Here is a 72089-nt window from a genome sequence, read left to right on the forward strand (position 1 = left end):
GTCGGGGAATGGATTGTTTTCCCCCATGCCGACTCCGCCCCCACGCCCCGCCCCCAGCTATGACATGACACTGACCAAGTCTATGATGATCCAATCACTGACTCTTAAGAATTGACCTATTTAAATCCAAACCGCAACTTTTTTTTGGCCAGGCAGTGTATTTATAATTTCAGATAGTTGCCATGGCAAATAAAAAATAAATAACCTATCCAGATAAATCGCACCATCCGGATAGAGTGAATTTGATTGTGGTAGGATGAGAAGTATAAACATATACCATTCCGACACCCTATTGGTTTTTTACGCGATCCATCGCACCTGCACATGACACAAATCACGTAATGCTAGTACACATATGGTTCTTTAATGTATTTGCATTGTAATAAAATGCGTTCATTTCCAATGGGCATATGCGGCTGAAACAGGTAGCCTCTTGCTGAAAAAAGTTTTTTTTGAGGAGGTGGGGTAGTGCGCTATAGGCCCCCTGTGGCACAGCCATTTTAATGGCATTTTTTCCCTTACATTACTTTTACTTTTATACTTTAAGTAGTTTTTGAAACCAGCACTTTTACTTGAGTAAAAAGCTTGAGTTGATACTTCAACTTCGACAGAAGTCTTTTTAAACCCTAGTAACTATACTTCTACCTGAGTAATGAACGTGAATACTTTTGACACCTCTGCCGTTTGAACACTAGCTGGTTATGTACTTGCTCAAAAATTGATTTTGGATTATTTTTAACCAAAATAAGTTATGGACTGCAGCTTTAATGAAACTAAACCTTGGGCCTGTGAGGTCATATAAGTCTGAAATGAAAAATGCTTTTATTAAGTACGTACATTTAAGTCATTAGCAATAATTAAATCTGGACTTAAAATAAAATAAAAAATACACATTTTCTGCATTTATGCACATAGGTTGCATGACATGATATAACATATTGAGGTGAGCTGTGCTGCCAGATAACAAAATAAAAGGAAAAATCTTGTTTAAACACACTTGCAGTACTTTGCGTAGTTGACCATGACACGTTTTGTGTTTTTCAAATACGTAGTGAATACATTTTTTTTCCCCATTGAAATAATACAATATTACTTTATTTTCATGAGTTTTATTCTTAAATTAATGAGCCTTTTTCTTCAGTGTGATTTGCCAGTTGCATTGCTTTTATGAATTGCATTTGTAGGAATGTTTTAATAAAATTTTTGATCCAGACCAAACAAAAAAACATCATGCCTCTGACCCATATACCTTTATCAAAATGTCCCAGCAAAATAGGTTCCAGGCCCTGTGAATTTAAGCAAGGCCCTAGATGAGAGGCCTCATTTATAAAATGTTGCGTTCATCTTACGATCATTTCTCAAATGTGCATACATGTGATCAGTGTTGGGGAAAGTTACTTTGAAAAGGAATGCATTACACCAGTGGTTCTCAAACTTTTTATACCAAGTACCACCTCAGAATATATTTGGCTCTCCAAGTACCACCATAATGACCAACATTAAAATAGAGTAGCATAGTAGGCTAACTATTCTGCTATGGCTCTACACAGTTCAAAAACTAGGCAGTTTATTCCTAATAAGAATATCTATTGTTGTCAGCCACACACGATTGTACATTAAAACTGTACTGCACTTAAATTTAAAAAAACTTTACTCAAATAAAGATTAAATTAAAATGCATGTGTTTTAACATTAATTTATTTATTGATTCCTCTGAGTACCACTAGTGGTACTCGTCATAGATATACATAATAAAGGCTAGATGTCTCGTCCGCGCTGCTGGCCAAAGGAGGTCAACGTCCGCACCTGGCGGCCATCTTGTCACAGTCAGCACGCTCACTCGTAACATTGTGTTTTAATGGTGCGTGTACTTTTTAAATAACCATAACTTGTTAAATTTTCTACCGATTTTCAAACTGTTTGGTTTGTTATAAACGTCAGAGATGTAGTTATTACACTGCATACTTATGAGTAATTATTCATAATCTGTTCAAGCATCCAGAATTATAGCCACGTTAATAACGTTTGTAAGGAACCAAACCATTTGTAAATCCGTCAAGATTTCAGCGAGATAAGAGTATTTGTGTCCGTGCAGATCACTCACCTTACATCAGGTACCACAGAGCCCGCCAGAAAGCTTGCCTGTGACAAGATGGCCGCCGGTGATGACGTTAGAGACTCCGCCGTGAGACATCTAGCCTTTATTATATGTATATCTATGGTACTTGTACCACACTTTGAGAACCACTGTTTTACACTATTGTGTTACTACCTTAAAAAGTAACTAATTGAGTTACCTAATTGCTTTTTAAGAAAAGTAATGTGTTACGTTACTTTTGTCACCTGGGCTGGGCTTGTTTATTTTGTTGTTGTTGTTGTTGTTGTTTTAACAAAAAAGTTATATTTTTGTTAGGGATGCACCGAATATTCGGCCACCGAAAATTTTTGGCCGAAAATGGCCCAAAAGTACATTTTCGGTTTTCGGCCGAAAGACTTTTATCACCGAAACAACACGGCCGAAATGTTGTGATGACGCAAACAGAAAAAACCGCGACCTGCACGTGCTTGTCTGAAGCAACATATCCGCGGTGTAGACGTATTTCAGTATATCTGAGAAAGACCTACATCTGCTCTATGCACAAGCACTGACAGCGAGAGCTCATGTTCTCGATGAGAAGAGGACCAGACTTCACTGTGAAACCGAACGCAATCTTTAACAGTGGGCATGTTTTAAGCGCGGAACACACTTCAATCTGATCATCGATCATCTGTGAGCGCGATCGATCATCTCTTCCTTAAGAATAAACATGAATGTACATCTAAGGTGTGTTGAGGATACATTACAACTTACTGTCACGTATCTTATGTGGTGTAATCGCTCAATCAGTGTCTCAACGGCGGAAAGACCTCAATATATCTGCTGTAAACTAAACAGTCAGCATCACATTTACCTCAGTCATTCAGTGTCCACATCTGTTAGTTCACTAGAGAAATCAACTCTTTCACTAAATATATGACCTATATTAGCCGTTATATTCGTTATATTCTACTTAACCTGTTAATGATATATTGATTATTTCATGTATGTTTAAATAAAATGACAGACACTGTGTATAAATGATTATATTTCAACAACGAATTGGATAAAAAACTATTTTATAATTAGATTTAGAAGTTATTGCAAAAACTGCCTTATGTGAAGTTTACATGTTTGTGTACTATGTTACTTGAGTGTTGATTATTAGACCTAAAAATGCATAGCAACTGAATTTATGCTAATAGTTTTGGCTCTGTTGTTAACCTTTAATATTAATGTGCAAGTAAGGGCTCCCTATATAGTTTAGAGCAATATATTCAATAAACTTTTAGTTATAATTTAATTCATTTAAGGACAGATACTTTTTTTTTCAGTAAACCAATAAAAATAAATAAAAAGCCATTTTGTAAAACTGTTGTACTGAACCGTCAGTTTTGTGCACCGCTACATCCCTATTCTACAGTTAACATATGGGCTATGGCAGTCTTTGTTTTGATACACTATTATGTTGAAGGCCTACAGAGAAAATAGTTGTATCTTTAAGCAGTTGCACTTGTTCTGAATGCACTTTCTTGTAGTCCTACAGAGAAAATTTTTAAATGCACTAGACCTAAATGCACTTTGTTTTTATGAGAGAACATGTAATTTTATAACCTTTCTGTAGGCCTGTACATTATTATTTAATGTACAAATGAGTGGGGTCAAGTTAAACATTTTAGTTTGAATTTTATTTTATACTGTGCATTGTTGCAATGTGCTAAATAAATATTGGCATAATTTGTAATTTATTTATTCTTTGAAACTTTAATATTAATTTATGCAATTGCAATGCCTTGATTTTAGTAAAGTTAGTACACAGTCATAGCCATAAATGCAATAGTACTAATAATTGGCATAATTTCTTTCGGTGTTTCGGTTTTCGGCTTTCGGCCTTGGTTTCCTCTTTTTCGGTTTTCGGTTTCGGCCAGGAATTTTCATTTCGGTGCATCCCTAATTTTTGTGCATCCTCTTCATACCAAAGTTGAAATTATAAGAAGCCTCAGGCTGAGGTAAAAATGCAAATTCATGCATGAACAGTAGAGGGCGCAGCTCTGCTGTGCTACCATTCTGGATAATGGAAGAATGGACGCAGGAGAATTTTTTTTTACCAATAAAAAAAAAAAGTCTAGTAATTTTTGCTCATGGTTTAACTGAATCATCAAAGATCAGCAGCAAGACATTGGTCAATAAAGGTAGGTTAAATGCATACAAATATTTGTTTTATTTAACATTTAATTATCAGAGGTTTGCATAGTTCTCTGATTTTGCATTTGACTGATTTTATTCATTTTGAGGAGTATTGAATCTTTGTTGTGCAAGTGAGATGAATAAATGCTCACATTTAGTCTAGAACCATCATGTTTACACACAACGCCTCTGCACTTACTCTCTATTTTTCTTAACATGGAGACAGGAGAGCTATCAGTCAAATAAATGTGAAAAAGTAACTTGCATTACTTTTTTGAAAAAGTAACTGAGATATTTTGTTGTAAATTTGAAAAGTAATGCATTACTTTATTACACTCTAAAAAATGCTGGGTTAAAAACAACCCAAATTGGGTTGAAAACGGACTAACACAGCAATTGGGTTGTTTTAACCCAGCGATTGGGTTGTTTTAAGCACACATTTAACCCAACCGCTGGGTTAAAATGACCCATTCACTGGGTTAAAACAACCCATTCACTAGGTTAAACCAACCCAATTGCTGGGTTTGTCCATTTTCAACCTAACATGGGTTGTTTTTAACCCAGCATTTTTTAGAGTGTAGTTACTTGAAAGAGTAATCTGAAACTCAACTTAACTCAAGTTACTTTTAATGCGTTACCCCCCCAATACTGCATGTGATACAGAGAACGAACATCTCTTCCACATGCAAAATCTATAAATTGCAAATGATCCTGAAATTGTGCGCAACTGAATGGTTCCCGCCTAATTAATGTCATTAACATATAAAGTAGCACCAGTCAACGTCCAAATCCTTTACTTGAGAACTCAGAGTGGCAGGAATTGCTTAGATTTCCAAATACTCTCTGCCACGAGGAAAAGCGCACAAGTCGGCTTATAGACCCTGACATGGCGCTAAGCATTTTCCACATCAAAGACGTTTTAAAAATATGAAGATTGGCGGGTTCAACTTGATTTATAAATGAGGCCCCACATGTGTCAAACTTCGCTGGAGGGCCCCTATCCTGCAGAGTTTAGCTCCAGAACATCTGCCTGGGGGTTTCTGGTAATCCTGAAGACCTTGATTAGCTGGTTCAGGTGAGTTTAACTAGGGATGGAGCTGAACTCTGCAGGACAGCAGCCCTCCAGGAACTGGATTTTACACCCTGAACGTATTGAAGCCTGTGTATTAATGCCCCCAAGTGGATCCTACTTGTCATTGCAGCTAGAGATCATTTGGACTACATACAGCATATCTCAAGCTGCCTTCAAGATATAAATTAATTCATTTAGATAAATCTTCAAGTCAAATGGATTACAATTCAATATTTTGAACAATGCAATAGGTTGACAGTAAAAGCTATAAATAATACATTCATATAGTTAAAATAATGTCATTACATCCTTGAACTTGATAAAAAAAGCTTAAAAATAATCAATTTTAATATATTTGTACATTAAACCTGCATAGATCATGTCTTTTACCATGTGAAGCTGCTCTTAAAGGATTAGTCCACCCAAAAATGAATTATTAATTACTCACGTTCCAAATTTCGAAGCAAATTAAGATTTTTTTTTTTTTATTCAGGATTTTCATTATTGGGTCAACTAACCCTTTAAGTAATATTTGGATATTTGATAGGTGCTTTGAGACAGTCCATGTAAAATAAGGCCATTGACACAACAGCTATTGCCAGTCGAGGCCTATATGAAGACACCTGGATAAAGCAGTACTATGATTGACAGCAACCACGATGAAGCACTCATCTGGAAGGCTCCGCTGAAGTCACAGTAACAGTCTCCTCCTCTTTGACGTGGATTTTCTGGAAGTTTGGTTGGTTCTGGACACATCATCCAATCAACTGCGGTCGATTTGTGACTGACACTGTCTTGGTCCAGTCCTCCGTTTTTCAGCACCCAATACGAGTTGTTCTTGAAGAAATAAGCATCTCCTGAGAGGAAAAGAAAGAAGAGGGATCACAGGCATGATGGGAAAAAGTTGCCTTCTATGAAACACTCAAGGACAATCCCATAATACATTGCAACAAACTCAGTGAATAAAATTGTGGAATCCGAAATTATCCCCCTAAACCCTCAATCACTATTCTCTGTTAACAGTGAATGAAAATGTCTGAGCGAATTCAGACAGCCGTTGAGTGTACATCTGTTGTACACTCGTTATTGCGGTGCAATGTGGGATTGAAGGAGTGCACTCGATAACGTCCACTATGGTTTCGGACACCACTACAAATGGCTGTCCCATCAAATAATGCCCTATTTGAGGGTATGGGCGCGATTTCATATTCAGCCAGTGTTTTTTAAATCCAATTTTGCCGTTTTACTGTGAAGTGAAGGTGATAATGTTAAAAATCATTGTTGATAATAATTCTGTTTCATTTGTCACACTAGACATGGAAGATCAAGCCGAGTGCATTGCATTGTGGGATATAGTTTTCTGCAAATTTTTGGGCAAATATAGCACAGTAGTCATGCCAGATAGGAAAGATGGGGGAAGATGAACAATGTTTTACTTTTAAATGATAACATTTAGATGCACGTTTAGCATGTGCAGGATGATGATGCATCGTGTTATTAAGGGAAAAAAAGAGAAACATTTGCTCATTTAATTCTGATAGCACAAACGTTAAAATTACTACTGAGGTACTTAAGATGGCCACCTACCAAGGGTAAACTTTTATAGATTGTTTAAATTACTTTTTACATAATTTTAACTAATATTTATATATATTTTAAATGGTCATTAATGTCAAACACTAAACCATCTTCTCAGTTTCTCAGTAAAAGAGATTCATACAAAGGACTTTCAAGAAGAGCACAGATATTCATTTAATGTGTCAAAATTAGATTATGTGCCATCTATCAAGAGAAAAAATTCAATTGGGCATCTTTCCCTGTCACCCGATATTTGGGGCATTTTGGCATTTCTAGTTCCATTGTCCTGAAGTCAATGGCTGCATCCGAAATTGTATACTTCCTTACTATATAGTAGGTGAAAAAACAAAAGAAGTATGAATTCATAGTACTCTTAAAAGAGAATGCAAAGGCCTTGTCCCAAATGACACCCTAAACACTCGCGGTCTTCCTACACTCTAAAAAAATGCTGGGTTAAAAATAACCCAAGTTGGGTTGAAATCCGCACTTTCGTGACATAACGCCATTCTCTATATTACACACTGAGAAAAAGGGTGTCAAATTTTTACCTTTATGGGTACAACAGCTTGTCACTGGGGTGATACCCTTAAAAGAACATCTTTGTACCTTTTTTATTCCTAAAAGGTGCATATTAGTACCTTAGAGTGCAAATACGTACCTTACGGTACTACTATGAACCTTCTTGTGGTAAAAAAGGTACAAAGATGTCTTTTTAAGGGTTCTGCCCCAGTGACAAGCTGTTGTACCCATAAAGTTACAAATTTGACACCCTATTTCTCAGTGTGTACCCTCTCCCCAGGTGATGATGTCATCAGGGTTACTGGGCACGCCCTTCCAGAGGAAGGAATGTCTGGGATATTCTGCATCTGGACGACGCTTCTCAGTCTCTGTGCCATCAGAGAACCTTCAGAACTCTCCACCGCTGAAGAAGTAGGTTTTTTTTCCATTATGAGCCCAAATAAAGGCTGCCTCCACCTTCTTCACTTCATTTCCCTCATGAGAGATCAGCCCCAAATCGGGCATTGGGGCATTTTTGCATTTCTAGTTCCATTGTCCTGAAGTTAATGGCTGCATCTGGAATTGTATACGTCCCTACTATATAGTAGATGAAGAACAAAAGAAGTATGAATTCTTAGTACTCATAAAAGAGAATGCAAAGGCCTTGTCCAAAATGGCACCCTAAACACTCACGGTCTTCCTACACTCTAAAAAAAATGCTGGGTTAAAAATAACCCAAGTTGGGTTGAAAAGGGACTAACCCAGCAATTGGATTGTTTTAACCCAGCGACTGGGTTGTGTTAAGCAAACATTTAACCCAACTGCTGAGTTAGTCCATTTTCAACCCATCTTGGGTTATTTTTAACCCAGCATTTTTTAGAGTGTACGAGTCTGCACTTTCGGGACATAACACCGCTTTGACTGTCGGGAAGAAGTCTGCTATGGAGTTCACTTCAATGTAGGCTCAGCAAAAGTGAGCATCGAGAGCACATATCGACCACAAAGGAGACGCTTGCAAGCACCCTTCTGAGACCTAAAATGACAAATGTGGCACCCATACGGTCTGTTGGACTTAATGGACACACGCAGCAGCCATTGTAACTCCATAAGTGCATATGAAGTGTGCCATTAGGGACAGGGCAAAAAAGCCCCCGGATGACCTACTACTTCCGTTGAGATTCTGAAGTGTGCATACGATGGACACTTTACAATCCCATGAGGCCACGGAAGAGGATTTGTGAATGACAGTGAAGCGACGTAACTGAGTAGTTCACATGATAATGACAACATGGCAGATGTAGTGTGACCGGATTCATACTACACACGCGCATAATTTATAGCACATCTTTTTTAGCGGTTGTGAAGTAATTACTTATTCAAAATAAGTACCTACTCAAGCGAGTATGTGATTTTGGACGCAGCCATTTTTTTTATAGGTCTATGGTTAAATGTCTAAAATAAGGTCTGTGGTGAACACAAGCTCAAGATATTTTCTCATTTTATACAACATAAAATGCATCGAAAATGCCCCACTCGTGATTTTTTTAAAGCTTTTTCTTGTGTTGTGAAAGGCAGATGCTTACAACTGTGTAAATGGGACTACAGAGGTTGTCGGGCCATTAAATATCATTGTTTGAACAGTAAACCAATTTGCTCACTAGTCACTTTCTCAGCCTCATTTTGTTTGTAATCGCACTCTTGCAAACGATTCGAACCCACTTTATATTAGGTGGCCTATGTACTAACATTTTAATTAATAATTTGATACAATGCACTTATTGTGTACATACATGTTTTTACATTGTACTTACATTTTAAAAAATACCTGCATGTAATTACATCTGTAATTAATATCTGTAGTTACATTTATAATTACACTGTTGACACTTCCCTTACACCTAACCCTACCCTTAAACTTATACCCATACCACCACACCTGTCCCTAACTTTACCCTTAAACTTATACCCATACCACCACACCTGTCCCTAACTTTACCCTTAAACTTATACCCATACCACCACACCTGTCCCTAACTTTACCCTTAAACTTACCCGTACAACCACACCTGTCCCTAACTTTACCCTTAAACTTACCCATACCACCACACCTGTCCCTAACTTTACCCTTAAACATACCCATACCACCACACCTGTCCCTAACTTTACCCTTAAACTTACCCATACCACCACACCTGTCCCTAACTTTACCCTTAAACATACCCATACCACCACACCTCTCCCTAACTTTACCCTTAAACTTACCCATGTCACCACACCTGTCCCTAACTTTACACTTAAACTTACCCATAGCACCACATCTCTCCCTAACTTTACCCTTAAACTTACCCGTACCACCACACCTGACCCTAACTTTACCCTTAAACTTACCCATACCACCCCACCTGTCCCTAACTTTACCCTTAAACTTACCCATCCCGCAACATCTGTCCCTAACTTTACCCTTAAACTTACCCATCCCACCACACCTGTCCCTGAATTTACCCTTGAACTTACCCATACCACCACACCTGTCCCTAACTTTACACTTAAACTTATCCATATCACCACACCTGTCCCTAACTTCACCCTTAAACTTACCCATACCACCACACCTCTCCCTAACTTTACCCTTAAACTTACCCATATCACCACACTTGTCCCTAACTTTACCCTTAAACTTACCCATACCACCACACCTCTCCCTAACTTTACCCTTAAACTTACCCATATCACCACACTTGTCCCTAACTTTACCCTTAAACTTACCCATACTGAAACACCTTTCCCTAACTTTACCCTTAAACTTACCCATACCGCCACATCTGTCCCTAACTTTAACCTTAAAACTACCCATCCCACTACACCTGTCCCTAACTTTACCCTTAAACTTACCTTCACCACCACACCTGTTCCTAACTTTACCCTTAAACATACCCATACCACCAAACCTGTCCCTAACTTTACCCTTAAACTTACCCATACCACCACACCTGTCCCTAACTTTACCCTTAAACTTACCCATACCGCCATACCTGTCCCTGACTTTACCCTTAAACTTACCCATACCGCCACACCTGTCCCTAACTTTACCCTTAAACTTACCCATACCACCACACCTGTCCCTAAGTTTACCCTTACACTTACCTATACCACCACACCTGTCCCTAACTTTACCCTTAAACTTACCCATACCACCACACCTGTCCCTAACTTTACCCTTAAACTTACCCTTACCACCACACCTGTCCCTAACTTTACCATTACACTTACCCATACCACCACACCTCTCCCTAACTTTACCCTTAAACTTACCCGTACCACCACACCTGTCCCTAACTTTACCCTTAAACTTACCCATACCACCACACCTGTCCCTAACTTTACCCTTAAACTTACCCATCCCACCACACCTGTCCCTGACTTTAACCTTAAACTTACCCATACCACCACACCTGTCCCTAACTTTACCCTTAAACTTACCCATACAACCACACCTGTCCCTAACTTTACCCTTAAACTTACCCATACCGCCACATCTGTCCCTAACTTTAACCTTAAACCTACCCATCCCACCACACCTGTCCCTAACTTTACCCTTAAACTTACCCATACCACCACACCTGTCCCTAACTTTACCCTTAAATTTACCCATACCACCACACCTGTCCCTAACTTTACCCTTAAACTTACCTATAAAACAACCCAACACTAAATTTTCCCTTAAACTTACCCATACCACCACACCTGTCCCTAACTTTACCCTTAAATTTACCCATACCACCACACCTCTCTCTAACTTTACCCTTAAACTTACCTTCACCACCACACCTGTCCCTAACTTTACCCTTAAACTTACCCATACCACCACACCTGTCCCTAACTTTACCCTTAAACTTACCCATACCACCACACCTGTCCCTGACTTTACCCTTAAACTTACCCATATCACCAAACCTGTCCCTAACTTTACCCTTAAACTTACCCATACAACCACACCTGTCCCTAACTTTACCCTTAAACTTACCCATACCGCCACATCTGTCCCTAACTTTAGCCTTAAACCTACCCATCCCACCACACCTGTCCCTAACTTTACCCTTAAACATACCCATCCCACCACACCTGTCCCTAACTTTACCCTTAAACTTACCCATCCCACCACACCTGTCCCTGACTTTACCCTTAAACTTACCCATCCCACCACACCTGTCCCTGACTTTACCCTTAAACTTACCCATACCACCACACCTGTCCCTAACTTTACCCTTAAACTTACCCATCCCACCACACCTGTCCCTGACTTTACCCTTAAACTTACCCATACCACCACACCTGTCCCTAACTTTACCCTCAAACTTACCAATACCACCACACCTGTCCCTAACTTTACCCTTAAACTTACCTATACCACCACACCTGTCCCTAACTTTACCCTTAAACCTACCTATACCACCACACCTGTCCCTAACTTTACCCTTAAACTTACTTATCCCACCACACCTGTCCCTAACTTTACCCTTAAACTTACCCATCCCACTACACCTGTCCCTGACTTTACCCTTAAACGTACCCATACCACCACACCTGTCCCTAACTTTACCCTTAAACTTACCTATACCACCACACCTGTCACTAACTTTACCCTTAAACTTACCCATACCACCACACCTGTCCCCAACTTTACCCTTAAACTTACCTATAAAACCACAGCTGTCACTAACTTTACCCTTAAACTTACCCATACCACCACACCTGTCCCTGACTTTACCCTTAAACTTACCCATCCCACTATACCTGTCCCTGACTTTACCCTTAAACTTACCCATACCACCACACCTGTCCCTGACTTTACCCTTAAACTTACTTATACCACCACACCTGTCACTAACTTTACCCTTAAACTTACCCATACCACCACACCTGTCCCTACCTTTACCCTTAAACTTACCTATACCACCACACCTGTCCCCAACTTTACCCTTAAACTTACCCATACTACCACACCTGTCCCTGACTTTACCCGTATCCCACCTCAATATCAGCAAAGGTGTTTTGCAATACAATATGAACACAATAAGTACATTGTACTTATTTTCTGATATAAGTACATAGTAGTTAAGGCCACCTAATATAAAGTGGGCCCAACGATTCTTACTCAAACTTTAAGGGATCTTCATGTATTAAAACTTAATGTATTTAGACTTCAAAGGTTTTGTGCATTTTTGAGGATTATCATAATGAACAAAATGTGTAACAATCATAAACTTTTATTGGTCTTGGTATTGTCTGCAATAATCCAAAATCGAATGGAACCAGGGTTATGCTAACTTCTGGGGTGACCTATAAAAATAATCACAGCATCGCTCTATTGCAAACCCGATCTCATTGACTGCTACAGATTGACATGAATGATAACAAAAGCTTCTTTTTACTAAGCTGAAAATGCACTTGAGGTAAACAGGCTTTCTCTACGTTACCCTCTCCCCAGGTGATGATGTCATCGGGGTTATTGGGCACGCCCTTCCAGAGAGAGGACTGTCTGGGATAATCTAGAGAATCTGGACGACGCTTCTTAGTCTCTGTGCCTTCAGAGAACCTCCAGAAATCTCCACCGCTGAAGACGTAGGTTTTTCCATTATGAGCCCAAATGAAGGCTGCCTCCACCCTCTTCACTTCCTTTCCCTCACGAGAGATCAGCCCCCAGTCGGACAATGGACGTGGATAACCAGAAATCGCCACGGTGTCTTTAAATACCCAGTACTGTGAGCCTATGTGAAAAAAAGTTTACATACATTCACTTACAGGAAAAAGCATTTTTATTTTTTATTTTTTTCATTTCAGAGGAAAAATACAGACATTTATCAAAGCAGAAATGCTTTTTTACAATAAAACAAAAACATATATGTCAATACAAAGACAGCATTACAACCTATCATGTCTGCCTGCCAATGGTCATTGAAATTAAATACTCAAGCTTATACAGATGTTTTGTCTTTTTACTTATAATTCTTAAAAACATTAAGTTTAACATTATGTTTCAAGAAATGTCTTGGCGAATTGGTTTTGTATAATCAGTCAATTTTTTCCATATTGAACAAAAATCTTCTATCTAGGTTCTTAAAGGGATAGTTCACCCACAAACTTCTGTCATCATTTACTCACCCTCAAGTTGTTCCAAACCTGTATGAGTTTCTTTGTTCTGCTGAACATAAAATAATGTAACCAAGCAGATAGAGCAACCTTTGACTACCATAGTAGGGGAAAAAATCCTATGCTACTCAATGGTTGCTCTATCTGCTTTGTTACAAACATTCTTCTAAATATATTATTTTGTGTTCAGCTGATCAAAAAAACTCATACAGGTTTGAAACAATTTGAGGGTGAGTAAATGATGACAGAATTTTCATTTTTGGGTGAACTATCCCTTTAAGGAAAATGAAAGCTTTTCCATTATGTATATATTGTGTAAAATGTCAATCCAATAATCAACTGTAGGTGGCTCTGGTTTTAGCCATTTCTTTGTAATTACTTTTTTACTGGCAGCAAGAAGAAATAACATCAGTTTCTTACCATTGTTATTCCACCCATCAAAAGCCAGATATAAAGATTCGCAATTAAAAGGAATTGTCACCTCAAAAACATCTTCCAAATTTCTTTTAATCTCTCTCCAAAACTGGGTTAATTTCTGACACTCCCAAAAAATATGATAATGGTTAGCTTCCCTGTCTCCACATAATCTCCAACAGCTAGCACCCATCCCTTTGTATCTTTTCTGTGTTGGCGTAATAAAAAACCTAATAACATTCTTCCAACATAATTATCTCCACATGGCTGAGCTTGTAGATTTCCATTGTATCTTAACAATTTTAACAATCTGAGATATTCAAATTTCCCTCCCTCCTCCATTTGTCTTTAACATATAGTGTATTATAAGGCACTGCTTGGAGAAATCCTTCATATAATTTTGAAATAATCATACAACATTCAGCCTTACTTACTGATAAGAACACCTTTAATATTCCTGTCTCTGCAATTTCTAATACTGGTCTGATATTACAATCAATATAACATCTTACTTGAAGGTATCAACATTTTTTTTTTTTGATTAAGCCCATATTTGTGCACCATGCCAGGCGATGTCTCGGCCCTTGATTTTTTGTTATTCATAATGGGCTTCTGAACAGCTCTTAGTCTGACCCATCACCCAGGACCTGTTTGCCTTGGGAGACCCTACCAGGGGCATATCGCCTCGGACAACATAGCTCCTAGGATCATTCGGGTACTCAAACCCCTCCACCACGGTTTTCTCAATATTTAGATTTTTTTGCACCCTCAGATTACAGATTTTATTTATTCTTTCAGCTTTCGGCTGATGTATAAATCTTAATAAAAAAACAACAGGTCACATTTTACCTTTGATGATTAAAAACTATGGATTTTACCTATACTAAAGAAAGTGCAATAATTAGAAATCAAGTACTTAACCCAAATTCAGAATCTATCGTCTGCTCTCTTCGGGACAAAATCTGAACCAAAAGCACACCATCTTTATATCCTTGATGTATTTTCCAAGTTGCACATGTTTTCTATCTCATGTCAAATTTTGAGAGATAATTTGATCCATGGGTTTGTTTCATCAATCATTCTAGTCCTATAATTTTATCATCAGCAATTAGAGCAGATCATGGAAACTCTCCCATCATCTCCTTTTCTATTTCCATCCATCTTGCTGAGTACACTAGACAATTCCAGCAAACTAATGGCCTTAATTGAGCTGCATAATAGTATTGTCGTAAGCAAGGGGAGCCACCATTTTCTTTACTTAATGTTTTAAATCTTATTCTGGGTTTTTGGGTTTTTTACCCTGCCATCGAAATCTTGATATTAATGTATCCAATTCCCTGAATTGCTGATTTGATAACTCTATTGGAAGAAAAAGAAAAAGGAACATGTTAATTTTGGTAAAAATAATTATTCTCACTGAACTTTATAACTTAAAAACTACACAAAGGGAAAAGGTTCCATCTTAACAGATCAGCTTTGTTCAGGAGTCCGTAGTACATGGGACCCAGGAATAGACTTTTTTCCTCTACTATTATATTTTGGTGAATTTCTCTGACATTATACATGTCACATTTTTTCCTGGATGTCCTGTAAAGAGCACATTCGGGGCTTTGCAGAGATACCAAATGTTTGGAGGTTTCACCAGGACAACAACAACTTCTTGGTGTTTAAAAACGGCTGACATTAATGTTTATCACTTTTATGGAAATATGATAATATTTTGTAATTATAATTTAAATCCGATTAATTTTCAAATGGTTTGTTATAAATCATTATCACAGGAAAATGTTATGGGGTTGCTAATCAAAATATGACTTTCTGTTACGAAACAGGGCATTGATTTCATAAATGTCCACTAGAGGACACCAGGACTTAAATCATGTTTATCAGGCATTTTGGAGACACAACAAGTTAATAGGGATAGAAATTACATATAAATATTCCTATGAAATATGAGATATTATTATGAAAATGTTGCCAATTATAACTCCCATTATTACACTTCTTTTGTTGCACCAAGAAACACATTAACATGCAAAATAGATGCAGTGTATGGATACATTGTATTGAATGGGAAAATCCAAGTATGGCCATTTAACCCACATATTGCATAGAGTAAAATGGTATATCAGTGCATTTCGTTATATCTTTCATGACATAGTTCAGAATCATCTTTAAACAAAGTTTGTTTAAAAAAAAACTAAACTGAAGCCTAAAAATGGATTGGTGAATTAAAAATAAATCCCATTGTTTTTGCCTATACATGCAATTTCATATCATTTTATTTTTGCCTGGTGTCAACTACAGAGGACATATCATAACATATGAATAAAATATAATTTTTCAAAAATGTTTTTTTTTCCCCCATTTGTTTCTTATGCTCTAAACCAGGGGTGTCTAAACTCGGTCCTGCAGGGCCACTGTCCTGCAGAGTTTAGCTCCAACTTGCCTCAACAAACCTGTCTGGAAGTTTCTAGTATGCCTATAATAATACCTTGATTAGCTAGTTCAGGTGTGTTTAATTGGGGTTGGAGCTAAACTCTGCAGGACAGTGGCCCTCCAGCAGCAGGATTGAACACCCCTGCTCTAAACCAGTGGTTCCCAACCACGTTCCTGGAGGACCCCCAACAGTGCACATTTTGCATGTCTCCTCAATCAAACACACCTGATTCAGGTCATCAGCTCATTAGTAGCTACTCCAAGACCTGATGTGGGTGTGTCAGACAAAGGACACATCCAAAATGTGCACTGTTGGGGGTCCTCCAGGAACGTGGTTGGGAACCACTGCTCTAAACAATGTAATCACATGAAAAAATACTAAATTCAAAAAAAATTTGTATTTGGTTAAATCAAATATCTTTGAGTAGTCTCTGGGTAAATTTAGTCCTAAGTATTTCAATTATTTTGTATCCTCTTTTCAAATTATATTTCTTTTTCATTTGCTTTGGTGGTTCATAGTTAAATGTTAATTCTTAAGTCTTTGAAACATTAAGTTTATAACCAGATATTGCCTCATAACCCTCCAGAAAATTAAATAATATTGAAACTAACTTTGTAGGTTGACTCAAATATATCAATATACAGTATCATCCGCAAAAAGAGCCAGTTTGTGTTAGAAACAAGCATTCTTAAACTGATTTATGAACTCCTGGAGTGTTGGCATGGATATGACACTAGCTGTTGATATTGACAGAATAGATCTTGCTACTGCTGCAAAGTACAGATCTTGCTACTGCCAATACATACACGACACACTGCTGTGAGCAAGTAAGACATGCCGCTGCTATACAATAGAGTGGAAATGAATCCCCGTAGCAGATCTATAAAGGTGGAGCTGGGGGAGGTGGAGGGTTTCTGAAATCGCACTGCAAACTGCTGCAACAAACGCTGACCATGTTTTTGAAAGTTGAGCAGCGAGCTCATTGGCTGCTAATGCAGCAGGAACCAATCAGCTGTGCCCTACAGAGAATGATGTGATTGCGAGCAGATAGAGTTAAAGGGTAAATAGCACACAGTTTCTGCCAGTCTCATGTTAATCTTGAGTACCTATAGAGTAGTATCACATCCTTCATATCTCTGAAGAGTCTTTATTTTAATCATATTAATAAAAGACAGATAAGCTGTACCGATTCTTTCCAAAAACAGCCGAGCCTGTGAAGGAGTGCATGGGCAGAGCTAAAGAGTTACAAGCACACACACACACACACACACACAAAATACATAATGACATCCCTGGATAACTTTTGATTCACTATATGTTCGTGTTGTTTACATTATATGCACTTACGCACTGATTGCCAATGAAACACAGAAGCCTGCAGTTTCGACTCATGATGGAACAAACAAACACACTTGCAGAACTCTGTTGCTGCCCCAGAAAAACAAACTGCATCCACTGTTTCCTTAACGCTGGGTTATTTGTGCCCATACAAGCAATTCCGCCCTTTATGCTGACATACAGGGCCAGACTCAAAAAAACTTTACGAAACTTTGTTTGAATCCTGAAGGAGTGTTTTTGGCACAGAAATACTCCGTCCAACACATATTTTGAAATGTTGGCCATGTTTAGCACGAGAATCCAACTCTTTAAAGGGGCTATATGCAACTTTTTCCCCAAAATAAACGTAACAATAGCCTTTTTATTTTACCATTTATGACTCAAACATCTCCTGATGAGCATACTGACACCTTGTCCGCTCACAGTGGGTGCACCTATAAGCCTGTATCCTATTTTTCCTATTTTCTGGCGGGTCGTTTTTTTCCCGCGCTGTCTGCGGATGTGACGTCACCACCGCTGCGAGAGCGAGCAGAAAATAAGAGCAGTTCTGTTTTTAGGCCACAGGTGTCAGTCGCGAGTTTAAATTTCAGAAAAACGCATATAGCCCCTTTAACTGTATAAATAAGTCAGAATGCATGAAATAGCATTAGACCCAGCCTTTAAGGACCTATCAGCCTGCGCCATCTAGAGTTTCATGACAGAACTTTGTATCTGTTCTTCAGTTGTGCACCCAAATGAATAAAAAGAAACCAACCTATGAAGAAGATGATCCTGCTATCCGTCTTTCTTTCATAAACTGCATCTATCTTGTTGGTGTCAGAAGGAAGACCAATCCAGAAGTTTTTTATGAGAGCAGGCTGAAGAGACACAAGAGATCCAGACCGCTGGATTCGCCAGAAATATGGACCTGACCGAATCAGAGAAAATGAAACAGAACTAAATGGCACCAATTGAGCTACAAATAAATTAAATGCAGCAGCTTTATGTAAATGGCTTATAATCTTTTAAGCTAGTCAAAATCTGTAAATTTGTAAGAAATGATATTTAAGACAGCATAGATTGTACCTTTAAAAAAGAAAACTTCTCCTCTGATGTTTGCCACTGCATCAAAACTTCCCTCACAACGATTCTGGACCGATGGATCAGGTCTAGACAAACAGAGAGGTCACAAAGGGCCTTCGTCTGAACATCTCATCGAGTGCATGGAGATGTTATTATTAGCTGATATGGCAGAGTATAGGCTACTGTTCAAAAGTTTGTAAGATTTTTTTTTTTAATGTTTTTGAAAGAAGTATCTTATGCTCACCAAGACTGCATTTATTTGACCAAAAATACAATAAACAATAATATTGTGAAATGTTATTTGAATTTAAAATAACTATTTTCTGTTTTAATGTAATACAGTATAAAATGTAATTTATGCAAAGCTGCATCATTTCAGCATCACTACTCCAGTCTTCGGTGTCACATGATCCTTCAGAAATCATTCTTATCAAACATTTCTTATAATTTTTATCAATGTTGAAAGCAGTTGTGCCGCTACATATTTTTGTGGAAACAGTGTTACATTTCTCTCTGAACAATGCGAATATGTTTTATGTAACTTTTGATCAATTTAATGCTTCCTTGCTAAATAAAAGTATTAAAACTTTTGAACGGTATTGCGTGTCTTGGTAAACATGACTCACTGTAATGGTATTTTGGGACTGGGTGGATTTGGTGGTTTGGGTAGGTGTGATGTAGGTTTATCTGGTGCTGGTGTTGTTGTTGAGCTTTTCTTCATTCCTGTCAAAAAATAAACCAAAACCACAACCACAACTTTAGATATGATCAGCTCAGCTTAAAGGTCAATCAAAAATGAAAATCCTGTCATTAATTACTCACCCTCGTGCCATTCCAAACCCGACTTTCATTCATCTTCAGAACACAAATGTTTTTAATGAAATCTGTAAGATTTCTGTCCCATTGACAGTCAACGCAACTACCACTTTCAGTTACATAAAACACTGCTAAAAGTGATGCACATTTAATACACTGTTATTACATCTCAGACAACATATACTTACATGTTTATCATTTTTATCAGTAGTTTATGTACTTCAAAGTGTTTCCTGTAAAATGACACACCAAAATTGTGTATTTAGACCAAATCCAGGCTGAAATCCCCAAAAATGGTCCCAGAGCATAAGTGGTTAATGATGTCTATATACCTTTCTGAGGCTTGAAAGTGCATAGCTGTCAATGGAGGAATAGAAAGCACTCCCGTTTTATTCAAAATATCGGAACATTTGTGTTCCGAAGATGAACAAAAGTCTTACGGGTTTGAAATGTCATGAGACTGAGGAATTAACAACAGAATTTTCATTTTTGGATGAACTACCGCTTTAAGGTGATAAACTGGAAAGATGTTTATAGATAATGAATTCAAACCAGCTAACAGATTAAAAGGTGTACATTTACATTTTATTTTACTTTACATTCATGTTCTTATTTAAAGAAATAGTTAAATAACACAAAAAGAAAATCAATTTGTTTTTCACATTAAGCTATTGTATGATTTGTGATATGTTTTGTGATTTTGTCCTTGTGTTCGGCTGTTGTATGCAGAAAAGTAATGTGATTTTCCTTTGTGTTCCGTGGAAAGAAAATAACAGCAAACAGGTTTGAAAAGACATGAAGATGAGCAAATGATGACACAACATTTGCTTTTGGATGAACAACCCCTTTCAGGACGCGCTCCTACCGTAGAGTGACTGAATGGCATAGCGATCGTCCTCTGGAAGAGTGTAAGATGCAATATCAACTCCAACGGGACCCTGGTAGTACGGCCGCATGATGGAGGGAGAAGAGGAGGAATGAGAGAGACCCAGGGCATGACCAAATTCATGCACAGCCACCGCGAACAAATCAGTGCCGCTGTTATCTGAAAACATTGAGAGAGTAAGAGGAGATTCTTATAATAACATTTTATAAGTGTGCGATTCGGCAGTTAAGGCCACTTTTTGACTTCAATTAGATGAAAACTTAATTTCATCTAATTGATTTAGTGTCACATATCCTAAAATAAAGATGACGTGATGGTAATAACAATACTTACTTTTTAAAATAAGTTAGTTAGCAGTCTATTAAAACGGAACTTATAAAAATAAGATAATATAGAAAAAAATTGCTTGTCTCTGAAATACAATTCTCAAATTTTAACCTTAAAAAACTGCTCTGAAATCAAGAAAACCTGAAAAAATTTTCTGTGGATGAGTAAGCTTCACTTCCCTTACGAAAGCTAAGTTTATTCAAGTGTGCTATTATTATTTTAAACTAAAAAAGATATACTTCTCAGAAATATTGTCAGGGTTCTCCTCTGACAGCTCTGTATGTTTTGTCTTTGTTTAATGTGTCTTTGTTTGTGTTGTGCATGAACACATGGCTTTGTCTTGGTTTGTGTTTGCCATGTGCTCCCTGTGTCCTGCCTCCTTGTTTCCTGTTACCACGCCCCCTTGTTTAGTCCTTGGCCGTTTCTCAATATGCGTACTTGTCTACTACTACTACTAGCCTCTACTACTAAGAACGTAACCGAGAGCAGAGCGACATTATCATATAATAATACTGTTTGCATGTGCTTTATAACAGTCTCAACGGGGAACGGCATTGTTTTGTCACCTGCAACACATCCAGAATACACATAATTTCTGCTTAAAATAAGCCTAAAATGCAAAACAAGACCAATTTAGGATAGTAAGAGTTATTTTTAAGCACAAGCCTAATAAAACATTTGAAGTAAAAAAAAATGTTTTTTTTTTATGTATTAGCCTACTTATATAGTAGTATAGGCTAAACTTGTGAAAATTAAAATATTAAATACAATTATAAAATGTTAAAATATTTGTTAAATAGTTTTATTTATCATATTTATGTTTTATTGTTGTAATGTATTTTTGTTAAGTCATGTTATAATATTGTTTTGAACTGCTTGTTATTTACAATGGCAACTAACTGTTTAATTTTTTTTTTCCTCTGGTGCGTTGAATTGTATTAAATCCACATAAAAATCCTAATAATCAAACTAAATCATAATAATTATTAATGTTAATATTATAATAATATAGAGAGAATGAAAAAGTCTTAAAACTACATTTTGTGAAACATTAACAGTAGTATTTTTAAATTATGAGGGGTTTCTCATTGACGTTTGCTGGTTGGTGCGAGATGCATTCTGGGATACCGGTCTGTCTGAAGTCCACAAGTCTCCTCTGATGCATCCTCGATAAAAGGGGCGGATCAAGGACACATCCGGGGACTTGAACTGGACTTGGCTAGATGTGAACTTTGAATTGGAATAGTACTTGGGCAGCAACTGATGACGTTCACAATTGACGATTGGTGGCGATTCCGCCCATCCTATGGAGTTCGTTCTCCCGAGTCGAACTTGCAAGTCTGAACTACCAAGGACGCAAGTCAGAAGTTCGCGTACTTGGTATTGAGAAACGGCCCTTGTCTAGTCCTCATTGATTAACTGATTGTGTGCTCACCTGTTCCTTGTCTGAGTGTGCTCACCCTTTCCTCATGTTTTCTGCTCCTTGTTTGTCTGAGTGTGTTCACCTGTTCCTCATGTTCTCTGCTCCTTGTTTGTCTGAGTGTGTTCACCTGTTCCTCATGTTCTCTGCTCCTTGTTTGTCTGAGTGTGTTCACCTGTTCCTCTTGTTCTCTGCTCCCTTTATAAGGCGTGTTCTTTCCCTCATGTGGTTGCTGGTTCGTTATACGTTATACCTACGTGTTATACTAGTAGTGCTAAGTGTTTGTGCTGCCTTTTGGTCTTGTCTCCTCTTGTTTTCTGTCTCTAGTTCCTGTCCTGCAAGTAGAGCTTCCCTAGCAGCTTGCTCTCCTTGCCTAGCTGAAAGCTTGGTGAGTTTCCTGATATGACCTGACTGCATTACCCTAGGATTCCTGCCTGGCCATCGCTGGTATCCTCTGGTCTCATGCTGCTCTGTCAGAACTGCTCACCGGTCTACCACCTTCTGGAGCTAGTTATTGTGGCTGCTCTTCATGCCTGTGATTGTGCTCCTAACCCGCCTACTGTTTGGACTGTTCACCTCCTCACCATTTCTTGTCTTGTCTGCTGTTTGTCAATAAACCCCTGATCACTCATTCCTGCATTTGAGTCCTCTCTCATAGAACTGTGACAAATATACTGTATGCACCTCTCAGAAATATACTTAAAATTTCCCTTAAGTATACTTGACTTGTACTTATAGAAAGGTCTAAGTATATTTGGTCTATACTTGAACTCAATATTTTGATCGAGATATACTTAAAAGTATAATTAAGTATTCAAACTATACTTTGCTTGTTTAATGTTTAATCTTTTGATTGAGTTGATTGAGAACTCTTTTTTTTTTTTTTTTTTCATAGTTTTACATACACAGTCTTATTAAACGTACATTGTTTGAAAATATTGATTAGAATATTGATATAAAACCGATATGATCCTAATTCTGCGTATCTGAATTTTTGTTTAGGCTAGTCTGCTGGTAGTGTACATAGGAATATACTTAAAATCTACTTTACTCTTTAAGCTATAATAAATGTTAAAGTACAGTTAAAGGTATATTTCAAGCATAAAAAAAATCATATCTATATTTGAACACACAGTATACTGAAAGTGCAAAAATAATATATAAATGGTAAACTATAAGTATAATGTTATGTTTACTAGTAGTTTACTGAGAGTGCACTTCAAAGTGAACTTTCATAAAATAAAAAATGTACTACTTGTATTAAAATAGTAAACTACTACTATACTTATAAGTTCACTTGTAGTACAGATGCAGTACAAATGAGAGACTTAGTTGTGCACTTAAAGTGTACGACACTTATAGTACACTTAAATGTATACTTTTGTATACTTAAAAAGTGGGACAATTTAGTCCCAAGCTGTATTTAAATAGTACACTTACAAGTTTATTTCTAGTACACATTCATATTAGTATATTTACTACATACTTAAAATATACTTGAACATTACTTAAGTATACTTCATAAAATTAACTTGAAGTATACTTCTTTTTTGTAAGGGTTCTCATTTCCATCATAACCAAGTCTGGTAACACTTTACAATAAGGTCTCTTTTGTTAACATTAGTTAATGCATGAACATAAACTGACATTGAGCAGTGTATTTTTACAGCATTAATTAACCTTTGTTAATGTTAGTTCACAGTGCATTAACTAATGTTAACAGACATATCTTTTGATCATAATCATTTATTAGCAAATGTTGAGATTACCATTAACTAATATCAATAAATGCTGTAGTATTGTTCATTGCTAGTTCATGTCGTTAACTAATGTTAACAAATGAAACCTTATTGTAAAATGTTACCCCAAACATAAACTGAGTCTCTGCCTGTTTGCAGCCTGGTTACTCATTTGTATTGTTTACCCGTGTGTTTGACTCTTTGCTAGTTATAGGGATTACGATTCTGTATTGCCCCAATAAAGCTGCATTTATAGCTTCAACCCCAGTCCAGTTCGTAAAAGTTTGCAATATCAACATTATTGAATTGAAATGAATCAACATTGAGCTGAATAACAACACTGTTGTTCTATTCTGTAGAGTTGCTTATCGCTGAATTGAGCTCATTTCATTATTGATGAACTTTACACTTGAACTGAACTGAAACAACACTGAACTTAAAGGGTTAGTCCACCCAAAAATGAAAATTCTGTCATTAATTACTTACCCTCATGTCGTTCGACACCCGTAAGACCTCCGTTCATCTTCGGAACACAAATGAAGATATTTTAGTTGAAATCTGATGGCTCAGAAAGGCCTCCATTGGCACAATGCCCGGTTCACTCTCAAGACCCTTAAAAGGTACTAAAGACATTGTTACAAAGTCCATCTCACTACAGTGGTTCTACAATACCTTTATGAATCGATGAGAATAGTTTTTGTGCGGGAAAAAAAACCTAAATAACGACTTATATAGTGATGACCGATTTCAAAACAATGCATCATGAAGCTTCGAAACGTTCGAGTCGATTCAACGGTTTGGATCGCCAAAGTCACGTGATTTCAGCAGTTTGGCGGTTTGACACGCGATCCGAATCATGATTCGGCTCGCTGATTCATAACGCTTCGAAGCTTCATGATGCCGTGTTTTGAAATCGGTCATCACTATATAAGTCGTTATTTAGGGTTTTTTTTCGCACAAAAAATATTCTAAAGTTATTGTAGAACCACTGTAGTGAGATGGACTTTGTAACAATGTCTTAGTACCTTTTATGGGTCTTGAGAGTGTAAAGGGCATTGTGCCAATGGAGGCCTTTCTGAGCCATCGGATTTCAACTAAAATATCTTGATTTGTGTTCCGAAGATGAACGGAGGACTGACGGGTGTCGAACGACATGAGGGTAAGTAATTAATGACAGAATTTTCATTTTTGGGTGAACTAACCCTTTAACTGAATAATGATGTATCTTCTGTAGAACAGCTTAAACTAAAATTGTTACATAATTGATTATTTTTTTCAAATAATCCTGTTATTCATCTATTAATCAGAGAATATTTAGCAATGCTTGTATATCTTACCTAAGTAGGTCCAGCTCTCTTCGTCATCAAAATGAGTATCTCCAGCAGATTCATACTCCCCTGGGAAGAAGGCATGAGCAAGTGTCCCTCCCTTCCCATCAAATGGATACCCGTCATCGTGGAGCGAGCGGGCGAAAGAGATCTTCATATCGACACTGCCCTGCTCACTCAAGGAAGCAGTTTGAAATTTGAGGTTGGTGACATCACTCCAGGCTTTAAAGGCATAGGTCACAATAGCTTGCACATCGTTGGGAGGGAGGAATGGATGGAGAGATGGGTAATTCTGGATGCTAGTAGGCAAAATGGAGATAAGTTAGTGACTGCATATTTAAAAGGGTTATTATAAGTCAGTCTTGGCAGTGACCCAGCTAACAAAAACATGGTCTAGGAACATTTTCTAATGCTCCCAATAAGGTATTTCTGAACGTTAAGGAAACATTCAGTTTTATCGGCAAACATTATGGAAAAGTTACTTAAAAATGTTCTCTGTATATGCTGAAAAAATATATTTTAGCTGTAAGAATTGTTTATGCAATATTTTAGAACATTAAAGACCAGACTTTCGTTCATCTTCAGAACACAAATGAAGATCTTTTTGATGAAATCTGAGAGATTTCTGTCCCTCCATCGACAGCTTTGCAACTGACACTTTGACGCTTCAAAAAGTTCATAAAGAGATCGTAAAACTAATCCATATGAATTGATAACACAAGAATGAACCTCATTGGTTCTTGCCGAAGCTCAAACATGCTGCGTAACACGAGAATGAACCTCATTGGTTCTTGCCGAAGCTCAAACACGCTGCGTAACACGAGAATGAACCTTATTGGTTCTTGAGGAAGCTCAAACGTGCTGCATAACACATGAGCATAGGCGTCGATTTCGGGGGGGACGGGGGGGGGACGTACCCACCAGATTTCGTCATGAGTCCTTTTGTACCCACCCCTTTTTTTTTTTTTTTTTTTTAAACCTCGAGTTCAATTTTGCGGTGAAGCATTGCTGACACACACATATTATTTTTTCCACTCAATTGTGTCGTAATAACGATATCTTATGTCGTTTTAACTACATCTTTTCTCATAATAACGAGATCTTATGTCGTTTTAACGACATCTTTTGTTGTAAAAACGTTTGAAAAGCAGAAGCAAGCTCCGTAAAATAGGCTCCTCCGCTGCCTGTATCAGTGGCAGTGCCCATAACACGAAATTGTTGTAATGGATTGATGTAGCATATACAGTTCTTAACAGCCATGGGTAGCATGTGCCATGGACCGCTCATGATTTAGCGTAATGACGGACCCCGGTGCAGCCACAAATATCATAATTATCTATAGGCTAGGCGTTTTGTTTGCGCGCGCCGTTGCGATCTGCCTGCCTCATCTTGTCAAAAATGCCTTTTTACTGTGATGGTGGTGATAATAGGCTAAACGTTTAAACGATGCTTTAAGTGTTTTTTATGGATTTAATAAGCAAGACAAGTCAAGTGTTGATTTCAGAGGCTAAAGTGTTGGGTTAACTCACTGTCGGCCACTGGCCGCTTGGTCGTCACTTTAAAAAGCAAAAACTTTAGTTTAACAAACATTAAATGCTTTAAACATTTTTCTAAATTAACTTAATAAAGAAACAAAACAAAATATATCTACTTTGACATTAAAAACAAAACTGAACTATTTTAATGGCTGTAACTAATGTGTAATAGGGAGGATAAAAAAAAAACACGGGCTCCAGTGGGACTCTGATAATGAAGTGGTAAAAAAAAATGCAAAAATGAAAAATATTAAAGAATTCGCGGGGCGCTTTCGTCGGCATGAGTAAGATAGGCTATAAGACCCGCAATATGTCTCTCATCTGACATTTTTATTTATTTACATTAGTAAGCTGCAGGACATAGTCTTTCAAAACATGACCTGCGCGAAAGAGAAAAAATTTTTTACCCAGCACTTCTGAAAATGCACTTCTGAATGCGTCTCTGTCCCCAGCACATTTCAAACCAAACTGACGCCCATGCACATGAGAATGAACCTCATTGGTTCTCACACGTCAAGTGGATATGCTTGAGCTTCCGTTTACCACAACTGATGTGTGAGCTAATGAATGTTTATATGTAAATAAAAGTCTAACTCAATCTGTTCATCATATAAAGCGATTGAGTCGCTTTAAAGGAGGGAGAGAAAGCTCTCATATTTCATCAAAAATATCTTTATTTGTGTTCTGAAGATGAACGAAAGTCTTACGGGTTTGGAAGGTAAGACAGAATTTTCATTTTTGAGTGTACTATCCCTTTAACATTACTATAAGAACGTTTGTTCATGATTTTTCCATAATGTTCTGAAAACGTTCCCTGCCAGCTGGGCATGTGTGTCTAACAATGCAGACCTCCATGTGAGGTCAGACTTTTTCCAGCGGAGTCCAGTAGTGACATATCTTCTTTTCCTCCTTCGCTTTTTCAGCAAGTCCCCGGCCCCTATAATGTCTGGCAATGAACATCGTGGTGTGCTCATCAGTTTCAGGGTGTCACTGTCTAGAGAAACACAGGACAGAAGGTCTCAGATCAATATATAGACTTCAGAGATGCAGAGCCCATTACAATACATGTAATAAAACCCCATGTGAGGAGGAGAGACAATGAAACAATTCTTTCTCTAGAGGAAATCTATTGAACCCACCATTTACAAGCCACCAACCACAGCATGAGGAAAAAGTCGCTCTAAATCTCATCTTACACTTGCACATATCAAGAATTGAAAACATCCCAGCTAACATTTGGTTGGATGTTTGCATGTTTTGAAAATGTTACTACTACCTAGAAAGTAACGTTCCCTTTATGTTTACAAAATGATAAAATTGAACGTTTCCTTCAACGTTCGCATAAGCAATGATGAACAAGACATGGGATGTTTTGAGTGTTCAGAGAACAGTCAGAAAAAATAATGTTTTTAGAACTTATCATGAACATTACCAAAACATTCTTAAAACATATTTTTGACCACTTTATTCCGTGTGGAACTCGCGTAACAGTCACAAACGCTATACTGTCCACAGCGTTACTTAATCAACAAAACAACTTGATTTGAGCAACAGAAAATAACCCACATACCTATAGCTGTGTTTGTAGTGTTTATAATGTTTGTAGTACATTATAACGTTTCACTTTATTTACCGGTTTTATTTCTGAATGCAACCAAATGTGACTTATACGTGACTTACCTGTTTTTTTTTTTCAACCAAACGATGAATTGGTTAAAATTCTTGTTGGTTAACCAGTTAATTATAGCCTCCCATATATAGGTCTAGCTATCAAAATCAACTTTGCATTGCGAATATGCATCAATAATCGTTTGTGTGGAAAAGTGTTGAGCTGAATTTTTGTGCCATCTAGTGGTTTAAAGGAGAATACAGTCAAATGACCAATTGTATACAAGTATTATTATGCTTGGCTTGACTTGTTTGAATGTAAAGGCTGTAGGCCTATAGTGGGTTGTGGGAAAAAAAAGAGAGTCTCTCTTAATTTTTTTTTGAAAACCACCGGTCTTGGGTGATGTTTACATTAAAAACGATAGAAAAGTACCGCAATGGAATAAAAAAAATACATCCTGTGTGACATTTAAAATCCTGTGTGATCTATCTATCTATCTATCTATCTATCTATCTATCTATCTATCTATCTATCTATCTATCTATCTATCTATCTATCTATCTATCTATCTATCTATCTATCTATCTATCTATCTATCTATCTATCTATCTATCTATCTATCTATCTATCTATCTATCTATCTATCTATCTATCTATCTATCTATCTATCTATCTATCTATCTATCTATCTATCTATCTATCTATCTATCTATCTATCTATCTATCTATCTATCTATCTATCTATCTATCTATCTAGTGTACAACCCCCAACTACGGTGGCCCAGTAGTGCACAACACAATGAAATTTAAAAAGTATATAAGTTCACAACACAACGGAATAAATCCACAACACAAGGGAATGAAGCCACAACACAACGAAATAAAGCCACAACACAACTAAATAAAGCCACAACACAACGTAATCAACCCACAACACAACGAAAAATCCACAACACAACTAAATCAAGCCACAACACAACGAAAAATCCACAACACAACGAAATCAAGCCACAACACAACGAAAAATCCACGACACAACAAAATCAAGCCACAACACAACGAAATCAAGCCACAACACAACGAAAAATCCACAACACAATGAAATCAGGCCACAACACAATGAAATCAAGCCACAACACAACGAAAAATCCACAACACAACGAAATCAATCCACAACATAACGGAAATGCTCCCGACCACTAGGGGACTCTCGGAGTGCGGTAAAGTTAGTTTTCCTTGCATTATTCTATAGATTCGCCAATCTTACAAATATTTAAACACTACAATCAGTTTTAAGTGTGCAGTTGTATATCGACATGATAAACAATGGTTAGCCTACATACTGTTAAAACTAATTGTGGTATTGATTTCTTTGTAAGATTGACGACTCTATAGAACAGTGGCAACTTTACCGCACTCAGAGTGTCCCCGAGTGGTTGGGAGCATTTCCGTTGTGTTGTGGCTTGTTTCCGTTGTGTTGTGGCTTGATTTATTTGTGTTGTGGCTTTTTCATTGTGTTGTGGCTTGTTTCCGTTGTGCTGTGGCCTGATTTCGTTGTGTTGTGGCTTGTTTCCGTTGTGTTGTGGCTTGTTTCCGTTGTGTTGTGGCTTGTTTCCGTTGTGTTGTGGCTTGATTTTGTTGTGCTGTGGCTTGTTTCCGTTGTGTTGTGGCTTGATTTATTTGTGTTGTGGCTTTTTCATTGTGTTGTGGCTTGTTTTCGTTGGGTTGTGAACTTATGTTTGCTTTTTATATTTCGTTGTGTTGTGCACTACTGGGCCACCGTACCCATCCCCCCACCCCCCCAACCCAACCAACAACAAAAAAACACCCATCCAGGATATCTGCCAGTCCACCGTTCTATAGGTGCCTAGAACCGGGCCTGTTTCTGTTAGCTGGGATAGTGTTTTGATTTAATTTTAGGCCTAATAGAAAAAAGCAGAGAAATCTAGAACAAAAAAGGCACTGAAAAAGACTTCTCAAAGTTTTGTGAAACAAGACCGTTATACCATTTCCTGCATGTGTTGAGGTGCTTTCTGTGAAAGGCACACGCATTGCATTTACCGAGTTTGCCCGTGACTTTGAGGCCAGCGAATCTCTGCATTTCTTTGATGGCCGTCTCAATGCCAGCTTTAGTTTGCAGCTGTCCTGTGCGCGGGTCAGCAGGGGGCAGGTATCCATACCTGCCTAACCAATCCTAAGAGAAACCACACACCAAAAATTTTCATTTAATTTAGGCAAATATGTACATGAATAGCGTCATTTTATCATTTTCACATAAAGTGTAAAGGCCCGTTCACAACAAGAACAATTAGCTATATAACTATATCTATAATAATAACTGTATTATCGTACACACCAACATACGATAACGTTTCTGATTGGAAAATATCTTTCTGAAAAAGATTCCAACATTATATATTTTCTGTCATCATTATTGTTGTGGTGTGGAAATCCCTATTCTCGTAGAATTAAAAAAATACTAACTTGTCCAATTAGGCTATTTCAATGATGTAAAAATTGTTATTACATTATGAGCTCAAGATTTGATTACATTTTGAGAATTATTACATTATGAACATTGTATTACAATAGTAATGGGTAACACTTTATAATAACTGCATGCTATGAAACATTAGTTAAGCATTAGCAAATAGTTAATTCATCATTTATAAAGCATTAATAGACATTAATAATCAGTTTATAAATACAGCTATAAATGCTTTATTCTTGATTTGTAAGCATATAATGTGTTTAAGAATTGTATTTACTTACACTTTCTAAATGATCTTATGAACCAATGACGGCTCCTAAATAACTGGTTTGTTAATAATGTAATACTTAATATAGAAATTATAAATTGATAATTAATGAAGTATGAAAATTATTAAACAAATTATAGATATGCTTAATAAAGCATTTATAGCTGTGTTTATAAACTGCTTATTAATGTCTATTAATGCTTTATAAATGTTGAATTAACTATTTGCTAATGATTCATAGCATGCAGTTATTATAAAGTGTTACCTAATAATGTAATACTTATTACATTATGTGCAGCTATTATGAGTTGCTACACACATGCAACACTAACACATGCACATGAAAAGAAAAAAAAAACACTTACAACATATGGCACTATGTTAGTTTTTTTCTGTTTTTACATTTTTTTAACTTGCAGTAATGCAGAGTAAGGCTCATCTTACCACACCCCGTGAATAATGGTCTGGCATCGGAGCCAAATGAACCGGAGAGAAAAACACAAGCACAGTGCCGGTCAGGTGAACCAACCAGAGATATCCTGAGAAAGTCATCTGCACGGACGGAAAATAAAAACAAACAGCTGCAGACAATTAAAAGGATCTTCCTTTATACCAAGGTTAATGTTGCCCTTATTTCCTCATACCGTTATATGCTCAGTTTCTCTTGCCACTTCAGTTTATATCTCTAAGGACTAGGCAGGGCAGAGACCAATCAATGAGAAGCTCTCTCTCTCTCTCTCTCTCTCTCTCTCTCTCTCTCTCTCTCTCTCTCTCCTCTCCATTCTGAAAAAAAAAAAAACTCTTTATGTAAGTATCTCTAACTCCCTGCTGAATAAAATAAGCATTAGGCTACTCAACTGCATTAAACTACATAATTAATATTAACATTAATTATTTCATTATCCCTTTATTGAAAACAAGTGTAGTTTTGCCATTCTCAGATTTTGCTGAAAATAAATCAGTTAAAAGACACCAAAACCACCACAAAACTCAACTGAGGATAAGGGGCAGTCACACCCATAACTGAAAGAAACAGGATGTTTCGAGTTTTACTGTTACAACACTCATATTGTTCTGTTTTAGTTGTCGCCCTCAGCTAAGATTTAGAATGTGTTACAAACCACAAATAGACTGTTTATTTTTTTCTTCTTTCATTTGTAATATTTTATAATTCGTCTTTTATAAGCAGATTGCTTACCAAATCTAGCGATAAAGTCTATTATCACTAAAGGTGTGCAAGAAAGCTACTTTCAATAATCATGTCATTTGCATGTATCAATAATCGTGTCATTATTATAGGCACATGCCTACACAAAAATAAAATGTTGAAATAATATTGCTTAAAATAGGATTGTGTGAAAGGAAGCTGTGGCAGGAAGATAACATCACAGGGGATCAGGAAATGTACACGCATATGTAATATTTTCATTTTTTATTTTTAACTAGACACAAGTCATGACAGTGACTTTGAAGTTTAAGGTCCCAGTGTATTTAACTGAATTGCACTAATCTGCTAAGGATGCAAAGTCATGAAATAGTTTTGTAACACTCGTCATAGGACAAAATTTCAACATATTGCTCAAGGTCAGACACATGAACGTGGTAAACAGAAAAAACAGGACCTTGTTTAGCAATATGACACTTTAGTGCTATAGCAAAAGTGTTGTTATCAGTACCGATAAGGTGCGGTCACGTTTACCATTTTGCTAGCGAAATTTTCGCGCGAGGGCAGAAAAAATCTTCACGCAGATTTTGCTCATGGTGACGTGAATAATGACCTACAGAATGCTGCTTGGTTTAATCAAGGACTTTTGTTGTGTGAGCATGTATCGCTACTATACTGACAACGCACAATGGAACTTTTTTCCCTGTGAAATTTCGATGACATATCGTTAACGTGACGCAACTCCCCAGCTAACGGAATGTTCTCAGAACGTTCTGATAAAGTTCTATCAAAGTTATGAACAAACATTCGTCTCATAATGGTAATGTAACTGTTTTCAGTTATCTAGTCTAGCCAGCACAAAAACGTTATTATACATTGTTCACTGAACGGTATATTTCTGAAAGATTTTGGTTGGACTTTAATATTTTAAAATGTTACTAGGCTAATTGTTTCAGAATGATCATTCTGTCACGGTGAGGTGGCTCTAGAAAGATCACCAAATAATGTGCCCTCTCTCGCTCCGCTTCCATGGCGGAAGCTGGATGTCAACCGCTGGACCTAGAGTGACAAGGGAGCCCAGGAGAGTCTCAGGGCAGACGAGGGAGCGATGCGCCGAAGCAATGGCAATGGGCTGACAGGCCAAGGTGGAGACTTGGGCCTGGAGGCCTGAGGTGCAGCCGGGGACTCTGCCTCATGCCGAGCTGGTGGAGGGGAAGCCCAAGGTGAGGTAGATGAGCTAGTGGCGGTGGCAAAGCCGAAGAGCTTAACGATACCAGTGGTGCCGACGGATCCAGGGGACTGGCCATAACCAGCGGTAGAGATGGGAGCAGGAAGTTAGGCAGGGATATCGGCAGAGAAGATTTCCGGACAGGACCGGTGAGGAAGACGAAGACTGCTTTGGAGGAGGGCTTGGAGCTGGGGATGGACAGGGACGATCAGGAAGAATCGGAGGGAAACACCATGGTGATGGCGATGGTGGAAGGAGCCAGGGTAGAGCTTTGACAGAAGGGCTGGGCGGCACCTGGGAGCTGATCGACAGCGGCGGAACCATGGTGAGTGGAGGAACCTGTGAAGCAGAGAGGCCGATGGACCAGGGCGACTCCGATGGTTTGGAAGTGTGAGGCTGAGCTGCTGGCTCACGGGACCGAGGTGGTGATGGGGACTCAGCTACCCGGGGCGACGCTGGAGCGGACGAGGATGACGGGGAGGTCGGAGGAAAGGAGGAGCCCGATGGCGCAGTAGGGGTGGAGGGTGTAGGCACCGCTGGAACCCCAGAAGTCCATGGCGGAAGCTGGATGTCGACCGCTGGAGGCCGACCTGGAGTGACAAGGGAGCCCAGGGGAGTCTCAGGGTAGACAAGGGAGCGGTGTGCCGAAGCAATGGCAACGGGCTGACAGTCCAAGGTGGAGACATGGGCCTGGAGGTCTGAGGTGCAGCTGGGGACTCTGCCTCATGCCGAGCTGGTGGAGGGGAAGCCCAAGGTAAGGTAGACGAGCTAGTGGCGTTGGCAAAGCCGAAGAGCTTGACGATACCAGTGCTGCCGATGGATCCAGGGGACTGACCATAACCAGCGGTGGAGATGGGAGTAGGAAGTTAGACAGGGACATCTGCAGAGAAGATTTCCTGACGGGACCGGTGAGGAAGACGAAGACTGCTTTGGAGGAGGGCTTGGAGCTGGGGATGGACAGGGATGATCAGGAGGAATCGGAGGGAAACACCATGGTGATGGCGATGGTGGAAGGAGCCAGGGTAGAGCTTTGACAGAAGGGCTGGGCGGCACCTGGGAGCTGATCGACAGCAGCGGAACCATGGTGAGTGGAGGAACCGGCGAAGCAGAGAGGCCGATGGACCAGGGCGACTCCGATGGTTTGGAAGTGTGAGGCTGAGCTGCTGGCTCATGGGACCGAGGTGGTGATGGGGACTCAGCTACCCGGGGCGACGCTGGAGCGGACGAGGATGACGGGGAGGTCGGAGGAAAGGAGGAGCCCGATGGCGCAGTAGGGGTGGAGGGTGTAGGCACCACTGGAACCCCAGAAGATCATGGCGGAAGCTGGATGTCGAGCGCTGGAGGCCGACCTGGAGTGACAAGGGAGCCCAGGGGAGTCTCAGGGCAGACGAGGGAGCGGTGTGCCGAAGCAATGGCAACGGGCTGACAGGCCAAGGTGGAGACATGGGCCTGGAGGCCTGAGGTCTCATGCCGAGCTGGGGGAGGGGAAGCCCAAGGCGAGGTAGATGAGCTAGTGGCGGGGGCAGAGCGGAAGAGCTTGACGATACCAGTGGTGCCGATGGATCCAGGGGACTGGCCATAACCAGCGTTTAGCAGGAAGTTAGGCAGGGACATCGGCAGAGAAGATTTCCGGACGGGATCGGTGAGGAAGATGAAGACTTGAGGTCTTGGGTGGGGAATTGGGTGGGAACTGGATCCGAGGACCACAGATCTATCAGGTCTAGGTCCGTTCCTGGCTGTGAGTTGGACTGAGCCACATGCGTCGAGCCTTGGGCTCGCTGGCTCTGAGGGAGAGGCCTCCATTCCGGAGCATCCAGCCCAAATACCCCAGCCACCTTCGGTTCATGGGGAGGAGACGGATCGCTGGTGAGTCCATCGTTGCTTTTTGTATACTCGTCTTTGAGGGTCGGTTATTCTGTCATGGTGAGATGGCTGTAGAAAGCACATGACAAAGAAGATGGTTTGAAAAACACAGTCTTTTAATACAAGAACAAACACAGGAAGAGAGTTTGTGTCCAAAGGACTGAACAGAAAAGATAGTATGAATATACATAGTAAATGAGGACTCTAAACAGATAGAGCTTTTTCGAAATTTAACTAATCAAAAACCATACTAACTGACGAGAACTCATACTGACGAGACAGAAACGACTAAACAGAACATAACTGACACATTCATTCAAAAGTAGAAAAGTAACATTCTCGTAATGTTTGCAAAATTATAAAATGGAATGTTTTCTTAACACTCGCATAACCAAAATAATAATAATAATAATAATGAATGAAAAACATTACGTTACATTTCCAGTAACACTATTAGACTGTTTGTTCAGAGTTATCTGGCCTTTAATAATGCTCTGAAAACTTTAGCTCAAAAGCAAGTATTCATATCTCATTAATGGACGTTAATAAAATGTTTTTTAAATGTTACTTTTGGTTTCAGAATTCAAAAGTAACGTTTCCATAATTTTTGGAAAACGAATGGAATGTTCCCTTAATGTACACTTAAAATTTTGTTGAAAAGTTTAAGAGAACATACAGAAATAACATTTTCATAACTTAATAGGACACAAATAGTTTTACCGTTTATTGCACTTTGTTATTTTTCTACTTATTTACTTATAGTGGTGAACAAATAGGAAGTCTAGCACATTCACAGAAAATAGCTCTAAGTAAGGTGGATGTAAATGACTCATACAAAGTTGTTAACACACCAGACAATATACAACACACATGATCATATCTGTGAGCTTCAGAATGCTCATTTCCTGTTGTTTGAAAGTGCCTGCAAACCATCAGCTGTGCTTCTCTCCTATCTCTTCCCAACCCCCCAACTGGCAGAGTGCATCTGAAAGTGCTATTAGTGGTACATGACACGGTATCGCTAATGCCTTGAGTGAGAGACAGGGAGAGAGAGAGAGAAAGAAAGAAAGAAAGAAAGAAAGAAAGAAAGAAAGAAAGAAAGAAAGAAAGAAAGAAAGAAAGACAGACAGACAGACAGACAGACAGACAGACAGACAGACAGAAAATATAGGTAAATTCCTATCTAACTATTTAAAGCTAGTGAGTCATCAAGTGGCTTTGTTTTAGACTGAAGTTCAAACTCAGAAGTTCAAAGTGTTAACTCAGATATGAAATGAGTAAAAGGGACATGCATCAAGAAATACACCATATTGCCAAAAGTATTGGGACACCCCTCCAAATCATTGAAATTAGGTGTTCCAATCACTTCCATGGTCACAGGTGTATAAAATCAAGCACGAGGCATGCAGACGCTTCTACAGACATTTGTGAAAGAATGGGTCGCTCTCAGGAGCTCAGTGAACTCAAGCATGGTACCGTGATAAGTTGTCACCAGAGCAATAAGTCCATTCGTGAAATTTCCTCACTACTAAATATACCACGCTCAACTGTTAGTGGTATTCTAACAAAGTGAAAGCAATTGGGAACAACAGCAACAAGTGGTAGGCCACGTAAAATCACAGAGCGGGGTCAGCGCATGCTGAGGTGCACAGTACACAGAAGTCGCCAACTTTCTGCAGAGTCAATAGCTACAGACCTCCAAACTTCATGTGGCCTTCAGATTAGCTCAAGAACAGTGTGTAGAGAGCTTCATGGAATGGGTTTCCATGGACGAGCAGCTGCATCCAAGCCTTACATCACCAAGTGCAATGCAAAGCGTGGGATGCAGTAGTGTAAAGCACCAAGTATGTGGGAAGAGGTTGGGGATGGCCCCTTCGTCTTCCAACATGACTGCACACCAGTGCACAAAGCGTCGGTAAAGTTTGGTGTGGAGGAACTTGACTGGCCTGCACAGAGTCCTAACCTCAGCCCAATTGAACACCTTTGGGATGAATTAGAGCAGAGACTGCAAGCCAGGCCTTCCCGTCCAACATCAGGGCCTGACCTCACAAATGCGCTTCTAGAAAAATGGTCAAAAATTATCATAAACACACTCCTAAACCTTTTGTAATGCCTTCCCAGAAGAGTTGAAGCTGTTATAGCTGCACAGAGTGGGCCAACTCCATATGAAACCTAAGGATTAAGAATGGGGTGTCATTAAAGTTCATGCATGTAAAGGCAGGCGTCCCAATAATAGTGTATAAAAATTCACATGACTGGTGTTAGTCAAAATGCCCCTCATGGAAGTGAAACTATTGACGTGTGTGTATGTACAGTCAAAAATACTAAAAAAAAGATTAATTTTCGTATTTCATTTGATTGAACTGACTAAAATAATTATGGTCATTCATTTGGGATGATTTTCCATTTTAGACAATTAAAAGTCACAGTACATGATTGTAAGATATATATTTTTTATTAAAGGGTTTAATGCAACACATAAATTGGGTTGACTGGAGCGAGTGAACACAACATCCACACATACAGTACAGTGGGGTCAAAAATACAACACTGTCTCAGACTTCATTTGTACCCCACTGTAAATCCTTAATTTATCACACACACACACACACACACACACACACACACACACACACACACACACACACACACACACACACACACACACACACACACACACACACACACACACACACACACACACACACACACACACACACACACACACACACACACACACACACACACACACACACACACACACACACACACACACAGTTTGCATTCATGCATAATCCATAAACTATAGTTTAAATACAGATATAGTTCCTCAATATTCAAACATTTCCTCATAAATATACTATACAATATAAATTTGAACAAAGAAATAAAGAACACAGGAAAATGTAACACAACACTACTGTATTTAAACAACACTTTGGATTTGCAGATGAGCCTTAAGATGTTTTGGCAAAAAATTTTGCATACTAAATCCTTGCTTTTCTAATACCTTGGTGATTGTCACTGCTGACAACGTTTTTAAATCGTTGATTTGTTCATTGGTTTTAAGCGCAAATCACATGATTGAGTCTCAGTCCCTGCTCTGAATGAACTAGGAATTTGTCTTGATTGTCACTAGCTTATTGAGGTTCATGAAAGAACAAGGTCATAAACGTTTCATAAAAAGTGATATCACATATCTGATTATGAAAATGATCACGACAAAATAATGACTATAATGAGGAAGATTACAGTGGAGAAATGAGGAATTATCATAAAAGAAATTGAAACCAGAATTATGTTCTTAAAGGTAGGGTAGGTAAGTATGATCTAAAACACTTTTGTCCAAATTTGTTTAAACTTTCTTTATATGTCAATACATAATTAAAATTTAAGTACTCTGAAAAAGAGAGTATAAAAATCGAGTGACTCTAGACTTTTTAATCTGCAATAAACACCGCTCATTATTTTCGTTCGGGCCGAAACAAGTGATTGGCTTGGGCGACTGTCACTCTCTCTCGCTACCATGGCTACCACCGCTTTTGCTACAGGATCTGCCCACATGCGCGCACCCCAGTGTTGCCAAGTCGGGCTACTGATCGAAGGCGGTTGGCAACAGCTGGATTGTGAGTGGACAGGAGAGTATGGAGGGAAGTGACGGATCAGGAAATGAACGAGGAGAGATGGAAGTAGGTGGCGGGATGTATGAAAAATGGAAGATGACTAGGAATAATAAACGGAAAAAGTAAAGGAAAAATAAAACAGATGAAAGTGACTCGGATAGGGGATCGAATATACAGGATAAGCGGAGGGAGGAGTATGTGGTCTTTTCAAAACTTGTGGATGAAGGGGACTCGTTTGGAGGTATGAATCCAATACAGCTAACAAAATCTCTTAATAAGGAAATAGGGGAAATAAAGAGTGCTAAAGTATTAAGAAATGGAGCACTGCTGGTTGTGTGTAAGGATGAAAGACAACAGGGGAACGTAATCAAAATAAACATGATAAACAAAAAGAAAGTGGAGTGTTCTATGACTTCGCAAAGGAAAAGGAGTCATTACAGGGATTCCGGTAAACGTATCAGTTGAAGAGGTGAAAAAAAACATAACAAATGTAAAAGTAAATGAAGTCAGACGTCTAAAAATAAACAGGAACGGAAATATGCAAGATAGCCTTTCAGTTATGATCAATTTTGATCAGGAAAAACTCCCGGAAAGAGTGTATATTGGTTTCATGTGTTATGATGTGAGGCTCTACATACCACCTCCACTTAGATGCTTTAAATGTCAGAGATTTGGACATGTGGCAGCAGTATGCAAGGGCAAGCAAAGATTGTGATAAGCTGAAAGAGGAAACTCTGATAGTGAAAAAGAATGATTTTGTAATGTTCATGGCAGAGATTATAAACTGTTCTGCTCAGACAAAAAGCCGAAATGAAAGAATTAAAATAATTGTCAAATCTGCAGAGAAGTATCTAGATGTAAAAGGGCTGCTATGGGAGACCGTTAGAGATACCCTTAATGTAGAGACACAATCTTCTCAGGCATGTGCTGGATCATCTTAATGTTTTTGACAATACTACAGTGGAATGCAAGAAGTTTAATTGCGAACGGTCAAGAGTTTAAGAAATATATAGATAATTTAATAGAGAAAGCTAACGTAATATGTATTCAGGAAACATGGTTAATACCACAATTGGATTTTTTAATAAAAGGATATAATGTAATAAGAAGAGATAGAGAATCTGGTAGAGGGGGAGGAATAGCTACATTTATACAAAATGGAATGAAATGTCTCCTCCTTGAACTGCCACCTTAACGTGGTGGAGGGGTTTGAGTACCCGAATGAACCTAGGAGCTACGTTCTCCGGGGCTATATGCCCCTGGTAGGGTCTCCCAAGGCAAACAGGTCCTAGGTGACGGGTCAGACTAAGAGCAGTTAAAAAAAAACCTTATGATGACAAAAAAAGGAGGACCGTGACGTCGCCTGGTATGGCGCAGCCGGGGCCCCACCCTGGAGCCACCCTGGGGTTGGGGCTCGTATGCGAGCGCCTGGTGGCCGGGCCTTCCCCCATGGGGTCCGGCCGGGCTCAACCCAAAGGAGCAACGTGGGGACACCTTCCCGTGGGCCCACCACTCACAGGAGGGACCGTAAGGGGCCGGTGCAGAGAAAATCGGGCAGCAGTCAAAGGCAGGAGACTAGACAACCCGATCCCTGGACACGGAAACTGGCTCTTGGGACATGGAATGTCACCTCACTGGCGGGGAAGGAGCCTGAGATTGTGCGTGAGGTTGAGAGGTTCCGACTAGAGATAGTCGGAATCACCTCTACGCACGGCTTGAGCTCTGGAACCACACTCCTCAAGAGAGGATGGACTCTTCACCACTCCGGAGTTGCCCATGGTGAGAGGCGGCGGGCTGGTGTGGGTTTGCTTATAGCCCCCCAGCTCTGCCGCCATGTGTTGGAGTTTACCCCGGTGAACGAAAGGGTCGTTTCCCTGCGGCTTCGGCTCAGGGATAGGTCTCTCACTGTTGTTTGTGCCTACGGGCCGAACGGCAGTGCAGAGTACCCGTCCTTCTTGGTGTCCCTGGGAGGGGTGCTGGAAAGTGCTCCGACTGGGGACTCCATCGTTCTACTGGGGGACTTCAACGCCCACGTGGGCAATGACAGTGACACTTGGAGGGGCGTGATTGGGAGGAACGGCCCCCCTGATCTGAACCCGAGTGGTGTTCAGTTATTGGACTTCTGTGCTAGTTACGGTTTGTCCATAGCGATCACCATGTTCAGGCATAAGAGTGTCCATCAGTGCACATGGCACCAGGACACTCTAGGTCCTAGGTCAATGATCGACTTTGTGGTCATTTCATCTGACCTGCGGCCGTATGTCTTGGACACTCGGGTGAAGAGAGGGGCGGAGCTGTCAACTGATCACCACCTGGTGGTGAGTTGGATCCTATGGCGGGGGAGGAAGCTGGACAGACTCGGTAGACCCAAGTGTACTGTAAGGGTCTGCTGGGAACGTTTGGCCGAGTCTCCTGTCAGAGAGATCTTCAACTCCTACCACCGGCAGAACTTCGACCGGATCCCGAGGGAGGCTGGAGATATTGAGTCCGAATGGACCATGTTCTCCACCTCCATTGTCAAAGTGGCCACTCGGAGCTGTGGCCGTAAGGTCTCCGGTGTATGTCGAGGCGGCAATCCCCAAACCCGGTGGTGGACACCAGAAGTAAGGGATGCCGTCAAGCTGAAGAAGGAGTCCTATCGGGCCTGGTTGGCTTGTGGGACTCCTGAGGCAGCTGACACGTACTGGCAGGCTAAGCGGACTGCAGCCCGGGTGGTTGTGGAGGCAAAAACTCGGGCCTGGGAGGAGTTCGGTGAGGCCATGGAAAAGGACTATCGGCTGGCCTCGAAGAGATTCTGGCAAACCGTCCGGCGCCTCAGGAGGGGGAAGCAGTGCCCTACCAATGCTGTTTACAGTGGCAATGGGCGGCTGTTGACCTCAACTGGGGATGTTGTCTGACGGTGGAAGGAATACTTCAAGGATCTCCTCAATCCCGCCATCACGTCTTCCATTGAGGAAGCAGAGGCTGGGGGCTCAGAGGAGGACTCGTCCATCACCCAAGCTGAAGTCACAGAGGTGGTCAAGAAACTCCTCGGTGGCAAGGCACCGGGGGTGGATGAGATCCGCCCTGAGTACCTCAAGTCTCTGGATGTTGTGGGGCTGTCTTGGCTGACACGCCTCTGCAGCATCGCGTGGCGGTCGGGGACAGTGCCTCTGGGATGGCAGACCGGGGTGGTGGTCCCTCATTTTAAGAAGGGGGACCGGAGGGTGTGTTCCAACTACAGGGGGATCACACTTCTCAGCCTCCCTGGGAAAGTCTATGCCAAGGTACTGGAGAGGAGAATACGGCCGATAGTAGAACCTATGGCCAGCAGCCATATCACCCTGTAGCCAGAGACTGGTTTCCCACTGAAGCTAAGCAGGGCTGAGCCTGGTTAATACCTGGATGGGAGACCAAATTGGGAAAACTAAGTAGCTGCTGGTAGAGGTGTTAGTGAGGCCAACAGGGGGTGCTCACCCTGTGGTCTGTGTGGGTCCTAACGCCCCAGTATAGTGATGGGGACACTATACTGTAACAAGCACCGTCCTTCGGATGAGACGTTAAACCGAGGTCCTGACTCTCTGTGGTCATTAAAAATCCCAGGATGTCCTTCGATAAAGAGTAGGGGTTTAACCCCGGCATCCTGGCCAAAAAAATGTGCCCATTGGCCCCTGTCCATCATGGCCTCATAATCATCCCCATATATTTATACGATTGGTATCATCCCTCAGTCTCCTCTCCACCAATCAGCTGGTGTGTGGTGGGCGTACTATGCTGTGGTGGATGCTGCACATTAGTGGTGGTTGAGGAGATTCCCCCTCTATGTAAAAGCGCTTTGAGTGAGTGCCTAGAAAAGCGCTATATAAATGTAATTAATTATTATTAATTATTAGAACCTCGGATTCAGGAGGAACAGTCTGGTTTTCGTCCGGGCCGTGGTACACTGGACCAGCTCTATACCCTCTACAGGGTGCTGGAGGGTTCATGGGAGTTTGCCCAACCAGTCCACATGTGTTTTGTGGATTTGGAGAAGGCATTCGACTGTGTCCCTCGCGGCATCCTGTGGAGGGTGCTCGGGGAGTATGGGGTCCGGGGTCCTTTGCTAAGGGCTGTCTGGTCCCTGTACGACCGAAGCAGGAGTTTGGTCCGCATTGCCGGCAGTAAGTCAGACTTGTTCCCGGTGCATGTTGGACTCCGGCAGGGCTGCCCTTTGTCGCCGGTTCTGTTCATAATTTTTATGGACAGAATTTCTAGGCGCAGCCAGGGGCCAGAGGGTGTCATGTTTGGGGACCATGCGGTTTCGTCTCTGCTCTTTGCGGATGACGTTTTCGTGTTGGCCCCTTCTAACTAGGACCTTCAGCATGCACTGGGACGGTTTGCAGCCGAGTGAGAAGTGGCTGGGATGAGGATCAGCACCTCCAAATCCGAGGCCATGGTCCTCAGTCGGAAAAGGGTGGTTTGCTCACTTCAGTTTGGTGGAGAGTTCCTGCCTCAAGTGGAGGAGTTCAAGTATCTAGGGGTCTTGTTCACGAGTGAGGGGAGGATGGAACGGGAGATTGACAGACGGATCGGTGCAGCTTCTGCAGTATTGCGGTCGATGTACCGATCTGTTGTGGTGAAGAAAGAGCTAAGCCGTAAGGCGAAGCTCTCGATTTACCGGTCAATCTACGTTCCTACTCTCACCTATGGTCATGAGCTTTGGGTCATGACCGAAAGGACAAGATCCCGGATACAGGCGGCCGAAATGAGCTTTCTCCGCAGGGTGGCTGGGCCCTCCCTTAGAGATAGGGTGAGAAGCTCAGTCACTCGGGAGGAACTCGGAGTAGAGCCGCTGCTCCTCCACATCGAGAGGGGTCAGCTGAGGTGGCTCGGGCATCTGTTCCAGATGCCTCCTGAACGCCTTCCCGGGAAGGTGTTTCAGGCATGTCCAACCAGGAGGAGGCCCCGGGGAAGACCAAGGACACGCTGGAGGGACTATGTCTTCCGGCTGGCCTGGGAACGCCTCGGTGTTCCCCCGGAAGAGCTAGAGGAAGTGTCTTGGGAGAGGGAAGTCTGGGCATCTCTGCTTAGACTGCTGCCCCCGCGACCCGGCCCTGGATAAAGCGGAAGAAGATGGATGGAATGAAATATAAGGAAGTACAAATAAATAAAGATAATGAATCAATTATAAGTAAGATATGGACTGAAAGAGGGTGTATAGATATCATAAATTACTATAATCCATGTGGAAAATTAAGTCAAAATATTTTAGAAGCTGTTGTTGGTCCTTTATATGACAATGCAGTATGGTGTGGTGATTGTAACTCTTATAATTCATTATGGGGAAGTAATAAAACTGATATGAATGGGTACTTACATTTTAATTATGTATTGATATATAAAGAAAGTTTAAACAAATGTGGACATTTTTTTTTTTTTAACCAAATCCTACCTACCCTACCTTTAAAACAAGTCATACAATGTTTCCCAGTTCTGTGAAGTTACTGCCAGGAATACAGGAACGAATGAGAACTCTCAAGAACAACACAAAAGTCATTGCGCAATGCATCATCATATAAATCATATACATTCCTGATCGTCTGAAATTGAATGGAAGCAAATATGGCACACTGTCATTAGATCTAAAAATATGGCAAAAATAAATCTGCATGTCGAATTAAGGAATTTTGTTATTTAGGTTAAACCATCAGAGGATCACTTTCCTTTGAGTTGAGAACACATGGTTCTAAAGTTTTTTTTTTTTTTTACCTTTTGTAAACATACACATTTAGTATTCTAAAGCAAAATATTCCTCCCCTTTTCTTTTTTACTGCAGTCTGGCCCAGTACTGGCCCATATTTTGATCATTTCCTGGTACCTGGACAGGTACAGAAACACCTGGAGAAATCAAACCTAAAGCAGAAAAAAGAGGAAAATGTATAACACTATTATCTGTTAAACCGACCATCAAATATAAATAAGCAATTCAATACATGATAAGTAATCAATACATAAATAAGTAAATAATTATGGAGGGCCAAATAACTCAAATTTAAATCAATCAATAAATGTTTATATATATATATATATATATTTATTTATTTTATTTATTTATCACTCAACAATAGTGGCCATTCAAACTCCATTTGTTTGGTCTTTCTAGTTCAAGCGTGTTTGTCTAGTTTGTGTGTTTCACATCACAACTATGGCTGAGCATAGTACAGTAAAATATCTATTGTTAACTCTTAATTTTATTAGTGTGGTTATTAAATAATGAATTCCTTTTTATGTTTCATTAACATTATGCATTTAATAATTTATTTAAATATTTCAACATTTATTGATTTATTTAATTTTGAGTAATTTGGCCCCCCATAAATAATAAGTAAAAAAATAAGTTATAAGTAAATAATAAATAGCAAGCAAGAAAGAACAATTAAATAAATAAGGGATAATCCATGGCTAGCTGTGCATTAAATTATTTTAATGCATGATGGGAAGGCAAAGCGGAGGGTTTAACACATTCAAATGGTTTAGCGCACAGCTAGCCGTGGATTATCCCGCTTTTACCATGGTCATTTGCCAGCATTGACAACTTAGAGCTGTTATTGATGTTTGCAGCATAATATTTGACCGAAAATATATTTTTTAAATTGTCAGTTACGGCTCGTTAGATCTAGCATTCTGCTTGCATTGAATAAGACACAGAGATAAAGTTGTGCGTAAGATTACATTTTTATGAATTAATGAACTATAGCATTTATTTGAATTCATTCGATAGAGAGAGAGAGACAGAGAGAGAGAGAGACAGAGAGAGACAGAGAGAGACAGAGAGAGAGAGAGATTCGTTTAGGCAGCGTCTCACTCAATTAACAATGAAGCTGTAAGTTTAAAGGGGTGATGAATTAAAAAATCAACTTTCCCTTTAGTTTTTGATATATAAAGGTCATGGTAAGAATATCCTGTAAGTTTCAAAGCTGAAAACGTCCTTGTAAGTCAAAGAAAAGCTTTTATTGACACCAGACCCAGCCAACAATCGATCTCAGAATGTGCCACACCTTAACGTCATTGTGTGGTGAAGCACCGCCTCAACAGAAGAGCAACGCCTGATTTTGTAGTCCCGCCCACCGACTCGTGCCTGACATGTTATAGATGAATAACATAGGCCTACGTGGAGCTAAACCGGATCGAACTTCCAAACAATAAACATGCCGCATTAGCTTCATTCGGATTCCAATATTATGAATGCATGAATGAACTTTATTTTTAATGAATATCCAGCTCACGTGTGGAAGACATTGCGTGTTTGTTCCTTTCACCACGGATTCGTTTGTAAACAAGAGACTGGATTTGCAGACAGGATGAGATTACATGAATGAATGAAGCAACACACTTATGTGAGTTAAAAAAAAAAATTATATGCGAAAGTACTGCATTGTTACAGATCGTTTGATATCTATTGATTATGTGTACGTATCTATCTGAACCAAGCGGCAACCTCCCGCAGTTTCTCTTGAAGCCAATACGGAAGTTACATATACTGCAATTCATCGACAGGCTCCAGAAGGGAGCAGAATCTCATAGAGCTCATGTTAAAAGGCCCAACTTTACAGCAGAATAAAACATGTTTACAGCCTGGTACAAATTGTGGTTTTGGTCTATACAGCTAATTTTGCCCTTCATGACAACTGTGAGGGGGGTGAATTTTTTTTATAACTCATTCGTTTACATTATATAAAGCATTAAAGTTCTGCATAACTAAGGGCGTGGCCACTTCGAGTGACAGGTGGATAGCCATTTATCTGCTGTCTGTTAGTCATCGCGTCACTTCAGCTCCGCCCACGTCCCGCCTTTTTGCCCATTTTCTGTTATCCGGGAGTGACGCGCGATGACGTGCTGCCAAGATGGCAACGGCCAGCTTGTCCCTACTTTACGCTTCAAAACTGCTCTTCAGAATCCTATGGGTGACATCATGGACATTACGTCCATATTTTTTTACAGTCTATGATCTGATCATAACTTAGCACATTGTCACAGGCTGGAGAATCCTTTATTTGAGGGTTCATTGTGCTGCGATTCGGGATCAGACTCGGCCCAGGGCTCGCAAAGCCCAACGTCCCGGGGCTATGTGTTTTCTAAACGGGCAACCAAAACGTATCACCGGCTTGCCGACGGGCTATCTTAAATAGTGAAATAACATTCCTTTCTTGATGTGCGTTGTTCACTCTCTTGACTTGATATTTGAAGGAAAAATACAATCGCGGATGTTTTGATCATGCTGGCTTGTCTGACTCTGCTGTGAGGCTTGTACGTGCACGTGTGTACGTGTGTGTGTGTGCGTGTGCGTGTGCGTGTGTGTGCGCGTATGTGTGTTAGTGATGCACGGTTCACTTTATATCCACCGATCAGGCGGGCCAGGTAATAAAAAATAACATTCCAATTGATTGCGGGTGGATGAGAGATAAATAATTATGTTTGTTTGATAAAGATATTTTGCGAGCCCTGTGGGATGAATCATTCCGGTTGTTGTTTTCCGACACGGTTTCAAAACAATTCCTCACATGTACTGAGGGGAGCTGAAGCTCATTATAATATGCAAACTTATCCAATCATAGCACTGGCCGTTTACTTCCAAGTCTTCAGTACGACACGCCCATAAAAACAGAGCGTTTCAAGAACAGTATAAAAAAGTAAACAAAAGCCAGTTCATGACCCCTTTGATTTCTTGAAAACCAGCAATGTTACTGCTGATCCAGGAGCAAAGATATTTTATTAATAGAAGTCGCGGGGCAGTGTTGTTAAGTTTCTGTGCTCCTTAATGTTTCTGTGTGCGATCTCCGTGTATAAGTGTGTGCGCTTCAATGAAAACAGCGCATTAATTTAGAACGGTGATTAAACTGACTTGGGACTACCGGTGCATTAAACGCTTTTATTGCACACCTTCCAACCAATCAGAATCGGGTATTCACAGAGACCATGGTATATAAAAAAACTAAAATAAATAAGTAAAAAGTAAATAATAAGTACATAATTAAGTAAAAAAGTAAAAAAAATAAGTAATAAGTATATTTATAATAAGTAAATAAATACAAATAAATATAAAAGATTTAGTTGGGATATTGGACTAACTCTCATAGAGCGATATACTGACCTGTGCTGGTGTTAGCTGAAGGAGGAGCTGGCAGATGAGGAGAGGAGTATGACGTCTCAAACGAGCGAGGTGCAGACGGGGACGGAGGCAGCATGCAGGAGTATGAGGAGGCCGATGGAGAAGGAACAGACTGCAAAGAAAAGTCCAGTAGAGTGAGACACAAAGAAAAGAAACACCCTGACAGATTGCATATAAAACATTGAATAATTTAAAATAGTATTGCATAGCAATGCAATGAACTGAAGCATAGTACTAACATACTACTCTATGTATGCAGTATGTGCACAGTATACTATAATATATCACTGTACAGCTATATTTGCCAAAATTTACAACAGTAAGAACTGCATGTCCCACAATGCAATGCACTCAATTTGACCTTCCAATTGATTTCCGGTGAGATTAATTTGCCAATTAACTGTCAGTGTTGGCATGTTGGGACACTTGGCATGCTTTGTATTGCCTTTCTTGCCTATCACATATTTTAATAATACACTCTAAAAAATGCTGGCTTGAAAATAACCCAAGTTGGGTTGAAAGTGGACTAACCCAGCGATAGGGTTGTTTTAACCCAGCGGTTGGGTTAAATGTTTGCTTAAAACAACCCAATCGCTGGGTTAAAACAACCCAATTGCTGGGTTAGTCCATTTTCAACCCAACTTGGGTTATTTTTAAACCAGCAGTTTTTAGAGTGTAATCATACATGAGGTAGGCTATCATTCAAGATCTCAAAATTAATTCTGTGCAAAACCAAGCGTGCCGAACAAGTCCTGAAAAGTGAACAAACTAAACAATCAAATTCCAGCTTATAGCGTTACTTCTGGCAGGTCACGTTAGTCAAGCTCTCATCAGCTGACTGTCAGCTGATCACGTCTACGTATAGGAATACGATGCCTATGACAGCAAACATATGTAAGCTCCTTCAGTACTATCAAGTGCTATCGCATTTCTCCAGAGCTAATTACCCTCCTCCATCCCCAGCTCCTCCTCTCGTCAGTCAGGATTTGGCATCTGATTCCCCCTGAATCAGACTAAATTACCAAACTATGTTGTATTTTTTGTATATTTTTTTGTATATGTTGTATATTTTAATATTGACATTAATGCTATCTGCAATACATCCTTGCCTCTGTTCTGTTTACTCTAAGGGGGGTTTATGACTGCTCTCTCTGACACTGATGTCATTTCAAGTGTTTGTTTTTTTAAATAAGTTTGGTTTTAGTAAGTTATTTGATGCTATAAAAACAGGTATGTCATCATTAGAATCTGCCCGAAAAACTTACAGGTTTCGGGTCGGGTTCAGGTTAATGTTTAATAAACAGCCTCGGGTTCGGGTCGGAATCGGATTTGCAACTAAGAAAAACTAAATGCTAAGTGCTGTGTGCTTTGCCTGCTTGCTGTATTGTGACCGAAAAAGCACGATGAGAAAGAGGAAGCACATGCGCAGATATAGCTAATGCACACACACAAACACACACACACACACACACACACACACACACACGCACACAGACACACACACACACTCACACACACACACACACACATACACACACACACACACACACACACACACGCATGTATGAGTTATGAAGGAAGAGAACGACATCGACAGCGTCCGTGTGATGGGATGCCGTGCCCCGATATATATATATATATATATATATATATATATAGATAGATAGATAGATAGATAGATAGATAGATAGATAGATAGATAGATAGATAGATAGATAGATAGATAGATAGATAGATAGATAGATAGATAGATAGATAGATAGATAGATAGATAGATAGATAGATAGATAGATAGATAGATAGATAGATAGATAGATAGATAGACTGTATTTTTTAAATCATTATAACCATTATAATCATGATCAACTGTCGCTGTCATTCTCTACCTTCACAACTCATACTGAAAAGGATATATAGTTTAGCAAAGTTTAAAGTTTGAATTTCAGGGAAATATGTGACTGTTACACCCAGAGGCGAACCAACATTGAGTGGGGGCCCCAGGCCAAATTAATCAATGAGGCCCTTATAAAAATGTTTTTAAATATATATTCGTTATCTAGAGATCTAATTTTACAACATACAAAAATTTGTCAAAACACATCTAACAGAACCTAAATTGTTTAATTTTTATAACATTAAAGTGCTTATTTTTTAATTAACAAAATATCAATCTTCATCTTTATAATAGGTACAATACAATATCTTACAATCTTCATATTTAAAACGATTTTTCACCTTAAAAATGGTGCTTTGTGTTGTGGTTACAGCAGGGCTGTTGCTAGTGGGGTGAAAGCTGATGACAATTAATTAAAAATAGATTTTTTTCCTGACATTTTCAGTCAATTTCACTTCCACTGTAACTTTGCTTCTAACTTCAATTGTTCTCGGAGCAGCCTCAACTGTGGTTGGTTTTTCTGTTTACTAGCTGGGGCGGGACTTTCTACTGTTTTCCGCAGATTAAGATGAAATAATTAATAACCATCAGACTAAGCCATTTTTAGGGAGGGGGGAGAGAGGAGATTTGGAATAATTCATGTTTTTGTGGTTTTCATTGAACTATCAGAAATACAACTGTATATATTATAATGATTCATAAGAGTAGAGGAATATATAGCATAACTACTGAATTTAGTGGGGACCCCTGGGCAGTGGGGCCCGTATAATTGTCACCATCTTTCACCCCACTAGCGACGGCCATGCCAGTAACGTCATGAAAAAGAAAGGGAGGCCAGAAAAATTGGAAAAGTCTATCAAAACGTTATTTAACAAGACAAGTCGGTGTGATGGGATGCCGTGCCCCGATATTTTCGCTGATTTACTCTGCGCACTCCGGTACTGTCACATCTCTGTATACCAGCACGGCACGAACCACCCGAACCATTACGGCCTCAAAGTCCCAGTCTTTTTTGCGTTTTGTTGGTTTGTATAACATGCAGAAATACACAAGGATTACAGACCTGCCGGCTGCTGATGTGATATATTTAACAATACTGTCAAGAAAACGCAATACAAATCACTGCTATTGATGGATACATTTATTAGCTTTATTTAATAAAATAGCACATTCAAAATTATTTTATTTAGTTTTATTTTACATGTGACTGCATTCATTTTCATTTCTGAATATTTATCTCAGCTGTTAGACATCAGATGGACTGGGAAGACATTCTATAGGCCTACTATATTGCTGGTAGGCCTACTTTAAAAAAAAGTTCATTTTATCATTTTATCAATTTTTTGTCTTTTGTTGTTATTTTATTAGTTTGTCTTGCATAATTGCTTGATGACTGTAAACAAAGTTATTAATCGCTTAATGCCATTTTTATATAATATTTTATATACAACTTTGTATATAAAATAAGTAAAAGCAATAACCTTTATTTGCATTTATTTATTTGTCTGTTTAGTTATTTTGCAAAAAATCCCTATCAGGTGCATGGCACCAGAAGTGGGCCTCCATGCCCATATCTTATAGGCCTACTGTTACCGTATATGTTATGAGTGGAGGGCGTTGGGGGCCCACATCAATGTTTTTTCAGGGGGCCCAGAATTCCCTAGCTACGGTCCAGGGTGACAGGAAAAAGCAATTCTCCTATACAAATATATGGTTATCATTTTAATTTAATCCTTGTTTTATTAGTTTATCAACAAATTATGCTAACTCAACTAATTTAATGTAAAAGAGCTGGATATACTAATTAGCCTACTAATTAAATGTGAACCATGATTAGACTAAAATATTAAATTGACGATGCTGCCTCTCCGTAGCATGAGCCTTTAGAGAGAAATACACTTTTCATATAGGGGAGGGAGACCGGATATAGTTGTAACACGGGGAGAGTTGTAACACTACCAATTCCACGAATCAGGGATAAGCAGTGTTGGGCACGTTACTTTAAAAAAGTAATTAGTTATAGTTACTAGTTACTTCTTACAAATAGTAACTGAGTTAGTAACTGAGTGACATCATTATAAAAGTAACTAACTACCAGGGAAAGTAACTACTGTGTTACTTTTTTTTTTTTTTTTTTCAAATGTTCAAATATGTCAAATAACTTGGATGCCCCCAATATTAAACATGTTAAATCAATGAATTGGACTCTAAATAGAATAAATTATTATTATAAAACATTGTACATTAATCTACACTATTGTAATGTTGCTGTGGGACAATGTCAGAGACACCTATCAAATTCAATACATTATTGTAAATATGATCAGTAGACCTACTATAGTGTAAATATTGTGTAAATATTATCAGTACTATACTACTCCTTTGGTAGTGGAGCTCACGTTATCACCTAGATTTTTAGCCACTCATTTTGTGGTGGCATGTATGATGTGAGGCGTTTCATTAGATTAGAATTACTTGCCACCGTCGTGGAGAGACTCTTTCTTCCTGGGCATAAGTTGCATGTTACATAAACATTCTTACCTTTCACCTCTACGAGGGAAAAGTAGTGCTTATACTTCCAGTTTGCGAAAGATACCTCTGAAGTTGTTGGACTTGCCATCGCTCTGACTCCTCCTGGTCGTTGGTGTGTGTGACTGTGCATATGCATGTGCGTGTGTGTCATAGGTGTGTGTTTGAACTCAACCTATCAACCTCAACCTCGTCTCCCACCCACCAATCATCATCAGTTATGTGTAAGACCCCACCCACCCCCCAACACGCATGACATGCATACACACCTGCACACACACAGACACACACCAACCAACCAGAGAAAAAAAAAAAACCTTGCAGGTCCGACTGACAGAGAGCCTGTTCGGATGAAAACCGTTTCAGTGAGCTCAATTATAGTAACGCCGTGTTTTTTTCCTCAGTAACGCTAACAGCGTTGTAACGGGAGAAACAGTAATTCATTTGATTACTCGTTACTGAAAAAAGTTATTCCGTCTATAACGCCGTTATTCCCATCACTGGGGACAAGATAGGAGTCACATGACAGTTTAGTTTCCTCAGGCTTCCTTTACGATCCCACATGGAGGTTTTCTAGTCTGTGTTGCTATCTCTCCTGAAGCTACAGCAGAAAATCTAATTCTGAGGTAACGAAAGTTTAAAAATAAACAACAACACGATAATAATTTTTTAGTACTTCTACCATTGTAGATAACGTTGTATGAGTTATATCAGGTCAAACTTTAGAGTCTCTGGTATAGAATGGTGTATCAAACTCTGCTCATTTCAAAGCACCATGCTAATACAGCTAGCTAAACAATGGGTGACAGTGGCGGGGTAGGTTGTAACACATTTTTTTAAAGTGTTACAACCATACACTTACATACAGCTAAGAACATTTTTGTAATTTTAATAATTCTACAGAATGCCTATGTTTATGTTAATTTGCTCTCACACATACAAACACACAATATGAATGTGCACATATGTGCACAGACACACCAACGCACACACTTGCATGCACAAACACACACAATATGCACATACACTCCCCATATTCACACATTTTATTGTTGCACGGCACCCATTCATTTAAAATAAAACTGTTGTTGTGGCATATCACTTGGAGTACCCTTAGTTTTTGTGCATTTTGTCTACTTGTTACAACTTGTAACAAAGGACCAATTTGTAATTGTCAGCATCTCACAAAGTCTGTGAAATAGTTGAAGAAATTTAAATGGTAAATTTTACCATTTGTAGTAGACAGATGTGGGTACTTAGCCTAAAAGTTTCAGAAGTGTAGCACAACTATTTGTTATTGTGAGTTTACACAAATAAATGATGTATTACTCTTATCTGTATGATAATAAATTATAGAGTATTTTAAGTTGTTGTCAGTGATCGCGCATTCATGTCATGTAAGCCTGCTATAGGCTACTTCAGCTTCCACACAAACTCTTGGATATGTGCCTAATAATAGCATATTTATCTAGGTTAACATTAGAGCGAGCGGCCAAGCCAGACGGATAAGTTCTCTTCATTCTTAAATCAAATCATGCATTTTCTACAGTTTGAAGAAGGCGGCCGAGGCAAGGTGGCGAAAGCATTACCAGTGTAACGAGAGAGGGGGGCCCACTAACGGGGAGGCAGAGATGTAGCTGCATATTTAAATGCACGGCCCCAGGAAATTGCCTGCCTTGCCTGCCCTATTGCGACGCCTCTGATTACAACTGTTCGACTACAGCAAAGTTACATAATTGGTAAGTCCGTGCCTTTTCTCTTACTGCTGTGCTGATGGGGCCGCTGTGCCTGTGTACATTAATTGAGCAGCTCATTAATATTTTTCTTAATATGACAAATACATCACATCAAAATTCCACCAACTGTTGTAAGGTTAACAGCCCGATGTGACATATATGTCACCACTGTTTTAAGGTTAACAGCCCGATGTGACGTATATGTCACCACAATATTTTCGTAACTTGTTTCATATCAATTTGTTTAATACATTTATTAAAATCAGGTTAAGTGTAATCTATGATAAGTTATTAAAATGTTAGAATTGTTCCATGGGTTGAAACATACCTTTAGTAACAAAAACAAGCGTTTTAAAAAATTGCTGACACTGCAACATGTGCTAACCAGACAGGCCACCATTTTGGAAATTTTGCCATGGCAACAAAAAAATGCACAAATTGTCACATGACTTATATGTCACTTAGGGACTTCCTGAGTTGAAATTTAGGGATATTGCTTTAAAAAGACCTTTCCAGATAATCACCAGTGTTTGTGACACGGGTATCGCGGCTCTACTTCCTGCTCTCTCCTGCGCAGACTCGGGTCCCGAGGTCACTACTGAGCAGACTCGGGTCCAGATGTCACTACTGCGCAGACTCTGGTCCTGAGGTCACTACTGCGCAGACTCGGGTCCCGAGGTCACTACTGCGCAGACTCCGGTACCGAGGTCACTACTGCGCAGACTCAGGTCCAGAGGTCACTACTGCACAGACCCCGGTACCGAGGTCACTACTGCATAGACGCCGGTCCCGAGGTCACTACTGCGCAGACTCCGGTACCGAGGTCACTACTGCACAGACCCCGGTACCGAGGTCACTACTGCGCAGACTCCGGTACCGAGGTCACTACTGCACAGACACCGGTCCCGAGGTCACTACTGTGCAGACTCCGGTCCTGAGGTCACTGCTGCGCAGACTCCGGTCCCGAGGTCACTACTGCACAGACGCCGGTCCCGAGGTCACTACTGCGCAGACTCCGGTCCCGAGGTCACTACTGCACAGACTCCGGTCCCGAGGTCACTACTGCGCAGACTCCGGTCCTGAGGTCACTACTGCGCAGACTCCGGTCCCGAGGTCACTACTGCACAGACGCCGGTCCCGAGGTCACTACTGCGCAGACTCCGGTCCCGAGGTCACTACTGCACAGACGCCGGTCCCGAGGTCACTACTGCGCAGACGCCGGTCCCGAGGTCACTACTGCGCAGACTCCGGTCCCGAGGTCACTACTGCGCAGACTCCGGTCCCGAGGTCACTACTGCGCAGACTCCGGTCCCGAGGTCACTACTGCGCAGACTCCGGTCCCGAGGTCACTACTGCGCAGACTCCGGTACCGAGGTCACTACTGCACAGACGCCGGTCCCGAGGTCACTACTGCACAGACACCGGTCCCAAGGTCACTGCTGCGCAGACTCCGGTCCTGAGGTCACTACTGCACAGACACCGGTCCCGAGGTCACTACTGCGCAGACTCCGGTCCTGAGGTCACTACTGCACAGACACCGGTCCCGAGGTCACTACTGCGCAGACTCCGGTCCTGAGGTGACTTCTTCGCAGACTCCGGTCCTGAGGTCACTACTGCGCAGACTCGGGTCCCGAGGTCACTACTGCGCAGACTCGGGTCCCGAGGTCACTACTCCGCAGACTCCGGTCCCGAGGTCACTACTGTGCAGACTCGGGTCCCAAGGTCACTACTGCGCAGATGCCGGTCCCGAGGTCACTACTGCGCAGACTCTGGTCCCGAGGTCACTACTCCGCAGACTCCGGTCCCGAGGTCACTACTGTGCAGACTCGGGTCCCAAGGTCACTACTGCGCAGATGCCGGTCCCGAGGTCACTACTGCGCAGACTCCGGTCCCGAGGTCACTACTGCGCAGACTCCGGTCCCGAGGTCACTACTGCGCAGACTCCGGTCCCGAGGTCACTACTGCGCAGACTCCGGTACCGAGGTCACTACTGCACAGACGCCGGTCCCGAGGTCACTACTGCACAGACACCGGTCCCAAGGTCACTGCTGCGCAGACTCCGGTCCTGAGGTCACTACTGCACAGACACCGGTCCCGAGGTCACTACTGCGCAGACTCCGGTCCTGAGGTCACTACTGCACAGACACCGGTCCCGAGGTCACTACTGCGCAGACTCCGGTCCTGAGGTCACTTCTTCGCAGACTCCGGTCCTGAGGTCACTACTGCGCAGACTCGGGTCCCGAGGTCACTACTGCGCAGACTCGGGTCCCGAGGTCACTACTCCGCAGACTCCGGTCCCGAGGTCACTACTGTGCAGACTCGGGTCCCAAGGTCACTACTGCGCAGATGCCGGTCCCGAGGTCACTACTGCGCAGACTCTGGTCCCGAGGTCACTACTCCGCAGACTCCGGTCCCGAGGTCACTACTCCGCAGACTCCGGTCCCGAGGTCACTACTGTGCAGACTCGGGTCCCAAGGTCACTACTGCGCAGATGCCGGTCCCGAGGTCACTACTGCGCAGATGCCGCTCCTGAGGTCACTACTACGCAGACTCCGGTCCCGAGGTCACTACTGTGCAGACTCCAGTCCCGAGGTCACTACTGTGCAGACTCCGGTCCCGAGGTCCCTACTGTGCACACTCGGGTCCCAAGGTCACTACTGCACAGACTCCGCTCCTGAGGTCACTACTGCACAGACTCCAGTCCCGAGGTCACTACTGCGCAGACGACGGTCCCGAGGTCACTACTGCGCAGACGACGGTCCCGAGGTCACTACTGTGCAGACTCCAGTCCCGAGGTCACTACTGCGCAGACTCAGGTCCCGAGGTCACTACTGCGCATATTGCCATATTCAGACGTTGGCGGCTTCACTTTTCTTCAGTAGAAGGTAGTGAAGACACGTTGTCCATATTTTTTTACGATCTATGGTGAAAACCATTTTGAAATTGGGCATTGTGTCATGGAAACAGTACTTTTAAAACTTCTTTTTTTTAGCAGGCTCGATTTTTGTGAGAATGTCAAATTCAGATTACAACTTGGTTAGACATATGGCTTTCTAGCAATTTTAGAGTCCAAATTATTTTTAATTTCTTTCACTTTTGCAATAATCTGCTGAGTGTGTCTGTTTTCCAAATCATTCATGCATTACAACCATTTAAGGGGGTGACAGTTAACAGGTTCATCTTTTTCTTCACTCATTATTTGATCAGACTGATAAAAGGTAATACATTTTACACAATATTGAAAAAAATAAAAATAAAAAATAATGATGTTTATAACAAAAATAACTTGATTTCACTTGCATTATTGATGTCATGTGACAATGGAATATACTATGTTTGAAACTTTAATCATTGAATAATGCCTATTATTTTGCTTATTTTTAGCAGTGCATATTCAGTAAGTCAGCTGGTGTTCTGTTGTGACCACAGACTTCTAGTGCTCACTGACAACAGTTCCATTGTCACCACAAGAGGGCGCTAATACATAACAGTACAGATGTGGGTATGCCTTACAGATTGTCATTGCAATGGTTTGCTAATGCTAAATAGAAATATGGATCTCATAAAATGAGCAGTGGAGCCTCACCTGGACACCAGTATAGACTGAGAGAGAGCTATAACTGGGGAGAGCTGCGTCACTCTGACTGATCATGGATGCTAAATACACACACATAAAGAAGATGAGAGAAAAACATTATGTTCACAGCACCAAGTATGTACTACAGCTTACCTTAACTATTATTAAAACATCAAAACCATGAAAGAATGCAAGTGGAATTATGTAAATCAATTTTAGCTCTACATTTTAGCTTCTTCAAAGTCACTATAACTTTTAAAAGTTAAAAAAAAACTATTATTATATTATACATTTTAGATATGTAAATAAATGTATATGCAGGTACAGTTTCAAAATTAATTTCAAGCATTTAAGCAAAGTCTTTACTCAATTTTAGGTGTGAGACTGAATTTATGTTTATAATGAACTTAACATTATAAACATAAATTCAGTCTCACACCTAAAATTATTAAACAAATAAAAATCTTAAATTTCAGCTTCTTCAAAGTCACAATAAATGTTTTTAATTGTAAAAAAATAAATAATTTAGTTAGGTAAAGTTTAGTTACAATTTAGTTAAATAATAAATGTATTTAAAGGTGCAGTGTGTGAATTTTAGCGGCTCACCCCTCCCTTTCGAAGCACATAGAGAGGTCTCAATCAGCTCCCTAGTTCAGTAGTCAGGGCACTGATCAGGGAGGCAGCCCATTGACTTATGTCCTGATCAGTGCCCTGACAACTGAACTAGGGAGCTGATTGAGACGCACGCAGTGACTAGTGCTCTGTAGAGAAGTTTGTCCGTTTAGGGCTACTGTAGAAACATGGCGGTGCAAAATGGCGATTTCACTGAAAGGGGACCCGCGGTGTATGGAGATAGAAATGGCTCATTCTAAGGTAATAAAATCATAACTGCTCATTATATAAGGTCTTTATACACCACTGAAAACATAGTTATGTATACCAAATTGCATTTCTGTCAATAGATCCTCATAAATGCTACACACTGCACCTTTACGTATTAAAACTATGAATTCGTTTAATTTCAGTTCAGTCATGATGACTCTCGGAATAATTTGAACACAATTTTATTAAATGAGTAATGTTGCTGTAGATGTAAATAGGCTTGTTTTTGGCAGACTAGATCTGCTACGCTGCTGCTGCTGCTGCTGCTGCTGCTGCTGCAGGCAAGTACACAAACTTGCTCTGCTTGACCACGAAAACTGCTGCAAAGCAAGTACGAATACTTGCTCCATAAAACAAGGTGACATTAAGAGCTGCTGCAAAGAGACCCCCGTAGCAGATCTAGACAGGTGGTGCTGGGGTGGAGGAGGGTTAAGACGAGCGCGCAGTCTAACGCTACCAGGGGCGGCGTTTACGTATAGGCAGAGTATGGCAGTTGCCATATCCTCGCATTCAGACAAGCAGGGGAAATAAACGGCATATGATTCTGCTCGGTAGTTCTGTTGCAGCTTTGAAAAGCAAATTTAAACAGCCTAATGGGCCTTTCACACAGGATGCGGAATGCGCTGCGCTGGCCGCTGGGTTCAGCGTAGCTCTTCAGATACAAAGCGATTTGCGCTTCGCTGGCCAGAGCAAAGTAGGCAGAGTTTTCAAAACTGTTTACCCATTTTGCTTTCCGTGTGTGTCTCGATACACCACGTGCGGGTAATCATCACAGAGCGCAGCGGCAAAAGTTTAAATATTTTTAACGTGTGTGTGCAAGCGCGTCAATGGTGCGCTCTTCCGCAGCAACAAACCGTCCTTGCGCGCGCAAGCCATTGAAATTAATGGATTTCTTAGTGCAGCGGTGCCCTTGCCACATTCTGTGTGAAAGGCCCATAACGCCGTGTCCTAATCAGACACAATGCGACAAGATTTTCAACAGCAAACCAGACTCCACCCGAGATCAATCAATCAAAAATCACAGCCAATCAGAAGAGCGTGTGGGCGGGCTCTCTGCAATCGCAAATAAATTGATACGTACAATATCGAATCCCTAAAGTTTAGCATGATTAAATATAGCTACATACCGAGTGACTGAAACTATTTTTTAATCATAGAATACACTTGTTTGTTCACCTTGACAGTTTGAACATAGTTGTTTCCTTTAATTTATTTTCAAGATCTGAGGTAAATTATCCATTGTTGCTTTCAATAATGTCTAAAAAGGTCACAGAAAATTTTATTCAAACTCGCTTTAAATTCTTTTTACATTAAATAAAGCACACAATCGGCACTTGTCATACTTTGTATGTTGTTCCAGCCACAACGCTACAGAAAAAAAAAAAAAAACGTGTCGCGTTTCGTTAGGACACAATGAAGGCTTATATATATTTCAGTATTTGCATTGTTGTTAAGTCTGTTGTTAAGTTCTTTTAGTGGATTTTTGTCCACATTTTGTTAAGATAATGTTATTATTTGGGAATGTCGTTGTTGTATGGCCAGAAGGACTCATGCCATACCCTAGGTTTTTTTATAGCCTAGATAGGAAGAAATGCCCGATTGGCTAGTAATGGCCACGTGATAACCAATCAGCGATACGGGAGAGTTTCATGACTGAACTGGGTATTTAAATTAATTTGCTGGTACAATTTCAAAATTATTTTTAAACATTTAAGAATAAGCTTTTCCCTCAGAATATGTTTGTTTATCAGAAACATTCAGTCACACAAAGAACATGAGAAAGGGAAAAAGGGAGAAAAAAAAACATATTTTAAGCGCCATGTACAGTATGCAAATTTTCCAATGTAAATCTCCCTTCTCACCTGCACTGTTGCCATGCGGATGATGATAGAGAGCTGTATTAAAGGATGTGTTCAGAGGAGCGTGTGTTTGAACACAGGAAGTCCCGCCTCCAGACCGCCTCTGGTTTCGCAGCTTCTCCTCACGCCTCCATTTGGCTCTTCGATTGGAAAACCACACCTGTCAATCAAGGTCAAGAGAAAGAATAAATGAAATGAGCCTTTTCGAAGTCAGCGTAATAACAAGGACAGTAGCTTACTTGTATCCGTGCCTCTGCAAGGTCAATTTTGTTTGCAAGTCGCTCTCGTGCGAAAACATCCGGATAATGTGTTCTCTCAAACTCTGTTGGATGAAGTTTAGTAGTGAGTGTACTTCTTTAAATAAATGAAATGCCTGTTGGTTTTAAATGTTGTCATGTAATGCGATACTTTTTAAGCTTTTCTGTCTATTTTCTTACCTTTCTCCAAGGCCTCGATCTGCTCTGTTGTGAAGCTGGTTCTGTTGCGCTGAAGTTTCCTCTTCATCTGCAGCCTAAGTTGAGACTCTTCTCCTTCATCTCGTTCTACATGTCCTCCTCTTCCTGCCATCCTCCCATCCGTGTCCACCAGGCAATCATCTGAAATGGAATAAAAACAGTTACCGATCATGGATGCATAAAATAAATATATGTTTAGAAACATTGCCCGGTGCATTGCTGACCTCACAAAGCTGAAGGTGTGGTATAGCTATAACCATTCATGAGATTTTATGAATTCCTAAAGCTGCAGTCCATAACTTTTTTAAGTTAAAAATTATCCAAAATAAATGTAAGCAAGTACATAACCCAGTCCTTCCAGAAAAATGCGGCTTTTTTTTGTGATTGTTGCGGGCAAAAATCCTTGATTATGCGGCACGTTTTCTTAAAAAATGCGATGAAAAATGCGGGATATTTATGCAATTTTATGCGATAAAATTGCGGGAACTTGCAAAAACTGCGGTTTGATGAGAAAGAGAAAAAAAGCACTACATCACAGAAAGTGCTGGAATATTTAAGTTCTCATCTTGTTTTATTGAAGACCTTAGTAATGGCTCAAATTTACAAAACATTTAGTCAATCAAGTTCTGTAGCTTTACAAAAGGAATATGCTACAACTTCTGAAAAAATTACCTGTTTTACAGATGTCGCTATACAAAACAGACATTTGAGTGCTTCCAATGCACAAAGTGCAATCTCTTAAAGGGTTAGTTCACCTAAAAATGAAAATTCTGTCATTAATGACTTCCCTTTATGTTGTTGGACACAAATTAAGATATTTTAGTTGAATTCCGATGGCTCAGAAAGGCCTCCATTGGCACAATGTACACTCTCAAGACCCATAAAAGGTAGCCTACTAAAGACGTCGTTACAAAGTCCATCTCACTACAGTGGTTCTACAATAACTTTATGAAGCGACGAGAATAGTTATTGTGTGCAAAAAAAAACGAAATAACGACTTATATAGTGATGACTGATTTCAAAACACAGCATCATGATGCTATGAATCATCGAGTCGATTCATGATTCGGATCGCGTGTCAAACTGCTGAAATACGTGACTTTGGCGATCCAACCCGCTGAATCGACTCATTGATTCATAACGCTTCAAACCGCTGAATCGACTCATTGATTCATAACGCTTCAAAGCTTCATGATGCTGTGTTTTGAAATCAGTCAGCACACAGGGAAACTGCTTTGCTCTTTTGCTGTTATTTTTGTTGGCCAATGGGAGTTTGTGCTTCATCATGGTTTCACCGGTATCTATGGTTTCTCCACGGGGTTTGAAGCTTTTCGATGACGTTCGCGTCGGGTAATCACGTCACTTCAAAACGTTCCCATGGCAATAGGCGGAAATGACGGCTCTTGTGTGAAGTAAACGAAAATTTTTCAACTTTCTGCTAATATATATGACTTTTTTTGCAACGAAAATGCGGGGATTATGAAATCATGATAGCCCCGCATATTTTGCACGCGGAAATAGGCAATTTATGCGGCGAAAGTGCGGCGTATTTGAAAAAATGCGGCCCCCGCATGAATATGCGGACTTTGGCTGATTATGCGTTAAATCACGCGATCGCATAATCGCGTTTTTCTGGAGGGACTGATAACCAGCCAGTGTTCAAAACGATCTCCTTACCTTAGCCCGATTCACAGCGGTGAGCTTGTAGCCTAGAAATCTAGACGCACCATAGTGGCAGCAAATCTAATTTGCAGCCAGGGTAGTCTAGCAACTCTCTGTTGGCTTGTGAGCTGGAAAAACCAAACTCTGGTCAGGCCAATCACATCGTGTATAGAGTCGGTGGGCGGGCTTAACATAATGTCGCAGAGTTGCTGCGGTTCTGCGTGCTACTCGTAAACAAAGAAGCTGGTGAACAGCGGTCTTTCGAATCAGCTTTGGCCGCGACCCTGGAAGACTTGGAGTTAAGCTTTTCTTTGAGAAAAGAACAAAGAACGGCACTGAAGTCATTCTTAAGAAAGGAAAATGTGTTCAGAGGTTTGTCGACTGCATACGGTGAAAGTTTAATCTATCAACTAGCTCCGCTTCACCTTCTTTGTTGCTCTGGTTGGTTGTAGCGTTATCCTATTGTGTGCAGAGGGAATTTAAAAGACAACCGTTTATCCCGCCCCTCAGATTGAGCCCTGCCAATGGTGTGTTCCCAGACCCAACATCTTGATGTGGGTCTGGCTTGTCAGGCTAGTAAGCTTGAATTAATGTGTTAGAATTTGAGTGGTATTGGTAGTTTTCCGCGGGAAATTTGAGCATGTCGCTGTTCATCTTTTTGTCATCACGTCACGTCTGTATACATAAAGGAGTCCGGCTAGTAATAGTATCGCATGTGAGGATGCTGCAGGTGGCAGATCATTTATAGCCTTTGCTCACAGCAGCTGGAATAATTCAATGTATCATTTTGATGGCGGATTATAATCCAGAAAGGTCCAAATGACAATCCTCAGTACCCGCGTTTCCATTACAGATTTGCGCAAAACTTTTGTGATATTTTCTAAATGTCGGTAAAAAAACGATTGCGAAATGCCAATGTTTTTCCTCTCAAAAATTATGCCAACTTATGTTGGTAGGTTTATTTATATCACATCCACTGCACTAGGCATTATTTTTAGTGGAAGGAGACGTGTGTGTGTTATCCAAGCATAAATGGCAAGGAAAGCTCCTTACACGTATGAGGGTGTTTCTCCCTCATATCTGCTTCGAGCTCTTAATGATAATTTGTGGCATTTCTTTGTTTAGAATCCAGTATTACTGTAATTCTATCATCTTTTATTAGTTTAATAAAGAACTCTGTCTCGTCTTCTGTCCGACATACGCCGTCATCTGTAAAGAATGATCGACTTGTACGCCAGGTGACCTGTAAATGCGAAAAACTGTTTTCAATGCAGTTTAGCAAATTTCCTTTTTCAAATTGCCTGAAAAACCATCTCATGCGAGCGTAAAAATGATTTTGCGAAATTGACGCGCTTGACGCGACCAAGCAAATAGAGCAACCATTGACTATAGGGAAAAAAATACTATGGTAGTCAATGGTTGCTTTGTCTGCTTTGTTACACACATTCTTCAAAATATCTTCTTTTGTGTTCAGCAGAACAAAGAAACTCACACAGGTTTGGAACAACTTGAGGGTGAGTAAATGATGACAGAATTTTCATTTTTGGGTGAACTATCCCTTTAACATAGTGATTGCTATCAAGATATGAGGAGACTTTCAACCAGCATAACAAAAAAAATGTTTCTGTAGAGAATCACCTATTGCACCTTTAACGTCTCTTATATGGAGGAGGTCAAACATATATATAACAGTGTTTTCAATAAGGCGTAAATCATCTCACCGGTGCTGTGCTGCTGGCTGGGAACGCTGCCCTGCTGATGGTACCAGTCATTGGATCCACTCCAGTTTGAAGTGCTCTGGAGATTCAGCATGGTTAACCTCTCAAACATCATGCACTTGCCCGCTACAGCCTCAGAATGGAAAGAGACAAGACACACTAGGACCTTTGACTCTGAAAAACGTAGACAGAGAATCAAATTAAAGTCAATTACAGTAGCATCATTCTATACATGTAAAGAAAGAGTCTGTTACATGAGGGTGATAGCACACTGTATAACAGTATTTATGTATTTAATTATGCATGCAGTACAAATTGGTGCTTTAGAGGAAAAAATATGTGAATTAAAACCTGTCTGTGACTTTATTTATTACACATATCTGATGACATAATTTAATGAAAAAAAATATTCGGAATTGAATATTATTTATATATGTCTATATATTATCTAACATTAGGAATTTTTAGCCTTCTGTATGCCTCCAGGTTATTACAGAGAAGCTCTGTCTGTGTGAATGTAGAGGAGGCGATCTGTGACTAGTTGTCATAGTAGTGTAATGTTTAGTTTAGTTTCAGTGTTTAGTTTTATGGACTTCTGGTAACTTTACAATAAGGTTTCAAATGTTAACATAGTTTGCTACATTAGGTAACATGAACTAACAATGAACAATGCAGCATTAATATTAATTTGAACATTTACTTAGGATCAAAAGTTGTATCTGTTAGCATTAGTTAATGCACTGTGAACTAATGAACATTTTTATGAACTAACATTACCAAAGGTTAATAAATGTTGTGAAAATATATTGCTCATTGTTAGCTCATGTTAGTTAATGTATTTAGTAATGTTAATTAATGGGACCTTATTGTAAAGTGTTACCGGATTTTTAGTTTGTATTTGCCTGTTTTTCCTTTGATCCCTGTGTGACCATAGTTGCTGCTTATGTTGAGCACCTGATTCTTGTTTCTCGTCATGTGTATATAAACTAATCAGGCATAACAGATCTGTGGAATTTGGAGGCCAAGTCAACGCCTCAAACTCATTGTTGTGCTTCTCAAACCATTCCTGAACCATTTGTGGCTTTGTGGCAGGACACATTATCCTGCTGAAAGAGGCCACAGCCACCAGGGAATACCATTTCCATGAATGGGTGTACATGGTCTGCAACAATGCTTAGGTAGGTGGTCCGTGTCAAAGTAACATCCACATGGATGGCAGGACCCAAGGTTTCCCAGCAGAACATTGCCCAAAGCATCACTGCCTCCGCCGGCTTGCCTTCTTCCCATGCATCCTGGTGCCATGTGTTCCCCAGGTAAACGACGCACACCCACCCGGTGTATCCACATGATGTAAAAGAAAATGTGATTCATCAGACCAGGCCACCTTCTTCCATTGCTCCGTGGTCCAGTTCTAATGCTCACATGCCCACTGTTGGCGCCTTTGGCGGTGGACGGGGTCAGCATCTGCTCCCTGACTGGTCTGCGGCTATGCAGCCCCATATGCAACAAACTGTGATGCACTGTGTATTCTGACACCTTTCTATCAGAACCAGCATTAACTTCTTGAGCACTCTTGGCTACAGTAGCTAGACCGTTTCATCAGACCACACGAGCCAGCCTTCGCTCCCCACGTGCATCAATGAGCCGTGGCCGCTCGTGACCCTGTCGCCGGTTCACCACTGTTCCTTCCATTGACCACTTATGATAGATACTGACCACTGCAGACCGGGAACACCCCACAAGAGCTGCAGTTTTGGAGATGCTCTGACCCAGTCGTCTAGCCATCACAATTTGGCCCTTGTCAAACTCGCTCAAATCCTTACACTCATTTTTCCTGCTTCTAACACATCAACTTTGAGGACAAAATGTTCACTTGCTGCCTAATATATCCCACCCACTAAAAGGTGCCGTGATGAAGAGATAATCAGTGTTATTCACTTCACCTGTTAGTGGTCATAATGTCATGCCTGATCGGTGTATGCCCCTAGTTTTTTTCAGTCCTGTGTTTGGTAGTTTTGGGAGAAACGCAGCTTTTCGAAATGACTTAAATGAATTAAATCTTGATTCACTGTTTCAAAGTGCTCGAAACGCCACCCGTTGGTGACGCCTGCCTGCTGGTCAAACCGGTGTAAATGCAACGAAAACCTGCACATAAAATCCCCTTTTGCAAACCAATGAAAGTGTATCTAATAAATGCAATTGACAAATCATCGAATACCATTACAAGTGTCTGTAGAATGTTATTTTTTTTTATTCTTGTTTTATAAAGAGCATGGTTAATCAGGTCAATTAGCTATGAACTAGCCTATTATCTAAAAAAATGACTAAACTTAAAGAAACACGCCGACTTTTTGGGACTTTAGCTTATTCACCGTATCCCCAGAGTTAGATAAGTCCATACATACCATTCTCATCTCCGTGCGTGCCATAACTCTGTCTGACGCAACCACCGCTAGCCTAGCTTAGCACAAAGACAAAGGGGATAAACGGCTCCAGCTAGCCTACTGCTCAATAAGTGACAAAATAACGCCAACATTTTCCTATTTATATGTTGTGATGTGTATAGTTACACCATGTACTAAGACCGACGGAAAATGCGATAAGTTGTGAATTTCTAGAACGATATGGCTAGGAACTATTCTCGCATTCCTGCGTAATAATCAAGGAACTTTGCTGCCGTACCATGGGTGCAGCGGCACAATGATATTACACAGCGCCTGAAAATAGTCCCCAGCATGCTCTCTGCGCAAGCAGGTTGTCACGTTGGTTATGTTGACGGAAGTTAACGCTGTGTAATATCATTGCGCCGCTGCACCCATGGTACGGCACAAAGTTCTTTGATAACTACGCAGGAATGAAAGAAAAGTTCCTACATATCGGTCTAGAAAATCACAACTTTTCATTTTACGTCGGTCTTAATACACAATGTAACTATACACATCACAACATGTAAATAGGAAAATGTTGCCGTTATTTTGTCACTTATTGAGCAGTAGGCTAGCTGGAGCCGTTTACCTCCAGTCTTTGTGCTAAGCTAGGCTAACTCAGGGGGATACGGTGAATAAGCTAAAGTCCCAAAAAGTCCCAAAAAGTGTTCCTTTAAAAAAAAAAAACAGATTTAGGTTCATAGGTTCATTGCGGCGAACCATTGAAATGTCGAAATGTTTCGAAACATTTTGACTTTGGAGGTTTGATATGCGCTACAAATCACTGGTTCGAAACAAATGACTTGCAAAGCTTCACGAAACGTATTTCATAAGTTGAATACTGAAGGCAATCGGCCGGAAGCTAGATAATTTACTTTATAAAGTTTTAAATATGGATCTTTTTTTTACACAAACGCATCAATTCACTTCAGAAGGCCTTTATTAACCCCCCGGAGCTGCGTGGAGCAGTTATATGATGAACAGATGCACTTTTATGGACTTCAAAAACAGAGCAACAATCACTGCCATTATAAAGCTTGGATTAGCCAGGACATTTTTAATATAACTCTGATTGTATTCATCTGAAAGAAGAATGTCATATACACCTGACTTGAGGGTGAGTAAATCATGGGCTAATTTTCATTTTTTGGTGAACTAACCCTTTTAATGGCTTTTTAATGGCAGGTTTCCATAGTTCCCATAATGACACAAGTGTTCAATGAACTGTATCTTTTTCCTGGGCAATAACAGAGGAAATGTTCAATAGTTTTTTGAAGCTGACTTGTATATACAGAAACAGACTTTTAAAAAATAAACCTAAATATCCCTACATTTCCTGTAAAAAACAACTGTCAACTGTGGTTGCCATACATTTACAGTAAAACATTTTTTTTTAAAATACTGTTACAATGTTACCATTATGAAATATTGAAAACGTATAACCATAGCCTATTTCATCAATGATATCATGTTAATCAACCAAACTACTTGAAGTACCAAAACATGCTTGTTATCTTAAAATAATTAATGATAATATAGTAAATTAAATGCACATTACTAATAACAAAAATAAGAAGAAACTTAATTATTCATATAAAATATAACCGTTTGCAATGTGTCATGCAGGGACTTGTGGGAACATCCTTTATTGTTTTTCACTGTAAATTATACAGACACTTTATATTTATAATTATGCAGTTTTTAATTAAAAAAAAACATATGATAGTATATAACAGTAAAATTACAAGTGATATTTTAAGGTATCTTACAGTTAACAGGTTCACCAGTTACTGTAGCATTTTTACAATTTTATTTTGTTTTTGGGAAAAATTACAAAAAAAAATGTACAGTTTACTCTGAGGAAAAGTGGGACAACTAGCCCATATTCAAAGATAAAGCTTGACTTATGTTACTCAGATATTCTGACTGTTGTTTTTACCAACACTTGTGAATTCAGTGCAGCAGTTAACCAAATTATAAGAAACTAAAAAGAAAAAAATAGTCGAAATCCGACTCACCAGTTGTTACATCACGAGCAGCACATCCACAATATTAACCCTCTTTTTGAAGTGTTAATAAAGGTTTACTTCCCACTTGCTTTGTTAACAATGACCTGTGTGCATGGAGTGACAGAGAGATAGAAATGCATCTGCAGGCACATTTGTCCTGGAAAAGAGAGAGAGAGCAAGAGAGAGAGAGAGAGAGAGAGAGAGAGAGAGAGAGAGAGAGAGAGAGAGAGAGAGAGAGAGAGAGAGAGAGAGAGAGAGAGAGAGTGACACAGTGAGTCAACATCAGTGTCAAGTTTGAACTTAATGCCAGCGAGAGAGAGAGCAGCAAAAAAAAAAAAAAAACAACCCACGAGAGATAATGGAGTGATGAAAAAGACGAAGAGGGGAATGGCAGCAAAGAGCACAGTTTATTATTAATTAGCCTGCACACCTTAAAAGAAAAGTGGGATTTGGGAGGGAATGTGAGGTCATTGACATTGGCCGGAAGAGGAATGTTTTCATTTCTAATCATTTTGATCATGGCTTTTAGTCTGTTTCAGCTTGGCTGAATCGGCAGATTTTAGTAAATAAATCAATGAATTTGAACATTTCTCAATGGTGCTGTAAATAGTCCAGTCCATGCCTGTGTCATCATTATATAGATACAAGTACAATACAAGCTGCATCCTTTGAAGGCAGATTTCGTCAGCGGCGTGATGAAGGCGGTAACCAATTCAAAGGCTCCTTAAAATGCGTTTTGAGAGAAATTGGCGGATTACACTTTTATATGTATTGGGTTTCAACTTACTTGAATATTTAATTATACAAATGTAGAAATAAAACCTTTAAAGTGGTTCAAATGTTGACATATCTTGCCGTAACGAGGTTCGTTGTTATGGGAAGAAGGAGGCGGGAACCGGCGAACATTCACAAACTTTTAATCAAATAAAACAAACAAAATACAACGTTAAAGCATCAGCCCCTCGCAGACAACTGCCGCACACACACATCACAAAACGTAAATAAAATACAACATAAAATCCAGGCCTGGTCCTCTCTCGTCCTTCACTGTCATCGCTCCTCCTTTTATGCGACCAAGCTCCTCCATGAGACATGAGACCGGTGCGGTGCGCAGCTCTCACAGTCACTCAGCCTTGCTGCTTACCACATACCCCCATCGGCCCTCGCAGGCCAGGGGGTACTCACGAGACTGTGCTCTACTCCCCCACCCCCCCTCCCTCTGGGGGTGGACCGCAGCACCTGGGGGTAAAACAGACGAGGCGAGAGAAAAAGAGCCGGAAGCATGAGGAGCGACAGAGACGAGAGAGACGAGAGAGGACAGAAAAAAAGGAAAAAATTAAAAAAATTAAAAATCTTGGTCCGGTTCCTGGACACACTGCCACTCGGACCTCAGCCAGCCGAGAGGCTCTTCCTCGTGGTGCCATGCGATAGTACTGGACGCTCACTCGATCCTCCTCCACTCCCTGGCGGCCGGCGGTGGCTCCTCCTGTCGAGGGCAGCCAGCAGTGAGTGCCGCGCCCCCTGCTCCTCCCCATCATGGCGGACGGCAGTGGGCTCCGGCCCACGGCGAATGCCGGCGACTCCTCCGCTCCCTCTAGGACGGCAGCCACCCCACCTCGACCCAGGGGCACGGCAGCGAGCTCTCCGTCCCACCGGTCTGCACTCGCTCCAGCACCACCGCCTCTGGCAGCCCCTCGCGGTCTTCTTTCTTCTGCGCTGCCCGACTTCCTCAGCACCGCGATCCCCCTCAACAGCGAGGGCTCTCCGACAGCATGTCCCTCCTTCCTCCGAGTTTTCGCCACCAATGTAATGAGGTTCGTTGTTATGGGAAGAAGGAGGCGGGAAGCCCCTCACGGACAACTGCCGCACACACACATCACAAAATGTAAATAAAATACAACACAAAATCCAGGTCTGGTCCTCTCTCGTCCTTCACTGTCATCGCTCCTCCTTTTATGTGACCGAGATCCCCCTCCGTCCCGCTCTCGCGGTCCCTCGGCCTCGCTGCTTGCCACACTTGCTAAGATGCATTTATATATAGTTTATACTCTTTATTATATACCGAAAATTGACCATGATGAACATATTTAGACAGTTTGTGAACCCTGTTTTGTTTTCAGACAGTTTAACATAACTTTCAAAAAAAAGTCCAATACAAACGTTAGTGTCCCTCATCAACGTCAGCTGTCACGTGTCTAGGCGACAAGAACAGTCCTCCGTAGGCAAGACCATCCAATTTAACAACACTCAGTCCGACCATCACAAACTTCGAAGGCATGGCATTTGAAGTTTGTGTCCTTTGAAAGATGCAGCCTCTGAATTAGGACACAGCAGAGCAGTGATGACGCATTTTTTGTAGGCCAACCCAGAAGTTAGCATCACCCTGATTCCCTCAGACCTTATTTCAAGCATTTAACTGAAAACCCAGTAAAAAACAAAACCATGGGTTGCATCCGAAATTGAATACTTCCCCACTATATAGTATACGCCAACAGAGTAGTATGTCCGATTACATAGTATTTGAAAAACAGTGGGCGAAAAGTCCCTGGATGACCTACTACTTCTGGCGAGATTCTGAAGTGCACATTCAATGGACACTTTACTATCCCATGAGACCACCGGAGACGTTTTGTTTATGGCAGTAAAGCGACGCTGGTAGGTCACATGATAATGACAACATGGCGAATGTAGATTACATTCATACTACACACACTCGTACTATATAGAACATAGAACATACTTTCTTAAAGGTCCCATGGCATGAAATTTTCATTTTATGAGGTATTTCAACATTAATATGAGTTCCCCTAGCCTGAATATTGTCCCCAAGTGGATAGAAATGTTGATCGGTGTAAAACCGAGTTCTGGCCGAGTTCCCACAGCGGAGGCACCAAACGCGGCGCGAGATTAAGCAGAAGGGGGGTAAGCGTGAGGGTATCCGGCTAATCTAGCCAGCTATCCCCACAATAAACTGGATTACATTCGATTACTGCTGTTGTGTCTTTGTTTGTGCTGTGTACTCAATGCGCGTCACTGACGCTTTTCATATGATAGGAACATATCTAAAAATAATGCTATAATCAACACTTACTAACTCGTTC

General features: G+C 40.4%; 2 protein-coding genes across 2 annotated transcripts; both read right to left on the minus strand.

Annotated features, from left to right (window-relative positions):
• Positions 1–4286: 4286 nt before the first annotated feature.
• mmp25b (matrix metallopeptidase 25b) lies at positions 4287–31931 on the minus strand. The gene is made up of 11 exons (XM_079845421.1): positions 31880–31931; positions 31680–31787; positions 30538–30670; positions 27717–27861; positions 25342–25631; positions 20498–20677; positions 19443–19539; positions 18820–18902; positions 18509–18661; positions 12890–13180; positions 4287–6193 (listed from the first exon to the last, which is right to left on the minus strand). The coding sequence occupies exons 2-11, from the start codon at positions 31785–31787 to the stop codon at positions 5946–5948; spliced, it is 1728 nt and encodes a 575-aa protein (XP_079701547.1). The 5' UTR covers positions 31880–31931; the 3' UTR covers positions 4287–5945.
• Positions 31932–44511: 12580 nt separating this feature from the next.
• Positions 44512–69132, minus strand: LOC307143685 (paired box protein Pax-6-like). Its single transcript, XM_079845427.1, has 8 exons — positions 68998–69132; positions 64557–64727; positions 61156–61314; positions 60958–61040; positions 60722–60878; positions 57987–58057; positions 48224–48353; positions 44512–44985 (listed from the first exon to the last, which is right to left on the minus strand). Exons 2-8 carry the CDS (start codon positions 64666–64668, stop codon positions 44900–44902), a joined length of 798 nt encoding a protein of 265 aa, XP_079701553.1. The 5' UTR covers positions 64669–64727; positions 68998–69132; the 3' UTR covers positions 44512–44899.
• Positions 69133–72089: the final 2957 nt, after the last annotated feature.

The sequence above is a fragment of the Gobio gobio genome (genome assembly GCF_949357685.1).
Source record: "Gobio gobio genome assembly, chromosome: 20".
NCBI classification, from domain to species: domain Eukaryota; kingdom Metazoa; phylum Chordata; class Actinopteri; order Cypriniformes; family Gobionidae; genus Gobio; species Gobio gobio.

What these genes read in the sequence shown, in the direction of transcription:
- mmp25b (XM_079845421.1), bottom strand. Translation starts at nt 31,787, where the DNA reads ATGACTTTCTCAGGATATCTCTGGTTGGTTCACCTGACCGGCACTGTG. An exon ending in AAGTCTGACCTCACATGGAG is followed by an intron (nt 25,632 to 27,716) that starts GTCTGCATTGTT and finishes TTTGCCTACTAG; the next exon opens with CATCCAGAATTACCCATCTC. An exon ending in AGAAGTTTTCTTTTTTAAAG is followed by an intron (nt 18,662 to 18,819) that starts GTACAATCTATG and finishes TGATTCGGTCAG; the next exon opens with GTCCATATTTCTGGCGAATC.
- LOC307143685 (XM_079845427.1), bottom strand. Translation starts at nt 64,668, where the DNA reads ATGATGTTTGAGAGGTTAACCATGCTGAATCTCCAGAGCACTTCAAAC. An exon ending in CAGCCAGCAGCACAGCACCG is followed by an intron (nt 61,315 to 64,556) that starts GTGAGATGATTT and finishes ATTCCATTTCAG; the next exon opens with ATGATTGCCTGGTGGACACG. An exon ending in CAGTCTATACTGGTGTCCAG is followed by an intron (nt 48,354 to 57,986) that starts GTGAGGCTCCAC and finishes TTTTCTTTGCAG; the next exon opens with TCTGTTCCTTCTCCATCGGC.